The sequence below is a fragment of the Camarhynchus parvulus genome, chromosome 4A (genome assembly GCF_901933205.1).
Source record: "Camarhynchus parvulus chromosome 4A, STF_HiC, whole genome shotgun sequence".
Lineage (NCBI taxonomy): Eukaryota > Metazoa > Chordata > Aves > Passeriformes > Thraupidae > Camarhynchus > Camarhynchus parvulus.
In genome coordinates, this window is record NC_044600.1 from 15,925,806 (window position 1) to 15,995,707 (window position 69,902).

The 69,902-nt window shown below is 50.7% G+C and overlaps 1 protein-coding gene across 1 annotated transcript; it reads right to left on the reverse strand.

The window, feature by feature from the left end:
- Positions 1 to 24,835: 24,835 nt before the first annotated feature.
- On the reverse strand, positions 24,836 to 60,674 carry LOC115914737 (gamma-aminobutyric acid receptor subunit gamma-4). The gene is made up of 9 exons (XM_030967445.1): positions 60,552 to 60,674; positions 54,501 to 54,649; positions 54,248 to 54,315; positions 33,936 to 34,156; positions 33,469 to 33,551; positions 31,762 to 31,899; positions 30,179 to 30,331; positions 26,906 to 27,108; positions 24,836 to 25,841 (listed from the first exon to the last, which is right to left on the reverse strand). Exons 1-9 carry the CDS (start codon positions 60,605 to 60,607, stop codon positions 25,548 to 25,550), a joined length of 1,365 nt encoding a protein of 454 aa, XP_030823305.1. The 5' UTR covers positions 60,608 to 60,674; the 3' UTR covers positions 24,836 to 25,547.
- Between the last annotated feature and the right edge of the window lie 9,228 nt (positions 60,675 to 69,902).

Genomic DNA, 69,902 nt, shown 5'->3' on the forward strand with positions numbered 1-69,902 from the left:
TAAAAGATTTTATTCCATGATCAGTCTCAATGAAGGGTGAGGCATAAGAGGTGTAAAGCTCAATGCCATTCTATCAGAAACCAACCTATGTCCTAGCTTTTGCTGGTATTACTTCTAACACCAATCACCTATATTTTTACCCCACGTGGTCCTGCTACAATGCATCTTTCACAGTTCTAATTCTCTAAAATATCTGGTCTTTTGGCAAGGCCATATTTTGAAACTTGTTGAAGCTTGTTTCTGGTTCAATCTCTCTCTCAACACCATCTTTATTCCATGGCCTTCCTAAGCCAGCACACCTTATCTCAGTGTTTGCATACACTTGTTCAAAACGATGTAAACTTTCCATCAGATTTGAAAAATCCCTTACAACTCCATTTCTCACAGGCTGGGGCAGTGTCCACTGTGGCTGTGCTGGCCACAGGAGTGCTTGGCACTGTGCTGGTGTTTGCAGGGGTCCCAGGATGAGGGAAGAGATGAGGATCTGACTTCATGTTTCAGAAGGCTGATTTATTATTTTATGATATATATTATTAAAACTATACTAAAAGAATAGAAGAAAGGATTTCATCAGAAGGCTAGCAAGGAAAGGAAAAGAATGATAATAAAATCTTGTGACTGACCAGAGAGTCTGAGCCAGCTGACTGTGATTGGCCATTAATTAAAAACAACCACACGAGACCACTCACAGATCCACCTGTTGCATTCCACAGCAGCAGATAATCATTGTTTACATTTTGTTTCTGAGGCCTCTCAGCTTCTCAGGAGAAAAAATCCTAAGGAAAGGATTTTTCATAGAACGTGTCTGTGACATGGCACCAGGGATGAGGTGGGTGCCACCAGGTGCCTCTCTCCTGCGGGCTGAGCAGGAACCTCACACTTTGGAATTAATTTCAGGATTTATTCCCCACCCCCCCTTGCTGATTTATCTCTCGAGTTTTCTAGGCCAGCTGTCCTCCTTTATTATCCTCACGCTACCTATTTATCTCGCCTGTCCCCTCTGCGCCCCGCTTCCCTCCCCTTGCTCTGCCTGGCCCTGGCTCAGCTCCTGCCCGCCAGCAAAAACAAACCAGGCTGGCAGAGCAGCGTGACAGCTCCCGTGGAGCCACATCATCCCCACAGCCGAGTCAGCAGAGTCCCCTCTGCTGTCCCCTGGTGTGGCACAAAGGTGCCCCAGCCCCCTGGACAGCGCTCGCTGCGCTGCCCGGCCGGGGCTGGAGGAGCAGGAGGGAGGCGGTGACATCCCCCCAGGTGTGCGCTGGGCTCAGGACAGCCCTGTCCCCACCCCCTGCTGCCACCCACCCTCCTCTGACACCCCCGGGCAGAGCTGGGGCAGGGCTGGCCCAGCAGGCGCTGCACAGCATCCTCCCTGAACGCCCCTGGCTGTGGTCACTGCGCCTCTGCACGGGGCTGGGCTGGGCACACAGCAACCTGCTTGCTCCAAATGTTAATAATTATAATAGAAATTATATTATGGATTATATTATACATTATGTTATAAATATATTATATATTGATATATAATATATAATATTTATTATATATAAATATTATATATTTTTATGTAATATATATAATATATATACATTGTATTAAAAATAAATTATAATATAAATATAAGAACAGTGATAATAACATTCTGCAGTTTTGTCTTCTGTTCTGGGCATGGTCTGTTCAGAGAGATGGGGTGGGATGGAGGAGATGGAAGTCCTGGCCAAGAGTGGCTGTGGATACAGGGCAGGGCCCAGGGGCTGATATAGGGAAAACCGACAGCAACAACAAAAAAACCCCAAACAAACAAAAAAACCCTCCCAAAAAAACTCCAAAACAAAAAAAAACCCGCCACCCGAAAACAAAGCAAACACACAATAACAACAAAACAACAAAAAAAAAACCAAACCCCAAAAGCCAAACCAACCCAACCAATAAAACCACCCCAAAAAACCCAAACCCAGCCAAAAATAATAATAAAAATTAAAAAAAAAAAACCAAACCCCCAAACCACCAAAAAGTCAGTCTCTTGTAGCAGCAGGTATTACAAACCCAGCCTTTACAGCACCCTGCTTTAACTTAGCCCTTGCTTCCCCTTCTGCTGCCCCCCACTTCTGTGCCCAGCCATGAGCAAACCAGATGGAGCCTTCAGTCAGAGGAGGACAATGGAAGTAGGTGTAGGAAACCCTGCACCAAAATACCCCGTGTATAATTTTATTCCCTCTTATCCCACATGCCAGCTCTATCCCCCAGCAGAGCTCTCATCTGAAATCAGGCACGCTGAGCAGAAATAGCCTGATGCTTCAGAGATGTGCCTTCAGAGCCTGCAGAGAAGCTAACCCTTCATTGCCCACAGCTGCAGGACACAGATGTGCCTCAGCCTGGCCTTTTCCAGATCATGGTGTGCCTGTTTGAGAGCTTCTGGGGAGCTCCAGGCTGGATGTGTACCGTGTGCCAAGGCAGCAGCACACCCAGGTGAAGGGAAGGGCCAGAGGGCTGCTGTGGGTGAGATGCTGTAGCACAGCTGAGCTACGAGCTCCAGGCCTCTGGGGCAGGGCTGTGCAAAGCCACAGCTCAGCCTCCAGATGTGCAGAACATCACCCAGCCCTCTGGCAAGGGGAGCAGGGAGGAAATTGAGATTGAACTGTATTTCCCCAGTCACACTGATTCCTTCTCCATCATTCTGGCACTGTCAAACCATGTCACGATCCTCCTGACAGGATTTTGGGGTAAAGGCAAGGAAAAGCAAGGAGTACAATTTCTTTGAACTTGTGGAAGCAACAGGAAGGTAGCAGAGCCTTTGATGCCTTGCTCAGCTTAGCAGGCAGAGATCTTCCAGTGGAGAGCTGGAGAGCTTTGTGAGCCACATGTGGCGTGTTCAGGGTGCCCTCAATGGACAGCACAAAGGGCTGTGGGCAGTGTCCCACCTGCCTGGAGACTTAGAGAGGCTTAATCAGCACGAATCCCACAAAATCCACAAAAGCTGTTTGGCAAAGGCCCTGCCTGGTGGTTTGAAAGTGTGGATGCCTGCCTTGGATGGGCAGGGAGGGCATGGGAACTCCTGCAGCATTTGGAGATATGAGTTGTCCACCAGGAAAAGGACAGTCCAAGCCAAACAGATCTGGAGGGGAAGACAACCTTGTTCTGCTGTGCTTAAACCTGCTGGGCTGGTGGAAGTAAACAGGGTAACTGTGCTCCTACCTCCCAAAATAGAAGTCAGTTTGGGGTCTGGAGGGAGAGAGAAAGAGAGCTGGAGAGGCATTTCTGACAAGGAATAACCTTAAGCTGAAGGAGGGTAGATTTAGATCAGATCTTGGGAAGAAAATCTTCCCTGTGAGGGTGGGCAGGCCCTGGCACAGGTTACCCAAAAAAGCGGTGGCTGCCCCTGGACCCCTGGAAGTGCCCAAGGCCAGGTTGGATGGGGCTTGGAGCAACCTGGGATAGTGCAAATTGTCCCTGCCTGTGGCAGGGAAGTTTGATCAAATGGTCTTTAAGGTTCCTTCCAACCCAAACCATTCTGTGATTCTCTAAACCCATAGGTTAGGCTGTGCAATTGCAGTGAACCAGTCCAGTGGGCAAATTATTCCCTGTTCTTGTGGGACCTGAGTTTATCTGGGATGCTCCACCGGAGAGACAAAAGCTCAGGAGAAAAAAGTCAATGGAAAGTGTCTCATGCAATGCAGAAAGCAGGACCTGCATCCTTTTGTCGATGGAAGAAGGTGCCTCCATCCCTGTCCTCAGGCTCTAATTCCATCTCCAGAAAATAGGCTGAGTGCACCAATGAAGACATCAATTTTCAGGACCCTTGCACACGATGGCCTGGTAAAATTGCTATTTTTAAGACAGCCAAATTTTGGAAAGAGAGATAGCAAATTTTATATTAGCAAGGGACTGCAGAGGCTGTGGCTGCCTGCACTGTTTGATGCTGTTGTGCTGGGCTCGGGGCTGAAAGAGGCTGGTAACCTCCAGAAGGATTAGAGGGAACATGGAAAGGAAAACCCTGAATTTGGATTAAAGATGTTTAAAAGTCTCTTGTATCAGCAAGCTCTTTTCTCAGGGAGAGATTAGGAGTGCAGGTTCTCTCGACAGCTCTGTTAATCTGGTCTCCATGGAAACAGGATGATGTTAGTGGTGACACACTCCCCTAAATGGCTTCTCAGCACCACTGTTAAGGGGGAAACTGGCTTTGGTTTGTCACCCAGATCTGGTTAGTTTGTCCCCTGTCAGCTGCTGCTGGGGGATTTTTTTTGCTGCTGGTTTTGTGCTGGTGGGACCTGCAGCAGTGCCCCCACTCTGCAGGGATTTTACTGGAGAATTCCCAGGCTGAAGCCTCCACACCGAGCCCAACCAGCCCAGAAAAAGCCCCAGACTTTCACACAATCCCATTTTTGCTGTGCTCCTGAACAGGGCAGGCTGGGGCTGTTTTTACAAATGTCTGCCACCCCCCTACACTGCAGGGTGACCAAGGGACTTCCTTATGGTGAGGGGAGATCTCTGGGCTCTGCTGCAGTGACCATCCTGGACCCATGCATGGACAAGGCACTGAGCAAGAAGTTGGGGATTTTCCCATGTTTTAAAGAAGCCCAGCCTTGAAATGCCCAGCCAGCAGTAACCACTGAGGCAGAGCTGTGCTCTGTGCCTGACTGTGCAGGGGACAGGAGAAAAGCCTGTCCCAGGGATTTGGCTCCAAATTGGACGTGCTAATGTGGCCATCCAGGCTGGGGGTGAAAGGGTGGGTGGCTTGTAAACGTTCCCTGCATCTTTCTAAATCCCTTTTCATCCTGAGTCACACGCAGAAGAGCGTGGGTGAGCGTGAGTAGGCAGAGGGAGAGGGGTGGTGGGGCTGCATGAATTTGGATATGCACATCAGCTATCAAACACAGTGCAAAATTGCTGTGAAAGCAATGAAAAAAGATAAATTTCGTGTCACAGTATTCAGATGATGAGCTACTGCTGTTACTGTTACTGTGTTAGTAGAGTTAAAGTGGGATTTGCTTGTTGAGATTAGCAAGCAGTCTTCTCTCTTCTCTTCTCTTCTCTTCTCTTCTCTTCTCTTCTCTTCTCTTCTCTTCTCTTCTCTTCTCTTCTCTTCTCTTCTCTTCTCTTCTCTTCTCTTCTCTTCTCTTCTCTTCTCTTCTCTTCTCTTCTCTTCTCTTCTCTTCTCTTCTCTTCTCTTCTCTTCTCTTCTCTTCTCTTCTCTTCTCTTCTCTTCTCTTCTCTTCTCTTCTCTTCTCTTCTCTTCTCTTCTCTTCTCTTCTCTTCTCTTCTCTCTTCTCTTCTCTTCTCTTCTCTTCTCTTCTCTTCTCTTCTCTTCTCTTCTCTCTTCCTTTCCTCTTTCCTCTTTCCTCTTTCCTCTTTCCTCTTTCCTCTTTCCTCTTTCTTTCCTCTTCCCTCTTCCCTCTTTCTCTCCCCACTGCTCCACAGTTGCGTTTCCCAGTGGATCTCAGCCAGGTGTATGGGACTGCTGCTGCTGCCTCAAGTCCTTTCAGATCAGTCATGGGTTTGGCTGAAGAAAGTTGAAACAAAGAAAACAAGACCTACATGACCTTTATGTCTGTCTGACTCCAGCTCATGCTTCAAAAACATTTTATGGCATCAGCTAATTCCACCTAGAGCTGGAACTGTATACCTAAAAACATCAGGAAACTGAAGAATCGAGGGAGAGACTTTATCAGTGGTCCTGTTGTCCTCACTGTGAGCTCAGCCCTAAATCAGACCTTAGGGATTTTCATCCCAGAAACCCCACAGCAACCCCATCTTCCCTGGCAGAGCAGCTCACTGGCTTTCCTGGGGCCGCCTGGAATTGCACCAGAGCCAGTCCCTGGCTGTTCCCTGGAAATCCCATTGCTTTTCCAGCCTATGTGACAGAAAACAAGTCTAGTCCAAAGAGCCACTTCAGATTTAATCTATGAATGATGACTTGAATTAAAAACCAGTTCCAGCAGCCCAGCTAACACCAGGAAGGCTGTGAAAGCCCTGGTCTGGCTGTGAGAGACAGGGCTCTGCACACCTGCCCAGGGTGCCCTTTCCCAGCTAGAGAGCCCTGGGGAGGGGCCCTGCAGCAGAGTCATTCCATTTAAAGAGTCATTCCACTCCAGACAGCAGGCAGCAGCTCCCGTGTGGGCTATACCAGCAGTCATAATTCATCCCAGTTTATAAATAAGATGCTTTTCCTGGACTGCCAGGTCCCAGTGACATCTACAAGGCAAGCTGTGATCTCTGTGGCCTGTGAATCATCTCTTATAATGGAGATCCTGCTGCCTGACTCCTGCTTTTGTCGGCTGTACAGAGTTTGTGGATGCACCCAGAGAGAGCTCCCTGACCCTATGGCAAAGGAAATGATTTCTTCCCTCTGGAGCAGAGCCCTGGTGGAGATCACCTGGGAGGGATGCCCTTAGGGTCAGAACAAGGTGGTACTGTTCACCTTTGCTTTCCCCGAGAGGTTTTCCTACCCCCATGACCCAGCCTGGGGAAGATTCAGCCTTTTCCTTCCCCTCACCTCACTTTCATGCCTTTCCTAGCACCAAGGCCATATTAAGTCTGAATTTTCCCCTCTTTTGCCCTTGGAACTGTTCAATGCCTGGCCCATGTGCAATAGCCTCCAGCAATAAGGGGAAAACTTTGGATCTCAGCATCTATTGCTGCTTCTCCCTCTGGAGCATCAGCACCCCGGCCTCCATCCCTGGAATTGTTTCAGAGCCCAGATAAATCTGCTCTGTGCACCACTGTGAGCTCTTTCCTGTGCTCACAGGAGTGGTGCCCTTTGTCAAAGTGAAGATGGCATCAAAAACTGTGGGAATTAGCAATTCCCACTAAAAACAGTGGCAATTAGGAATGGACATGAGCTACACCCTGGAGGGTGAGAGCTTTTGCTGGGAGCAGCTCTCAGCGATGGAGGCACTGCTGGTGGGTGAAGTGTCTGGGGTGCTCTGCCTGCCTCCACCCGTCTGGCACAGCTGCCAGGGTGCTGCTTCCTCACTCTGCATCTCCTTTGCACCAGGATAACAACACCTTGTGGGGGTGGGGTGGATGTTCTTTGGCATTTGTCATCCCCTCGCCTGCGAGCGCCCTGGGGAGCCCTATAAATAAGTGAGGGGCTGTGATTCAGCAGCCGCTGGAGGAGAAGCAGCTGCCACCGTGGCCATTTCACGATCAAAAGCCTCGAGACTTTATTTGATTTGTGGTTTTGCATGACATTTGGAGGAGCCCCCTCCAAGGTGCCCTGCTGGGAGGGTGGGGAGGATGCTGTGGAGGGAGCCCTGTGGTGACACTGCAGCCCTGGCAGTGATTGCAGGCTCCAGCACAGCACCTTCCTCCTCACTGATGTGCACCTGCTTTCATGTTTCTCTCCCCTTCTGCTTGCTCTGGTGGGTTTTCCTGATGCCTGTTACCGCTGGGCAGAGAGAGGCAGTAAAAGGAATTGTTCAGACCAGGCTTGTGGAGAAACAAGCAGGTGTCTGGCTGTGTCATCGAGGTAACAACACTTTTGCATCTCAGTGATGGGACTAAAATGAGACTGAGTGATCAGAGCAAGAAGCACAACTGTGTTCACCTCGAGGCTCTGAGCAGCAAAATTGCAGCTTGGATTTAGGTTCAGGTTGCTGAGCTGAACTTTACTCACTCAATTCACTCAGCGCTTTGGGGCTTTATTGGCAGTCGTGGTTCTGTGGGGCTGTGTGGGGCTGTCCCTGCTGGCACATGCTGAGGTGAAGGTTCTTTCCTGTGTGTGCATGAACTTCTGGATGAAACTGAACTGAACTGAAGCAGCTCTGTTTTCTGCAGGATTTCTGGGGCCTGCCCTCTGCTAAAACAGCCCCGATGGAGGCCGTGGCTCTGGCTCTGTTTGGGAGGGAGGGTGTTTGTCTGTCCCTTGTGTCAGGGTGGGTTACAATGTGCTGAGCAGGGCTGTCCATTTCCACGCTGATATTCCGTGGCAAGGGCAATCAGCTGGCCCACAGGGTGGTGAACAGTAACCACAGGAGCATGTTTGCCCTAGGAGATCCCACTGACTCCATGTCAGAGCTCCACTGCTGGCTCAGAGCCACCTGAATGTCACTTCTGTGACGTGTCTGCAGCTCAGTGAGTGACAGCCCCCTCGGTGCCCTGGGTGTGAGTGTGGGAACAGCCACAGAGGCACCACAGGCTTCTTCTGAAGCACAGCCAGGGTGGAGGGAAGATCCCTGAGCCAGCTCACCCTGCAGCTCTCCCTGTTTCTAATGAAGCCTCGTTCCTCATGGCCACTTAGCCCCTTCTGCTTTCAAGTCAACAAATTAAAAAAAAAAAAAAAAAAAAAGAGAAAAGTAAAAAGCAAAGAGGAGGAGAAAAAGACAGAATGATATATTTTTGTTCACTCTCCCTCTCCTTCTTCATTCCTTTGAGCCATTTTTAACCCAAGCTAATTCAGCTGGAAATATTAATAACCCCATAAGGACGCCACCTCCTTGTAATGAAGTGTAAAGGTCACTTCTGCTCAAATCACACAACTCTTTCATTTTGTTCTCTGCAAGGAACAGCTCCTCTCTTTAATTATTCAGTTTGCTTTTATATTGCAGCCGCTGCTCTCTCGTCTCTAATCTCTGACACTTCCCCATTATGCAAGTCCCCAGGAGGCTGGGCAGTGTCACCTGCTGGTCACCCCCAGGGCCTGGATGTTGTGAGCAGCAGTTGGGGAGAGAGGGGCTGGGTGTGGAGAAGAAGAAGAGCTGACTCTTGGGTTTCAGTGCTGTTTCTTGGCTGGTGTTTCTTCAGGGTGTGGGCATTGCAAAATATGTTCATTTTTGGTGGAGTTGAACCCTCGTGCACGAGGTGCCAGTTGATGGGATGGATAGCAGAGGGGCTGGAGGGGGCTTGGGGCATTCCTGTCCTCCTGATTTGCCTGGTGGGTGGATGGAGGTGGGAGGCTGTGGGATGGGAAGTGGCCTCTGTGTGGTCACTCCTCACTGAGGGAGGTAATTGCTTGTAAAGCCCTAAGATGAAACAAAACCTCTCAGATCGCTGCAATGCCCTCCATTCTCAGATGTCTCTTGGGCCATGATGTCCACAGCCAGGGAGAAGAAGGAGAAATCACAGAGGGAGAAATCACAGAGGGAGAAATCACAGAGGGAGAAATCACAGCATCCTGCTGCAAGCGTGAGCACTCCTGGGACAGCCCATGGGGGTCACCAGCACAGAAATGGGCAGTGGATTTGGGGGAATCCATCCTCTAGGGATGAATTTGGGGTCACATGGAGGTTCTCCCTGGACAGAGAGAGGCCTGGGGAACAGGGCAGTAGGACCACACTGGTCAGCCTGGGGAAGGGAAGGCTCAAGGGAGACTGAAGGGGCTCCAGAAGAGCTTGAGAGGGAATTTCAGCAAGGATTTTTAGTGCTGGGACAAGGGGTAATGGCTTTAAACTGGCAGAGGGCAGGTTTAGATTAGATTTGAGGAAGAAATGGTTCCCTGTGAGGGTGGGCAGGCCTGGCACAGGTTTCCCAGAGCAACTGTGGCTGCCCCTGGATCCCTGGAAGTGTCCAAGGCCAGGCTGGATGGGGCTTGGAGCAGCCTGGGACAGTGCAAAGTGTCCCTGCCCATGGCAGGGGGGTTGGACAACATCATCTTTAAGGTCCCTCCCAACCCAAATAATTCTGTGATTCCAAGATTTCAGTGGCTGAGGTGCTTATAGCACTAATTATTACTTATTTATGTAACATCATAAATAATGAATAGCCATAATTAATTGTACGGACCCAAGAGAGCAGGAACAACTTTAGTGGCGGCTGTAACCCCTCCCTCCCTCGAGCACTGCTCACTCCAGACCCTCTCTGCAGTGTTTTATCTCCCTGAATGTTTAAATGACTGGAGCAATTTGGGGTTTCCTCTGTTTGCCCATGGGATCCTCCCTCTCTGCTCTATTTCTGACACCACAGCAGCTGTAATGCCCACAAACAAACACAGCTCCTCAGTAGCTGCAAGGAGTCAAGGTTTATATAATCATGGAAGACTTCAGAGCCTTTCTTTGTGCACTGCATTAATCATTTAAAAGGAGCCTGACTGATGATTTTTGCATGTGTGTGGCTATTTCCTTTTTTCCCCTGTGGAGTCCAGCTGTTGCTGGCTATACTTGGTGTGCTCAGCACCAACCAAACCATTGCCAAAGCCACCATGGCCTTTGAAAACTCCTGCTCATTATAAGTTGTGAATATTTCACTAATAAGTTATAAAATGCACTTTAATTTATAAGGTTTTTTAAGGTTAAATTATTTAATTAAGGAATTATACTTAAATTATTTTTATTTTTAATTTAATAATTAATTACTCAAAGTTTGTAATGTAGACTTTTTTGTTTAATTACAAAAAATTACTTAAAATTATGAAGAAGGATTAGTTACGGCTTTAAAACTTTTATTTTAGTTTTATATATATTATTACATTCTAAAAATAAGATTTAGGTATATATTATTTTTTATTTGTAGGTTGTGAGTTTTATAGTATTTTACTAGTAAATTATAAAATGGTTTACTATTTTTATCAGGTTTTTAAAGGTTAAATTAGTTAAGAAATGATACTTAAATTATCTTTATTTTTAATTTAATAATGAATTACTTAAAGTTTGTCATATGGACTTTTTTGTTTAATTACAAAAATTTACTTAAACTTATGAAGAAAAAGGTGAAGAGGAAGTATCAGTTACTGCTTTAAAATTTTTGGTTTAGTTTTATATATATTATTATACTCTAAAACTTTTGAGTTTTCTACTTTGTGATACTACACACTTTTAATTAACTACACCCTTGTAATCTTAGTGTTATTAATTAATTTGGGAAGTTTTCTCTATGGTGTTAGGTTAAATGTAGTGTTTTCTTGGGAGTTGGGTTTTGTTAGCATAGAAAGTGTAAAATTCTCAACACCCAGAACTCCAACATCACAGAACTGACAGGGTCATTTCCAAATTACAGCTGGCAAATGAAGCACAGAGACATGGGAGGTGTAATCAGGAGCACAGCACTGATCAGCTCTTGGGCCAAGCATGGAGAAATCCTTTTCCAAGCTGTGCCCATGCCAGGGGTTTTCCCTCTCACTGCCCCTCTTGGACGTGCTTTGGTGTGAAACCCCCTCCCGAGGTTCCCCTGGTGGGCAGACCCCTAAAAGTTTCTGTGCCAGCATTGAGACATGAACAGAGTTTTGGTTTTTTCAGTCTTCAGGTTGTTGTTTACTTTTCTGTCATCAACGGTTCATCATGCCATTCCAGGCAGCACACAAAGAGAAAGGCACCAAAAGTCATGAGACACACAAGTTCGAGGTATTTTAAAACTATTTTGTCCAATTAACTCTTAGAACTAATTTTATTTCTACCTTTCTACCAATATCTAATTATTTGTCTGTGTGAAAAGATGCATTTAGGCTCTTTCTAACCATCCACCCTGTGCCACCAACACTGCAGAAAATGGAGCAGATGAAGAGCAAGAAGGAGATCAGACAACACCCAAAATCCTCCATCTTGTCTCCTATCTACCTCCAAACTAAAAACCCAAAACTCAAAGTTTTTCACCCTGTGATGAAGTACACCACAATCTGTTTCACACACTCGTAGATTCCAGTTCATCCCAAAGCCTTGGAAGCATTCTCCATGGGTGAAGGTTGAAAGCAGTGTTCTCCTGGGGGTCAGGACATCTCAGGACAGGCAGAGGAACATTCCCCATGCCCTGGGCTCCAACACTTTGGGAGCAATGGTGCTGGAGTACCTGTTGCTGATTCCCTGACTTCTGGATTTCAGGCTGGGCCCTCCCTGGGGGCTCCCCTGTCCAGGGAGACCCTCCTGGAGTGGTTTTGTGCCAGGAAAGAGAGATGCACTGGATTTTTTTGATCTTCTGGTTCTTGTTTATTATTATCTTATCTAAAGTTTTGCACGCTGTCCACACCAGGCTCAGCACACTGGAAAAGCACCACAAAAATGGCCAACAATCTCTTGTTGCAAGGTCTTTTTAAGCTAAACTATCTAATTAAGAGCTGACACCTGGATTATTTTCCCTTTTAACCCAATAAGTGATCCCACAGAGCCCACAATGCAGATTTTTCCACCCAATTACAAAATGCCACCCAAACCCATGGCAAAGAAGGAAGAAGAAGCATGAAGAAGAAACCCAGGATGACACCCTGTGCCCTCCATCTTGTTTCCATCCACAACACACTAAAAATCCCAAAACCTCAATTTCTCACCAAGTGATACACCTACACTACTCTCTATAATCTATTTCACACTTTTGTGGGTTCCAGTCTATCTTGAAGTCTGGGAAACTTTCTCCATGGATGAGGGTGAAAGTCAGTGCTGCCCTGGGGGTCAGGGCACCCCAGAGCAGACAGAGAAATATTCTCTGTGCCCTGGGTTTCCACACAATGGTATCATGGTTAAATCAAGCTACCAATTTCAGCTTTGAAGCTGTTTGCTCCGATGTTGCCTGAACACTGGGCAGCCATCCCTTCCACAACTGGCTCCAGAAGGAAACTGCTGTCGACAGTTTCTGTGCCAGCATCATCCTTCCCTCCCTCCCTCCCTCCCTCCCTTCTGTCCCTTCTCCCTCCCCTCCACTCCAGTGGATCATTAGCAGCAGTGGCACAGCCTGCTCTGTGTGCAGCCACAGTTGTAGCTTGGTTCCAGCTGACAGGCTTATATGACCTCATATCCATAAAACCTGATCTTAAAACATTCATTTGAAAAGCTCACATGGACATAAAACCCAGAGTTCAAAAGTTGCAAGTTTTCAGACACAGGGGAGGGAAAAAAATAGCTGTGAGGTTTTAGGTTAAAATGCAGAAACATTGGGCTGTGGTTTTGCAGATGTGATTTCCATGCCGCCACCATCAGTGGTGGGGACAGTTCAGCACCTCTACTGCCACCATCCTCCTTCCAAGCCCTAAGCATGGCTCAGAGTAATGAGATTTAAGGATGTGAGAAAGTCCTAGAAGAGCTAAAGAAAGATAATCAGGGCTAGTGTGCTGGCAATGAGGGAAGAGGCTGAAAGTGGCAGGGGGCTATGGACTGGGGGGTTGAAATTTGTGAAAAACGCCAATCACTTGTTTTTAAAATTTTAAAAGTTTATTAGTAATAAAATGGCTATAAAAATAGTAATACAATTAGAGTAATAATAATTTGGATAAATTGAATTAGGACAATATGAGACAATACAAACAAAGAGTTACAGACAGTCTGGGTACCTCTTTCTGGGCAAAATAAGCCCGAAAAAGGACCCACGTTAACAGAGGATTAACCCTTAAAAACAACAGCCTGTTGCATATTCATGCATCTCATACAGGATGCATAAATTCCATTCAAACACAGGATTCTGTCTGGTCAGTGTTAGCTTCTTCCTCTGTATCCTGACAGCGCCTTCGAGGCGGGAAGAAGTTAATTTCTTCTGATAAGAGGGCAATAAATTCTTTTTCTCTGAAAGATTCAGGTGTCCTGTGGCTGCTATCTCAGTGCAAGTCCTTTCTTTAAAAAAGTATCCTACATAGCATAGTTTCTATTTTAACATTTTGTTATAACCTAAAACTATATTTAATACACTACTTAAGAGAGTTAATACAGCATTACTTTCTAACACAACACATATATATTCATTTGAATATTTGTGAAAAGCCAATAATAAAATACATGCATTTTTCACAAAATTCCACTTTCCAGAGGAATTAAGGCAAATCAAGTCTTCTGGCTGAAGATGTGGCTGTTTTAATAATTAGAAAGAGGAGCTAAGACAAGGAGGATTGCTCAGGCCTATAGGCAGCAGTGCTGTGGGTGGTTGCTGTCCCAGACCTGTTTATTTGAGAGCATCTCTGCAGACACCAGCAGGAACTCATCATTGACCAGGTGTGCTGGGGCCTTCTGCCCCCAACCAACGGCACTGCAATTAAGGAAAAGAAATGCCAGCTATTTCTCCTGGCCTTCCTTAATGCCCCAGCTGCCTGGAGCAGGCTGTCCTGCCCTGTGGTGGATGGTGTGTGCTGCTCCTGGCCTGGGAGCAGGCGCTGAGCTCTCTGCAGCCCGGGGAACAGATGGCTCCCCTGACAAATGCACCCTTTCCCGCACTTCCCTGCTCCCTTCCTCTGCAAATTGAGGCCTTAAAAAGGATTGATGGTGCTAACAACAGCCTCATCTAGGAGGACTTTGGGAGGGATTAATGAGGAGTCGCTGGGGAAAGGTTTAATGGTGCAAAGAGATCAGCAGTCTCAAGCCAGTTTATTAATCAGCTCAGGCCATTACCACTTAAAGGCTCAGCCTGGCGGGAGGAGGAGGAGGTGAGGGGTGGCAGTGATCCATCTCTGCAGAGAAACATGCCAGAGAAAGTGAGGAGATCCCTGGAATCCAGTGCACAACCTCAGTGCACAACTTCCAGTGCACAACCTGGTCTTCATTTGGTGTGGACTGGGGTTTAGCAAGGAAATGCCAAGAGGAAAGGGAGTGATGGCTTTGCTTCATTTACTTCTGATAACTGCACCCATCTCATGCTCCTGAGCAAGCCCAGGGGCTTCCAGCCAGCTCTGTCTCCACACCCCCCTAGATTCTGCTCTGTGACCTGGGCAGCTGAGGACTGCTGTGGTGAGAGGAAATTTATTTCTAACACCTTGTTCAGAGATCATTTTTTCTGCCCTGGAGCGTGAAAACTGAGGTTCTTATTATTTTTATCACAGCAAGTCAAAGTGCAGAAGCTATTCTTATTCATATAAATGTCTAATCCTACTCTGATTCCTTCTGAGCTGTTGCATTTGCCTTGATTACTTTTTCCAGTTTTAGCTAAGATAAAATTTGCACTAGAATAATCTGCCCATGCAATAAGCCATCCCTGAGATGAGGAGATGAGGATCCTGCCAGGGACCCTCTCCCATTTCAGGCTGCAGGAAGAGCTTGGCTGTGTCCTGGTTGCCCTGGGTTTCATGGAGGAAATGCAAAATGCCTCTGTCTATTTATTTCCTTTCCACTTGAGACCCCTTGGGGGCCACCTGTAGCAGGATGTCTGAATGCAGCATGGCTATAATGTCATTTTCTGGGGCCCAGTGAGGGAGAGCAGTAGGATTGCTGGGGAAGGAGACCAAATTCACCTGTCTCCATGCAGTGGGACTGTGTAGGGCCAGGCTGGGTCTGGGAAGTGTTACAGCAAGCTGCTATGGGTGGCTGGGGGTCAGGAGGCTTTTTAATTGCTTGAAAGTGAGGTCCTTGTGCTTTATCCTCACAGAGGCCGTTTTAGGCCACCAACAAAGAGCCTGATCTTCTGAGGAGAGCTCTGGCTTTGCTCTAGAATCTGATCACAGTGAGAAGTTGTTTCTGTTCTGATACATTTTTAGATGGCTGAAAATCTCTATTATTTTTGGATTTTTTTTCTTTCTTTCTTTTTTTTTTTTTTTTTTTTTTTTTTTTTTCCCCTCTGTGCTTGTTCCATCCAAAGTCATGAACTACATGTGAGGTCGGGTGACTTACCTGAGTAAAAACCTCTTCTGCTTTTGGAGTAAAAGCTCTTCTAAAGTCCCATCCTGCTTTTCTCCCTTCTTCCTGCAAACTCATGGATCAGCCAAAGGGATTTCTGCTCCCTTGGAACACTGCTCCTGGAGAGCTTGGACCTCTGGCTGGCCCAGAATGGCAAAAGCCAGCATGGTCCATAAACTCCAGAGCTCCAGCACGCCAGGTCTCTCCTCCTGGCTTGGTGTTTTCAAGAGGCAGCAGAAAAACCAAACCCCCTGGAGAGGAGCTGGGACAATGAGCAGGTGAAAGAGGTCTTGGTGTCAGAAAGTGTTTCTGTGTGTGGATGTGGCTTAGGGAACAAACAGGGTGAGCAGCCTCCTGTGTGTTGGGATGGTTTTTGCACATCACTTAATACAGATTTTCCGGTTTGCAAGGGCAGCAGCCTCAGTGTAGGGAGTCACAGGCAGACACCAGGGATGAGCTGAGCTCATGGTGTTCCCTTCCTACACCTCACTTCTCCTCATCCCTCTTTCCACAGGTGGGATGGTGTATCTGGACCCAGTTTCCTGCACTTTTGGATCCCAAGAGTTCCAAACCAGCTATTTCTATTGCTTTAGCTAATGAAAGATGGGGATGGTTTCAACCTGCCAAGTTTTCCCCTAATATATACATATACACTGGTAGTGAATTTGAATTCAGGTCCTAAACATTGTAGGAATGTTGGCCACCTATAGGTCCACAAGGAATGGTGACCCTGTCACCCCTAAACCCAGCAACATTTATTAATGGCTTATCTAAAGTCTCTGGAGCAAACATTCCAGTCCCTTCAGCCAGGGAGAAGTGGGTTACTTTGTGAATATCAATGCAGATCAAATAGAAAGTATCTCAAGGACAAATGCATTTGTTCTGAAAATTTGGCCAAAGAAATCAGAAATGGTTCTTTAAAATACAGCAGCCTACAGCAAGTTTTTATCTTTCTTTTTGAGCAGTGAAAGTTGATGATCAAGCTATAATTTGAAATATGTGGTAGGATACAGCAAAACCAATGCCACTGAAACTGCCTTGCAGTTTGAACACAGGGATCTGAAGATTTGACAAAAGCATTTTCTTTGTTCTACAGACATGAGACCATTTTCCTTCCTTTTATGTGTAGCACCCCTGGATTGTTCTGCACTGATCACAACTGCTCTGGTGTTCCCTTTGATGAATCCATTTGTTTGGGTTTGTTTCTTTTGTTGGTTTGGTGTTCCTTTTTTGGGGATGGTGGGTGGGTAAGATCTTATTGGGCACGGTGGGGAAGGGACAGTTAAATTATGCCATGGATTTGGCATAACTGGGCCATCAATCTCAGCAGAGCATGTACAGGATGTCTGAAATAGAGACACAAAGATCCAATTGCTGCTTTCTTCCTTCTCTTATGTGAAATGAAAGCCCAAAAAAGCAGGAATGATACCTTCTGGTTCCAGGCTTCATGGAGCAATCCCGGGGCTATCAGCAATGCTGAAAAGGGAGAGGGGAAGGAGGGAAGATGATGACTCACAAGAAGTTTTCCTGTCTGTTATGATTTTGCTTCGTCGTTTTGTGTTCTCTGGATGACTTAGGGAGAGACGCTGTTCCCTCATCTCTAATTTGCTGCCAGATGAATATATTGAGAGGCAGGATATTGAGAAGTCATGGGAAACTAATGAGAAATGCCTGAATGAACTCAGCATGTTCTAACACTCGGCTGTTAGGCTTTAATATCCCAGCGGTGCAGGGCAGAGGGGGCACAGGGGCTGTGCAGCTCCTTTTGCTCTTGGGTTCAGTGCCAAAATGGGACAAGGAATAATGGTTTTAAACTCAAAGATGGTAAGTTCAGACTAGACACAAGGACAATTTTTTTTTTATAATGAGAGTGGTGAAAACCTGGCATAGGTTGCTCAGGTAGAAGCCCCATCTCTGAGAACACCCAAGGTCAGGTTCTGAGGCTCTGAGCAACCTCAGGCAGATGAACATTTCCCTGCTCATTGCAGGGAGGTTGGGTTAGATTGCATTGAAAGACTCTTCCTAAACCAAACTATTCCTCAGTTCTGTGTTTCTACCTTTTTGGCCAATGTGTGGTCTTACTCAGACATTCAGTCACCTAGAATTGTTATTGTACCTGTTATTTTGAGGTGTGACAGTTCTGGCTGACTAAAAATCTTTACAACAGCTTTTCCTTCTCACACATTGTCTTGGCTTCCTTCCCTGAGCTCCTGATCTCTGTTGGATGCTGGAGAGGGGCTGGCTGTGACAGAAGGTGAAGGATGTTCCTCATGGAATGTCCTCATGGCCAGGACCACAGCAGACACTGAGCATTTTCAAGGTGCTGACTGTAAACTCTTGGGCAGGGATTCCCTGTCTTTCTGGCCTGGTATATAATTTTTTTGAGGTTACTAGGAGGTTCTGTAGCTAGAATGGGGGGAGGCTATAGGCCCCTTTCTGCCTTAAAATGTGTTTCAGAGCTGCCTGAACCTGGCCCAGCAGTCAATATGGCAAAGGACCTTTTCCTTTCTGACGGGCACAGCTGCCAGCAGGCCTGCACTGCATGATCTTGAAAGCCAGATTGCAGTGTGAAGGACTGAATTGCTGCCATGGGTATTTTTTGACCAGACCTAAAGTTATTTCTCCAGGAAGAGTGATCTATACCAGGAAACTTGTACTCCAGTCCCAGATGGGCGGCTCTGCCTTCAGCTCATCTCTGATTCAGGTAATGTTTTACCCTGAGGAGGTGAAAGCACCCAGAGAAGCAGAATAATGTGAGGGAGACATCTGTGTTTCACCACACATTTGGCAAGGGGAGGTGGCAGCAAAAGTTCCCGAGGAGGTTTCTCAGGGTCAGTAACACTCCAGAGATGCAAATCAGCCCAATGGCAGCCTGGCAGTGACTCAACCTTTCCCTACAGCCTTATTTTTGCCCATGTGTGTGATACAGGCTGCTGCAAAGACGGGTTTCATTTTTACAGGCTTATCACCTTCCTTGGGCCTTTCATGTAGCAGAATGATGAAAGGCAGGAACCTTATGGCAGCTGAATAAAAGTCAAATCCCAGGAGCTGTGAAAATAAATGCCCCTGCCTTGTTTTTCTAAGGAGTCCATGAAAGAGCATGGTGACACCTCCTGTCCACAGTGGCTGCTTTCTCTTGGGGCTCTTCAGGCATCAGTGCATCATCCCAAAACCTCACCCAGGGGCACCCAGCACGTGCCCTGTGGGTTTCACATCCTCTGTGGGTTTCACACCCCGTGCAGTTTGTGTTGATGAGATGGGTCCGTGCCTCCTGAGCCCAGCAAAGGGTGGTGTGAACACAGGAGAGGAGCTGCAGAGCCATTCAGCAGCCAGGGTAGGGCCCTTCCCTCAAAGATGGCTCTGCCATCTGATTTCCAAGTTGTCAGCCTTGTATGCTGTGCCTTGTGAAGGAGGCAGACAAGAGCCTTGAGCTCTCTTAGATTAATGGCTCAGCTCAGAGCACTGTGGCTTGATGTTCCTGAAGCTGCTAATCCTAATTAACAGGCTTTTTCTGAGTCCCTTTTATACCACTCCAGCAGCCCAAGTGGGCTTTAAAGGGAATGGAAATTACCCCATGGAGCGCTCTCCCTGGAGGTGTTGCTATGCCGACCTGCTCAGAGCAGCTATTGAGGCTTCCCAGCTCTCCTCCATCCTGCATTGTTCTGACTCTCACCGAGGCTCAGAAGTGCCAGAAGTGTGGCTGGGACAGAGAGGGCCCAGACTCTATTATTTACTTTTTCTGGAAGATGTGGGTAGAAGGGGAAAAAACAAGTAGAGAGGGGTAAAATCATGTCAAGCATCAACAACAACAAAAAAACAACCAGAAAGACCTGAGAGTCCTTCAGAGAGAAAATTGAGTCAATTTTCTCATGCACAATCCTTTAAAAAAATTAAAAAATAGAAGAAATGCATTTTTCCTTTTTTTTTTATTGGAGGTCTGCAGGCAATGGTGCATTTCCCCTGGGTTCCTGGGTTTCCTCACCCACTCTGATGGCAGCACTGGGAGCAAGGTGTGTCCTACCTCAGCCCTTCACAGCAGGTGCCTCCTGCCCTTCATGGGCTGCCAGAGGTTGTGTTGGGTGATGGGGCCATTTCTCCATGAGGGGAGGCAGCTCCCATCGCATCCCATCGCATCCCATCGCATCCCATCGCATCCCATCCCATCCCATCCCATCCCATCCCATCCCATCCCATCCCATCCCATCCCATCCCATCCCATCCCATCCCATCCCGGAGTGTTTGTGTCTCCCCCCTTGCTCTGAGCCACACAATTTGGAACATTTTTGGCCACTCTCATTCTCCTTAAATTCAATCTTCCCAAGGCCTACAAATCTGAGGCATTAAGGGGAAGACAAATTATAATGAATGTATATTAGGAATATAAAAAGTAACAACTTAATATAACTTTCTCTTCTCCCCTTCCCTCCCCCTTCATGACCTCATGTTTTTAACATTTTGGGAACTGCTAAATCCTGGAGGGATGCACAGTGTGCCAGGGAGAGGTGGAGGTGCTCCATTTGTGGGCTGGGGGTCTCTGCCCCAGGGCACCCAGAAAGCAGCACCTTCCCTCCCTGAGCCTCAGTGCTAAATAACAGCACCTCCCCTGGCACTCAAAAGTGGGGAAGGAAGGGGGATAAAATGATTAAAAGGTTAAAGTGACACAGATGTGGCTGTGTGGGCCCAGGGACAGGAGGGTGGCTGTTGGGTGAGCTCTCCTCCAGAGCTGGGGTTGTCCTTTGGGGTGTGATTGCTCCAAAAGTCACCAGCATGATTGGAAATATAGAAAGGCTGAAATAAATTCCACCAAATATTGCTGCCAAACCCCCTCCACCCCTAGACACTGGGGGAAACATCAGTTATTTTATTTACAATGGCAACAGAGTGAGGGGGACAAGCAACGCCTTCTCCTGCTTTACAAAGAATGACTTTGAATGGCTGAGACTGCTCCTGAGCAATGCTGACTTGAAGCAACTTCTGCCTCTCTTAAAGAAAAACAACAAGCCCAAAAACATCCACCACCCATCAAAACCATCAGTGACATTTTCCCCTACTTTCCAACAAGATAGTTCTCTCAGGACATAAATTAATTAACCAGCTCCAGTAATCCCATCAGGAGGGGGCCAGGGGACAATTTTTACCCCTCTTACAAGGTGTAGATAGACAGTGATAAGGATGGGCGGTGTATAATGTTGTTTATTATGGATAATAAGAAGCATCCAGAAATCTCAGTTAAGGACCAAGCCCCAGAGTGCCAGCCCCTGTACAAACACACAGTAACAGAATCCCTGTCCTGAAGAGCACACAGGCTAAAAATGGTTCCTTATGTGGCACAATTTGGAGGGGAAGAATAGGAATTGGAGGCAGAGAAATGAAAAATCAACCTTCTTCCTGATTTCCCTTTATATTCCAAAGAAAGGCCACAAGACATCAATGCTGAGATCATAATTTCCAGTCCCCATCATTAGATACGAGGCTAGTAGAGTGATAGAATCCCAGAATCACTTAGGTTGGAAAAGACCTTTTATGATCATTGTGTCCAAATGTAAATCTAACACTGCAGAGAGGTCCATTAAACCATCTCCCCAGGTGCCACATCTCCATATCTTTTAAACACTTCCAGGGACTCCACCACTTCTCTGGACAGCCTGTTCCACAGCCTGACCACCCTTCCAATGAGGAATTTTTCCCCAATATCCGACCTAGACCTGCCCTGGCACAACTAGAGTATGTTTTCTCTTATCCTGTTTCTTATTATCTAGGAGAAGAGACCAACCCACCCCTCATCACACCCTCCTGCCAGGGAGCTGTGGAGAGCAACAAGGTCTCTCCTGAGCCTCCTTTTCTCCAGGCTGAGCCCCCACAGCTCCCTCAGCTTCCCCTGTCCTGGATTGCCAAGCAAATTGAATTCTATTTGCCATCTGTATGGCTGTTGTCTTCTGTTAATTGGGCAGTTTTCCTTATCTCCTCCACAATCACTCCTCCCCCAGGGGGACATCTGCTGATAACAGCCATTGAATGTCACTGCATGGCTGATAAGAGCTACAGCATCCCATTGGGAGATGTGAGCCCAGAGGGAGGAGCCAAGCATTCCTGCCTGGATATAATCTGGAGATTCTGGAACACCAGCACGGCTTCTGCACTGGATTCCCAGAGGAACAGCAGCTGCCTCTTCCCCTGGATCTTCAGAGGCAGAGACTGCAGCTTTCTCCAGGATCCCTGCTCCAGCAGAACCACCCCTGGCACTGCAGGAGGGCTGAGCCACAATTCCAATGGGACTGCTGCCAGCACCCTGACCCACAGGGTGTCAGGTTGGGTTCTGACTCTGGCAGTGTTGTTTTCATTTACTTCATTGTTATTTTATCCTTTTATTTTCTTCCCTAATAAAGAACTGTTATTGCTGCTCCCATATTTTTTGTCTGAAAGTCCCTTAATTTAAAATTTACAGCAATTCGGAGGGGTGGGGAGGGTTTACATTCTCCATTTCAGGGGAGGCTCCTGCCTTCCTCAGCAGACACCTGGCTTTCCAAACCAAGACATCCCCTCATCAGGCTTGTGCTCCAGACCTTCCAAAACTGACCTGAGGAGCTGAGGAGTGGCCTCACCATGCCCAGCACACAGGGACAGGTCGCTGCCCTGGTCCTGCTGCCCTGGGTGTGTTTGTCTTCACCACGGCAGGGGTGGGAACGGGACTGGCTGCTCCCTGGGAAGGGGAGGCAGGAGGTGAGGGAAGCCCAGTGCCCACCTGGCTGTGAGGCTGACAGCTCCTCCATCCAATTCCTGGGAAGGGGAGAATGGTGAAACCTCCCTGAGAGGAGGAGGCAGCACAGCCACACAGGTGTTTGCAGCAACCTGAGAGCTTTGCAGCAGCCCTGGTGCCTCTGTCCTCCCTGCCCAGAGCAGCACAGCTCAGCCCCAGGGGTTTGGTCTCTGTCTAATGCCAGCCTAGGAGGGCACAGAGGGGCTCAACTCCAGGGCCATGCTGAGCAGGGCAACTCACATCTACTGGATTTCTCTGTGCCCTGGGTTCCCTCCTGATAGCTGGAAAAAAAACATTCTATAAGGAAACTGGAGCCTTGCAAAGTCATTCCAAAAGAATGGCAGATTTTTCTTTTTGGCTTTTCTTAGCTTTCCTTTTTTTTTTTCTTCTTTTTTTGATACTATAGAAAATTAAAAACATGATTGAATTTGTGCATGCCTTTATTTATTGTGCTATGGATGATGGGCACAGACTTCCCTAAGCCAAAAAGCCCCCTCCCTCCTCCTTCCCCAGCCTTAGTAATCAGCTTCCTTGTGCTCCAGCCCACGCTAGACTATTTTCCTCTGTCAAATCCTCCATCATTGGTTCAATTACCTAGGTGTGTGTTGGCTTTATCTTTTTTTGGTGAAATCTTACAATATTTCAAGTCTACTTTGTCCTCTTAGTTTTTGCACACCCTGTTTGTCTCCTGGCTGATTTTGCAAAAGGTCTAATTTCAACAAGTTGCTGCTCTCAGGGCTGAGATCTGTTCTCCAGTGCCCATGACAATCATTTGTGTTCACCAAGAGCTTTGAAGCTGCAGCAAATTGCAGCTGTTCGGGCTCTATCGCACGGGGCTGTTAATTTTTCCCTTCCCCATTTTGCTCCCTGTGCTCAGTGCAGCCTCCAGTGCCTGCACACCGTTCAAGCCACCATCCTGTTGGGGAGGGATCTGGCACAGACCCTGGTTTGCCACCAGGGCGTCCCCTCCCACACTGCCCAAACGCGAGGAGGACGTGCTTCACTCAGAGCCTGGCATGCGAGCCACTTTCCATCCAGGATGCTCTTTCCTTTTGGCTCCCCAAAGAGATCACAGGACCCTGTTTAATCCAGCTCCCTGTCGGTGTAGGGCTGAGTCATAGGAGGTTTTTCTGTTGCTACATCTAATAACGCTTTGCTACTGGGAGCAGAACATCATCCAGCTTGGCTGGGAGTCGGCACTGTCACCCAGCAGCTTCCCTTGTCTGCAAGTTGTTTTGATTCTTTTCTTAGACTTCTCCCTCTCTGTGTCTTTCTCTCTAAAACATTAATTTCCTCTAATTAGAGCCTCCTTAACAATTCTTTTTTCCCCCCTCTCCTCAGTTAATTTCCTCTAATTAGAACCTCCTTAATAATTCTTTTGCTAAATCAATTTCCTCAGTTAGAACCGCCCGCCACAATTTCTTTCCTCCCTTTCAAAAGCTGTCGGAGTAGCTAAGCAAATTATGCTTCTGAGTAACCTTTATCTCTTCCTTGGTATTTTAAAAGAACTGTAACAGGTTAGACAGGCACAATTTCCCCTTTCAGAGCTCTGCTGGTCTGACCCCATTAGGTTATACTTAGCTGAGTGTTGTACTATTGTATACTTAATAAGATGCTCTAGCTGTTCATCTGGAACCCAGGTAAGGCTGCATTTGTGAATGAATTAAACATGACACTTCATTATTCAGATCAGATTTAACAGTGTCAAAATCCATCTTTAAACCAGACCAAATTGCTCTCCAAGAATATCTAAAACCTCCTGCCCGTTAGCTGTCCTGTGAGCCAGCCTTTCCTAACTTTTCCTCTGCAGCCATGCCGGCTTCCTTCTCCTGACAAGCCTTTTAAATCCTAATTTTTTTCTAAAACATGCTGTTTTTAAAAAAAAGATCTTTTTGTTTCTAATTTACACAGTAAGTAACTATTAACGGCCCACTGCTTCTCACAATCATGCTGTGGGCCACATCAGCAGCTGGTGTAAATGGAGAGGCAGCCAGTTGACACATTATGGATCTTGGGCCTCAGTTTCCTCTTTGTTATGCAGTTTCTCCCCAGCTGAAACTGTGTAATGCATTTCTCCATCTCTTTAAGGTGGGACCATCTCACTACGCTTGTCCTTCTTAAAATCCATCAAGGACAGCTCACTCCATTTCCTGATTTTATGAGGAAACAGGCCAAGTGATGATGGCAACTGGGAGGAGCCATCCAGTTAGAGTGAAAACTCCTGTTTTATGCAATTATGAAAAAAAAAAAAAAGAAGGGAACACATCTGAGCAGCAGGAATGCACTGGAAGCTGTGTGTTCCCTTTCCTACACCCCTTCCTCAGGCTGGCACCGACCACCCTGCACAGACCTGATGGCATCAGCGAGTGTCACTGCCAGGACAGCACTGCCCCTCTGTGATTCTCAGCCCATGTGAGACAGCCCAGAGAGAACTGCCTCACTACAGGCCCAGGAGGCCTCTTCTGGCCCTTCTCACAGGGACTTCCCCCTCTTTTGGCTATGCCCAACTGCAGAGCCTGCTCTGAGTCCTGGTCACACAGCAGAAATGTCACCGTGGGCCCTGAAGAGCCTGCTCCAGGAAGGCAGGTGGGCCCTTCCAGCTTTTCATCCTTTTCATCCCCGTGGGGTGGGAATGAGCAGTGCCTCAGTGGGAGGGTGTCCTGGAGTGATCCGTGAGGAATGCTTCAGAGATGCTCTGCGGGGAGCTGGGGGAGGCTTGCAGCAGCTCCATCCTCGTCAGTGCCACCATCAGATGTCTGGGCAGCCCCAAAACGTTTCAGCCAAGCCCAGCTACTGTGGGAGAGCTGCACTGCTGTCCTTGTCCACACTATTTCCCCCTGACCTTTCCGAGCTTCTAGCACCCCACAAAGTCTGTTCTGGTGCAAGTGGTGCACAAGTCATAAGATGTATTTCATTTCCTTTGCAGTCTTAATAACTATGCAGAAAACTCCATTTGCCATCGCTTGCCTTGAAATTTTGGAGTAGGATTGGATGGAAAAATGAAATGCATTAAGGTTTTGGTTTTTTTTTTTTGACAAAATCCCTAATGCTTGAGATGGGAATAGGATGTTTTTTGGGTAATTTTACAAGGAGTACAATGCTGGTGGTGTTGGAGAGAGGGCTGTCTGGGGAAGGGTAGATTCTCTAAAAAGATATGTTAGAAGGCTAAAAAAAAAAGCTGTTTGGTTCTTCTCAGAAGAGATGAGAGAGCAGGGAGAGGGAATCACCAGGTCGGGGTGCTCAGACTGACAGCTGACTACAACAGGAGAGATGCTGTTCTCTATGCCCCTCGAGAAGCCCCTCTCGCTGGTGCCCTGCCCGTTCCAGCTGAGGACAAAGGAGGGCTAGAGATAGAGATAGGCAATCCAGTAGACGATGTTGAAGAGCAGGAAGGCGGTGGGGAAGAAGACGCGGGAGTAGGAGTCCAGGCGGGATATGTGGATGCGGACCCGCCCCTCCCGCCACATCCCCGTCTGACAGTCCTCGATGCAGCAGAAGAACCTCTCACACTCCTTCCCCTCCAGGCACGGGGAGCCGGGCTCGTCATCCTCATCCTCCTCTATCTCCGGGGGCCAGTGCATGATGTGGTTGATGTTGATGGCGGTGAAGGTTGGCATCACCTGTGCGCCCGCAGGCGGCTGTGAGGGGGACAGGCAGGTGGGTTAAAGGGGAGGAAAAGGCAGCAAAATGTGTCCTGGACACCAACCCCCGCCCAGCTGGCAACCGATCAGATCACCATGGGTGCAGTTCAGCGGAGGGGGATGACTGATCATCCCCAGTCTCTGCACCTGGCTGTGAATCACCACGTTTGGGGAGCTGGCAGCTCCCTGCATGACTGTGAGTGTTCTCCCTGGCACCTCAGGGCACGGCCCTACTCAGCAAAGGTCTGACTGCACTGATTGCCCATCTGTGCCAGTAATAGTGCAGGAACACGACCTGTTCGATCTGTTCTGGCCTCTTCCCTCATTCCCCTGAGCTCAGCTGTCTCTGGAGATGCAGCACACAGCCCAGATGTGTCTGCTGGTTGCTGCCTGTTACTGGAGAAAAGCTGTGTATGATTCCTCCTGGCCCGTCAGGAGCCTCATGGAAGAGCTCTGTCCACCCTGGGATATGAGGGTGATGGGATATCAGTGATATGGGGGATGTGCTGGGAAATGAGCTGGCCCAGAACAGATACGTCTGTTTTTGTTCCAGTTCTGCCCCAGGTCAGAGGCCTCTTTCAGTTCATGTGCCAGAAATACCTGCCATGAGCTAGGGCAGATCTCATGACAGAGGATGAGGATGAAGAGAATGATGACCACCATGGGCTCACTATCCTCACACTCAGGAGAAGACACAAAGAAAAGTCAGTTTCTGCATCTCTGTGACCGGAGATACCTCTGTAATCCAGAGACCAAACTGATACAGGTGTCTTAGAGTGTCATTTACATTCAGTCATGTGAGTCATTCTAAACTGTTCTGATGAGCTCTCCAGCAATTCTGAAGAGGGCACAGCATACCTGGCTCCGACAGGAGCTTCCTTGTTTTAAGGGAGCCTCAGCTGCTTTTTCTGGTTGTGTCTCACTCTCAGACTCACTGGGTGAACTCAGTATGGGTCAGGCCCTAAACCACATCAGCGGTTTCCAGTGCAGGCTCAGGAAGGGTATTTTTAAATAGCTTGGGGTTGTAGCAGCACCCACCCCTGCTGGCCCCTCTGACCTACCAGCCTGGCTTTCCTGTGGCTATGCTCCAGGGGTTTCTTGTTTCCCACCAGGTAGTTGAGCGTGGCGTACTCCATGAGAGCGGCGAAGACGAAGATGAAGCACACGGAGACAAAGAGGTCCATGGCAGTGATGTAGGAAACACGGGGCAGGTGCTTGCGGGAGATGGTGCTCAGGGTGGTCATGGTGAGCACAGTCGTGATACCTGAGACAGAAAACAGCTGGCTGAGTACTGACAAGGAGTACAGCTGTCTTCTACAAGCATCCACCCCTCAAAACAGCCCCATTTTCCCTCTGCTCTGGTTGCCTGGTCCCATTTTGGCTCTGCTCAGCCAGACTCTGGTCTTGAGGAACCCTCTGACAATGCTCTATGAAAAAGAATGATGTTCAAAACTCAGGTATCACACAGACCATCAGTGTGGACTGGTAAATGAGTGGGAAAATCAGACTCTGCACGAGGCTGGGTTGGTCAGGCAGGGCTTGCCTTCACCTCCTGTCCTCCATGTGCCTCAGCACAGCTTCTAGAAGGATCCACAATCTTCCCAGGCCCAGAGGGGAGGCTGACAGGTCTGTAGATCCTGGGGTCCTCCTTTCCACCCTTTGAAAAAATGGGTGCAATATTTCCCCTTTTCTGGTTACTACCATGACTTTTCAAGTGTCACAGAGAGTGGCTTGGAAACCACATCAGCTATGCACTGGGATGTATCTTGTCAGGTCCCATAGATTTATGGATGTTCAGGTTCTTCAGGTGGTCTCAAAGCTGATTTTCTCTTGCAGTGAGAGGGACTTTGCTGCTCCAGTCCCTCTCTTGCAGTCCACCCACTGTGGAATGTGGGGAGAGAGGCTGCCAGTGGAGACTGAAGCAAAAAAGTACCTCAGCCTCCTTCTCATCCATTTTTACCAGTTTGCCAGCTGTATTCAACTTGCTTTGACCTTCCTTTTCTGGCTGACAAACCTGGAGAAGCCTGTGTTAGTATCCTCTGCATCCCTAGCCCCATCCCTACACAACTGGCAGTGTCCCTGTACTCCTTCCAGGATACCTGGCCCTGCTTCCACTGCCTGTGTGTTTCCTTCTCACCCTTTAGTCTGACCAGAAGCTCTTGATACATCCATGCTGGTCTCTTGCCTTCCTTTCCTGATTTCTTACACCTGGGGATTGAGAGCCTTTGTGCTCTTTGGAAAATGTCCTGAAAAATCTGCCAGTGCTGTTCTGCTCCCTGCTCATCAGGCTGCCCTGCAGTAGATACCAACCACAGGGTTCCCTTTATTGCCTTGGTCTGATTCCATAAATTTCCAGTCTGCTCCTGGCTATTCTTCAGAGACAGCTCTTCACAATCTATCCATCCCTTGATGCAGAGGGCAAGTGTGTAGGAGGTGATAAGGAATTTCTTTTGACATGAGTGGGTCTTGGAATCGTTTTTGCAGGAGCAGCAGTGCTCACGTTTCTGCTTCCAGAGATGAAGTGTCAGGAGCCAACAAAGGATCAGCTACAGGAGCTGCTCCTGTGATCTCATCCACTGATTTTCAGGATGTGGGGAAGAAGCAGGAAGTCCACCTGTTCCACCTTCTCTAGCACCCACCTAAATCCACCTGCCACCATTTCCTGAGGGCACCTCAGTGGCTCTGGGGGAGAGCATGGCAAAAGATTTCCATGTTTTCCTGCTGTACTTGCAATAGCAGATGTGATGTGACTTCCCAAGTTTTTGCAGTGCCAGTGGAACTGGTCCAGTTTACATCTCCCTGATGCAGGCTGGCAGGCTCAAAATGTGCTGGGGATCATTTGTGTAAAGTACAACAGGGGCTGTGGAGAGAATGCATTATTCTTCATGGGCTGTAGTCCCTTCCCATGGAGAGGGGCCCCTCTCCTGGGGAAACCTGCCTTTGTTTGTGAGACAGTCACTAGAGCTGTGCACATTTTCCTCTTGCTGTTCACTGCTTTACCAGCCACAGACTACAGCACACCCTCACCTTCATTGGAAATGACACCCTCCTCCTCCTCCTCCCTCCAGGGGCACCAAATTAATTAATTTAGAGAGGGAGGTGGGGAGACATGGCCATCATGGATGGGCTCTGAATAGCTGATGGCCCCTCCTCTCCTCTCCATCCCCACAGAGACCTGCAGGCAGGGCTGGGAATGCTGCCTCCAATTAAAGGCAAAGTCAGCAGGGCTGATAGGAAGGACAGCACTGGGAATCACAGCTTGCTGCAAAATGCAGATACAGCCAAAACCTACTGAAAACTGCAAAGATGTCCCCAGCACCCATCAGAGCAGCATTCAATCAACAGAAGCGTTTCTCCTGCCTCAAGGAGCCACTGCAGTTTGCTGAGAAAATCTCAACAATAGGCAGAGCTGTTGTCACTCCCTGGGTCCTGTGGGGTGACTGACAGAAAGAGGTTTTACCTACAGGGCTCCCAGCTCCTGCCAGAGCCTGGGGCCCTGTGGATGCAGCCAAGCAACTTTGCCCATTAACCCTACAACCTTCCTGTCAGCAGCCCTGCACAGAAGCCCTGAGAAGTTGTGAGGAAATGTGGAAAATGTGCATGACAGGAGCCCTTTGGGCAGCACTGCAATGCCACAGCTCAGCCCCTTTCTCCCCCTTTTGGTGCATGAGAATATCCCATTGTCAGCTTGGAAAAGTGTTGCAATGCGTTTGCAAGGGTTAGGCCATAGTGTGCACCAGCTCACCTACTTTTAAGTTTGTCATCAAAACCTCAAGAATTCATCAAGACTATTAGAACAAAAATTGTGCTAAATTAAGAAAGAAGAGGCTGAGAAACCAAATACCAAGACCACAAGAACTAGATAACAGAAGACTATAAAACACCTAGACTGTAACCAATCATATACTCCAAGAAACACAAACAGAAAGTGAGAGAACAAGACAAAAGCACCAATCAAAAAGTGTGCACTTAGTAGTTTATAAAATCTATAAATATATGTATGATGTAGACAATAAACAGCTTCTACTTAGTAATATTAATTGTTCAAAAGTCCTAGATTTCCCACAAAAAAGGCTGTGCTTGGGTTTCAGATGAAACCATACGAGTGAGGTGCTCTCCTGAGATAATCACACAGCCCATGCCAGTACAGCTGGAGATTTGGTTGAGCTATGGAATGTCACACACAGGAAGCTGAAGGGGTGGAGTATTCTCTGGTAAGCTCAAAAATGTCAGAAAATGGCAAGTGCTTCAGGAGATTTTGTAGTCCAACACTGCCAGTCTCCTTGCCTGGCAGGGTTTGACAAGCTTCAGACATGCATCATCCTGTCTCTTACCCAGAGATGTCCTGGCTGGTGTAGAGTCTCTCTTGATCCAGAAGGAAACCCAGGAAAGAACAACAGTCAGGATGCAGGGAATGTAGGTCTGAATGGCAAAGTAACCCATACGTCTGCTTAGGTCAAAAGAAACTGTCATCACCATGTACTCCCCTAGGAAAAAGCAACAGACATTGGCATCACAACATGAGGCTTCCTGGAGCAGAAAAATCAGCAAAGTTTCAGAATCTGGAGTTTCTGGTGAGGCTTTTTTATTGCTTCAAGTGCCTGTCCATCTGGTTTTGTAGCTGCCCAGACTGTTAACTTCGCATGGCTGGCTGAGCAGGTTGGGTGACTCTCTGGTTTTGTTGCTAGTGGATTCTGTGGCTACATGGCTGGCTCTGTAGCTGCCTTTGTGACTAACTGAGGAGCTGACTTTGTGGTTGCCCAGCTGGCTGTTTGCCTGGCTGTCCATATGGCCACCAAGCTGCATTCATAGTGGCCTGGCTAAGGACAGTGAAAAGCACACAGTCTGGGAAAGTTTCAGGGAAGGAACTGCAGGGAGCAATTATCTTCAGCTGATTGCTGCAAGGGTTTCTTTTCTATAGAAGCTCTTTGGCTGTAACAGGCTGCATGGGCTGGCTTGCTAACGAACTACCTGAGCTGTGACAAAGGAGGTGTCCTTCAATCACTTCCACTGAGAGCCTGCTCCTGCCTCTGGAAAAGGCATGTGGTGCTGTACATCCTAATTGCTCATTTGGCAATTTACAGTGGTGGCTCTTCCTTTTTTCAGAGGCTCACAGTGAGTATTGGAAAAAAAAGTCACCTGACAGCTCTGGGGTTAAGATGTAGCTTGCAAGCAATTACCAAAAAAAAAAGAATTACAAACATCAGAGGGCCACTGGTGCATTCAAGACACTTTCACTTCTTGTCCCAGTCTGTGCTGCCTTTCTACCCTGGCTGCCACTGCTGAGAGCAGCAGCTTCCTGCAGAGTGGGAGAAGCTCCTGGCTGTTCCAGAGGGCTGAAAAGTATGAGCTCAGCCCACCTTCAGCAATCCAGAGGCTTCCCTCAGTTGGCTGTGGGAAGGAAAGGGGATGTGAGCTATTATGAGGAGGAGGAGGAGGAGCTGAAGGGCTTCCATTATTTAGTTTCTTCACACATGCAGCCTTGTCCCTGTCTCTTAAAGCACAGTTCAGGTGTTCATCAGCCTGACAGGAGTTTACAGAAGGAAAGATTGAGGCCTGCAAGTTCTGGTTTCTCCAGCCCTGTTCTAATCATAAGCATCACCCAGAGATTACACAGCATGCACACACTGCAACAAGAGGGGATTTAAGCTCCCTCTCCTCTCCCTCCTGACCCTTCAGTTAGGGATAGCTTCATTCACATCAGCGTTGTCACCCCAGTGTTCACAGATGTCAGTGGTTCTGGTTTCTCCTCGCACCCTTCATCCCTATCACTTCTGCTCCCTCAAGCCAAGCTCCATCTTTTAATTTTTAGCTTTTTTCTCTGACCGTGCTGTTGTAACCTCCCTTCCCCACTGCTTTGCCTCCCACCAAAGCACACCACAGTGGTGCTCCTGTGGGCTGCCTCCCCTTGCCTCACCTGCCCCAGTCCTGAGGACTTCTGAGGTGTTCCTCAGCCCCGTGAAGTCGAACTGGTAGAGCCTCCAGGTGCGCTGGTCAGACACCTCGATGGAGTAGCGTCTCCAGCGATAGACGATCTCCTCCCGAGGGTATCCATCTGGGAAAAGCCATCAGAGCAACACAATGCCATCTACCCTCACCCTGGGCACCCCCCTGACTGCCAGAGCTGCCCTGCAAAGAGCAGCCCTGCAAAGAGCAGGTGTTTCTGGTGCCTTTTGTTTAAATCCCCTGAGGCATTCCCACATGGAATGGGAGTAGGGGCTGAACCTCCCCTCTGGGCTGCTTCAGATCCTGGGGATGGAGAAGGCACTGCCAGAAACAAGGCACTGCCAGACACAGCCTTTCTAAGGACTGCACTGCTGGGAATAAGATGTGGGTTGGTCCAAGAGGACTCTGCTGGTTGGGGAAGAACTCGATTGGGGGTGGCAGAGCAATGGAACAGTGTGCCCAGGGAGATTGTGGAGTCTCCCTCCCATGATTCTGGAGTCAAAACTCCGGATTCAAACCCCACCTGGCTGCATTCCTGTGTAACCTGCTCTAGGTGATGCTGCCTGCCAGTGGGGCTGTTCTAGAAGACCTCCAAAGGCCCCTTCCAGCCCCAACTTCTCTATGATTCTGTGACTCCACCAGCCTGAAATCTTTAAGGGTTTGATCTCCCTGGGGCAGCTGGCACCTCATGGGTGCCATCCCAGCCATGAGTACACCAGGAGTACAAAGCTGCCAGCATGGCTCTGGCTGCTCTGTATGCTCCCTGTACCTCTTGCCCTGGCAGCTGATCTATGGAAAAGAAGGGATGCACTCTCCATGGAGAAGAAACCCTGGCCCTGCAGGCTGCAGCACAGCTTCTCCTGCCTCTGGCTTTCTTGTTAAAGAAACAAGCCTGCAATGAAGCTGGGACCTGAGAGAAAGTCCCTGTGAGGAGGATGGAGTAAGAGCTTGGCAGCTAACTAACAGTGTGTTTCTAATTATCAAGCATGTACGGCATGCAGCACTAATTAGCAAAGATGAGGGGTGGTGGGAGATGAAGGGATGAGATCTCCTCAGCATGCTGCCTCCTTCTGAAGCACCTCAGAGCTCTGAGCTGCATCTCTTCAGTGGCAGGGGAAGCAGGAGAACCCGAGCTCAGATGATTAAATCACATTTCCCACCCACGCACGAGGACAGGGATCTCTTGGTGCAGAAAGGCTTCCTGCAAAATTACCAGAGGAGATGTGATAACATCAGAAGCCTTCTCTGCTGAAGAGTCTGGATGAGTAGTGCCTGAGAGGAGAGGCCTGAGTAACCCTCCTTTGGAGCAGAATGTTTTCAGACCTCACTCAGAGAGTGCGAGAAGATGCAAGGCAGGACGGGTGCCATTTGTCCACCAAAATACATCCATGTTCTGTCTGGAGTGACCAGAAAGTCAGTGAAATAATCTCCTCCAACCATCCACCCAAATTAAGGAGAAACTCAGAGATGTTGTGAATCTGTTCCTGATGACCTCTGCTAGCCCAGGAGTGGGAGATGCTTCAGGCCATGAAGGGTAATGGCTCAGGAAGGGTGCCATAGGAATTAGGCGAAAAAATGTAGCTTTATAAAAGGGAGGGTGGCTTCCCCAGAGAAGTATTACTCCACTGAGGTTCCTCTGCTCGCCTTCTAAAGCTATCTTTGAAATATGTATACTCACAACTGGAAAAAACCAAAGGGCAGGAGTGAGTGTCCATTGGGAAATTCTGCAGCTGGAGCAGACATTCAGCCTCAATTGTCAGCCTGAGACAGGGGGAGAGAGAGAAAGAGATTTTGAGCTGGTGAAGATGGTTTGATTCCAGCACCTAAATGTGACAGAGGCATTCTCACTTCCTCGAGAACTAATTTGCTGAAGATCAGTCTGTTTGCAGGAACATTCCAAACCAAAAATACATGTTTGGATATTTTCAAGGTGAGGAACATGTAAATTTCACCTTCAAAAAGCCCTTCTGTATAGTCAACTTTTCAGATCCGTTTATGAAAGTGAAAAGTTATGGGAACAAAGAGCCAAATGTTTATTAACAGAATAAAACAGCTGGACTGACTAAGTCAACATTTTAAAGGATTTTAGTTTAGGGAACCACTTGACCATCTCTTTGTCATCAGACCAGAGCCTGCTGGATGTACCTGAGAGTGTAGAGCACTTTTCCATCATTCCAGATGCGCAGGAGCTGATTGGGAGTGGTTATCCAGTGGGAATCAGCCCGTTTGGAGTTCCTGAAGAAGGTGTCAGGGATCCAGATGCGGCTCACCATGTTGGTGTTCAGGGTCAGAGCCTTCAGCGTGCTGTTGAACCGCAGGCGCCGGTCGTACCACGTCTGGGCAAAGAAGATGTCAATGGTGTATTCCTGGGAAGGACAGGGAAGAATGGGATGTTCTGAGAGGGATTCAGGCCAAGCAGAGCCTGCTTCTCTGGTCTGCAGGCAGAACATTTCTGTTCTCAGTCTGGGAGCAGGTGTTGGTGGCCTCTGCCACCTTTCCAGGCTCGCCAGTAGCTCCCGGCCAGGACATCCATGGTGCAGCCCCACATTTCTCTTCACAGAGAAAAGCAAGGCAGAATTCTTCCCAAGAATATTTCTAGGATTCACATTCTCTGAACCTCAGAGAAAGAAAACACAATTCTTATCTCATTTGCTGTGCCTGTGTTTGTGCCAAAGTAGAATGGAGATTGTTTACCAAGAGCGATGGAGTTTTGTTTCCTTGCCCTGTCAGGGCCAGGTGTGTGTGTGTTGGGACTGTCACTGACAGTCACCAGATTCTGGGCAGTTGTGTGCAGGGTTGAGTGCTTGGCAGATTCAGTTTTAGATGTATAGAATAATATAGTATAATGAAGTAATTAATTAGCCCTCACAGCATTGCTACACCATGGTACACTCAGGAAGAGCCAAAGACTCTGTGTTCAATGCTGGGCTGGGCCTGGCCCTTGCCTGGAAAAGCAGGACCATACAAACAAGACCTTGGGCTTCCTCTTGGCAGACAACTCAATACTTATTTTAAGCGTGAAGGGGCACGTGGACGTTGGCTGAATCCAGCCTTAAGTTCAGCTCCCCCTTTCAATCACAGGCAGGGAAAGCTGCTCCCCAGCTGAGCAGGGAAGGCAAGCAGACAGCTCTTTTTGTTATTTACTGGGGTACAGCCCAGCCCTGTTCCACACACCTCATTTGTACAGAGAGCAACAGTAGTGCTGTGCATAAATCTAGTGACAATCCACCCCTTGCTACAGGATTTACACTGCAAAGGGTTCATCTGAAAACTCAGAGCACTCTGGGTCCTTGGGTGGATACCCCTTGCTGGAGATTAGAAAAGAAAGCCGGGCCTGCATGGTCCCAGCTCAGGGTGAAAACAATTTAAAAATCCTGAGTCTTTCACTGACAGAAAAGAGATTTTCCACTATAATAAGGACCTCCAGTTTTGGTAAGAGAGTGTGTCCTAGCTTTGGATAACTGGCAGATCTGAGAGGCAGCTCCTGCCTGGGTTGGACTGGCAGTAGCCCACACCATTAGCCCACCACTCTGCTGCTCGCTGCTGCAGCTCAGTTTGCTCCTTAAACTCTTTTTCAGCCTGCCTGAGAAGGTGCTAATTAATGCCATGCAGGAACAAGTCTGGCACTCAGCAGCTGTCTGAAGCAGACCCAGATCCAGTCCCACCAGTGCATGCTGCAGTCAGTCACCAGCTCCTGGGAGCTCCTGACGTGACTTTTGGTCCCTGTCACTGCTGTTGAACCCGCACGACCCCCACTGCCTCCCTCTCCTTTGTGTGCAGAGATGAAGAAAGTCTGACTTTGCCATCCCTCCCTCTCACTCTCCTCCTCCCTCTATTGATTTCTCTCGGTGGAATTTTTATGACTGCAGCACATCCTCCCCTGGCTGCCCGTTCAGAGGCGGCTCCTCCAGCCGCGCTGCTGGAATGGCTGCAGCACTCCCTGGGACAGCGTGTCCTGCGGGGCACAGCACGGGCCCTGCTCCATCCTCCTCCCCTGGCAGCCAGCACAGACGAGTGATGGGTCCCTGCCATGTCCCTTGCACAGGAATGAGGTGCTGAGGGAAGAGATTTTGCCATCCCCGAGTCGCTCTCCGGGCTGATGGTTCACCCTGGTTAGACATGGGAATGAGCAAAGGGGACAGGGACAGGGTCCCAAAGGATGTCCAAGGAGGAGAATGGGGACAGGTGCAGCACGTTCAGAGGGTGGCTTTGCCTCCACAGTTCATTCAAAGCAGATCCAGAGTTAAGGGCAGCAGCAGCTCTCACAGCCAGGTGCACAGCAGGGTCACTGCCCAGAGCCAGGGGCTGGGGGAGCCCATCCCAGCACCTGAATGTGCTGGATCATACAGGAAATGCCCATCCCACCACCTGAATCTGCTGGATCATGTAGGAAAAGCCCATCCCAGCGCCTGAATGTGCTGGATCATACAGGAAATGCCCATCCCAGCACCTGAATGTGCTGGATCATGTAGGAAATGCCCATCCCAGCACCTGAATGTGCTGGATCATACAGGAAATGCCCATCCCAGCACCTGAATGTGCTGGATCATGTAGGAAATGCCCATCCCAGCATCTGAATCTGCTGGATCTTATAGGAAATACAGGGCAACCCCAGCAAAGGGAGGAATGATGCATCTGACTCCATGGATATCAGAAGGCTAATTAGTTACTGTATTATACTGTATTATTCTATACTATGTTACACTGAATCTGCACAAGCACCCAAATGCACTGAACTGCCCAGAATCTTGTGACTGTCTGCTGACCCACAGTCTGCACACACATCTGGCCCTGACAGGCCAAGGAAACAAAACTCCATCACTCTGGGTAAACAATCTCCATATTGCATTCTGCTTTGGCACAAACAGGAGCAGCAAATGAGATAAGGATTGTTTTTGCTTTCTCTGAGGTTCCTCGCTGTGATTCCCAGAAAATCCTTGGGAAGTTGTGCCTTGCTTTTCTCTGTGAAGAGAAATGTGGCCACAGGATCACACCAGGTACTGCTGGGATATAGGGTGATGGAGACATGTAAAAATGTGAAATAAAAGTAGCATTGGCGCAGCATTGGGGCCAAAATAGCACAATATTTGACATATTCTCCCCCATCACTGCACGCCCTGTTTGAGTTCATGTGAGTTTACATAGCTCCTCCTAAGTAATATCTCTGCTGTAGGAGAAAGCAACCAAAACTGCAGTGATAAATTAATGTTTGATGTCACTATCAGTGTTTAACTCCCAACTGGAGGCACTGGTGACATCTCACTTCTGGGCTGGCTGCTCAGTTGTGTCCTGCCTTAAAGTTCAGCACTCAAGTCTGGGATAATCCATGCTAACACTCTGCAAGAGTGGAGGGTCAGCTATCCCAGGGGCTTAGCATTTGTTGTCAAGCCCAGATTTTCAGGAGGGATCAGCATTAAAGAGCTCCTCCTGTGCCATTCATAGCCAGCCTTTGCAAAAGGTGTGGCGCACAAGTCATTCAGCTCTTGTAAAGGATCTGAGCTGTTATTGTCACTGTCCTGTGGTTTGATCTCATTTCAGGGGCTATTATTAGCACAGCTACTCACGAGGCAGAACTTAGGAGCTGAGCTGGCTCCCTTGCCTCCCTGTAGGGAGCCCATTGGGAGTTTTTGGCATTTACAAATGTATTTTCTCTCAGAATTATCTGAGGCAAGATTTATACAAAAGTGCTGTGGCCTTTGGGAGGACTTTCACCCTTCCAACTTCCTCCCCCATGCTGCTGGGTGAGTGAGCAGCTGTGTGGCCCCACTGGGGCTAAACCACAACAGCTCCTGAAGAATTCAGCACCCATTCCCACCAGGAACCCCCAGTGATGCTGAGGAGCCTTGCATGGCTGGGGTTCTGCACTGATCAGCTGTGGGATGGTGCTCAGACCCCTCTCTGGGTGTCATTGAGATCCCACTTAGCTGCAGGCATCTGCCAAGGTGATTAAAACAGGAGGTGCTTCACCATGGGGTTCCTACAGCTTTTAGGGACTGCTGGAGGGGGATCTCAACATGAAGCAGTCCAGGTTGTGTTATGGAAATACCTCTTAATAAGATATTAAGAATAAACTCTTCCTGACCTTGGGAGAGTCCACTGATCAAAGCTGAGTAGCTGGAGTTTGACAGGATGAACTCAACCCCTACAAGTCAGGGCACTGTTTCTCCATCTCCTGCACCCCTGTAGCTTTTCTCTGCCCCTGACACTCAGCCATCAGAAAGAGACTTCTCAATGCCTCAATTTCCCCATGTGGAAAAGGGTTATTGTAAAATACGCCCCCACCATTACTGCACCATCTGCTGTGCAGCACATGGAGGTTGTTAACTCCTCTGTGAAGGCACAGGCATTTTTAGTGGCTTTAACAGAAGGAGCTAACGAAGGAAGGAGGAATTGCTTTAACAGTTTGGCCACACCATTTGGATCACACACGTGGGGTAGCACACACATGTTGGCACGCATGCAATATTACATCAAATTTCAGTCATGGAATAACAAATCCAACTCCCCATGAGGCAAACCCAGAGGGCTGCCTGCCCTAAATGCTGTCACATGAGTTTATCCTGTGCTGAGGGATGCCCTGCAGCGTGTCCTCTGCTGGCTGAGTGTCCTTGCTGGCCCTGGGGCACTGCCATCACCTGGCACTGCTGCACACCCCTGATCAGACCTGCTTTTCCTCATGTGGGCAGCACAGATGCTGGTGGAAACACAGTTCCTGAGAATGGCATGACCTGAAAACATTCAATGGAAAGAATGGTTCTCAGTAAAAGAACAATTGTGAGAAATAAAAGGATGGGGAACTGATGGGGGCATTTCATATTGGAAGAAAAAAATAACAACAAAAAGATTTTTATTGTGCTCTCAAAGCCTCTCAGTTTTCAAAAGCTACGACCTTGCTGTGTGAAAAGTAATTTCTAAGAAAACCCCAAACATTTTCAATCCAAAAGAAAAGAGACTTGTTCAGAAATCAGCCTGTCCCCAGCACAGAGGAGCTGGGAGCTGGTCTTGTTTGCTACCCTGAGGCCAGCTCCTTGGGTTGTCCCTGCTCCTTGGGTTCTCTCTGCTCCTTGGGTTGTCCCTGCTCCTTGGGTTCTCTCTGCTCCTTGGGTTGTCCCTGCTCCTTGGGTTGTCCCTGCTCCTTGGGTTGTCCCTGCTCCTTGGGTTGTCCCTGCTCCTTGGGTTCTCTCTGCTCCTTGGGTTCTCTCTGCTCCTTGGGTTCTCTCTGCTCCTTGGGTTGTCCCTGCTCCTTGGGTTCTCTCTGCTCCTTGGGTTGTCCCTGCTCCTTGGGTTCTCTCTGCTCCTTGGGTTGTCCCTGCTGCTTGGGTTCTCTCTGCTCCTGGGGTTATCTCTGCTGCTCTGCCCTCACAGATGGGGAATCAACCCACATTCCCAGGCAGATTTGGCTTTAGGAACTCTGCTCTGGACCAAGTTCCACCCTGGGTTCAGAGCAAATGTAATTTCGGGCTGCTGAGTTTCAGAACAACAGCTTAAACTCCCAGGGTTTGCATGACAAGATTTGAAGTGAACAGTGTGTGTTTTCAGGTTACCTTACACACCAAACAAACACAGCTGGGCTCTGCCAAAGCATCCTTTCCAAATGGCTTTTATCAAGTTTGTGTGCTCAGTTCAGCTGACCCCTCTCAAGAGTGCAATTAGTGGGAAGCAGAGGGGCTGGGACCCTGTGGTTCCTCTGGTTCCTCTGTTCCATTTATGAGCTGCTTTTTCTGAATTAAGAGCTCAGCTTTCTGGTAAATGCCAAAGAGAGGAACAAAGCCATGAGACAAACATGTCATAAATGGCCTCATGAATTAGGATAAAATGAACTTTTAAATGTGGTTTTTGCAACTTCACTTGTATTCAACAGCAACAAGAAAAGCTCTGAACAGAGGGCTCAGAGACCTGGAAACACCTTCCTCAATTTCCCTCTGCTGGAGAGATAGTTTAGTCCCTTCCAACTCAGAATACTCTGTGAAAAACCCTAAATAACATTGGGGCTGAGAGATTAATCTCCTAGACAGTCACTTTCTAGCTTTCATTGTTCTGATATTTGTTTTTACTCACAGAGCTCCCTTCCCTCTTCACCTCCAAGCAAATCCCTCGCTGCAGTCCAATAAAGCAGGGACAGCATTTCAGGTGCTCTGACGTGGGTGTGATGGCCATGCTGCCAATCACACAGCCAAGCAAAGCAAATGTCACAGGCATCTCAGGGATGCTGCCATTCAGGGAATTCTCAGAAGTTCTTTCTTGGAGAAGACCAAGAAATGGGGTGGTTTTCTTTTCAAGGGCTGGTAGGACACTCTGTGCTCACCATGTCCAGCCCTGCCCAGGTGAGCATTTTCCTCTCCAGGACACCCCACACACCCTCCCAGCCTGCAAACATCTCAGACAAATCTTGGTTTGCACCACACAGGAGTCTCCACATCCCAGGGAACACATTCTACGATATTAAAAAGTCTGGAGATGCCTTCAAGACTAAATAAACAACCCAAATAAGACAACTGTATTTTAGAATAATCTTGACATCTGAATGCACCCCTTGCTGTTCCCCCAGCTGGTGGGCAGGGATATGCTGCTGGGCATGACACGTGTGGGCAGCCAGCAGAGGGGACAGGCACCAACAGCACGTGCTGTGCCCAACACTGACCACTTCAGGGACTGCCTGGGCAGTGCCAGGTTCTCCCAGCTCTCCCATTAGCAGTGTGGGACATCTCACTTGTGGCCACCTCCATGGCCCTGCTCTGGGTGAGATCTGTCTCTGCAACACAACGACCAGAATAATACGAATATAAGTTTAATTCCACCTCCAAGGTTCTCTTCCCTCTAAATCAGACCCCAGAGAGATTTCTGGACATGGTGCTGGAGTGGCTGGGGGAACTCTCAAGGACAGCAGGAGCAGAGCTGGGATGATCTGTGTTTTCAAGGTGACACACTGAACTTCCCATCTGTTTCACTTCTGCAGCAGCACCGGCAGTGCTGTCCTTGCCTGAATGTCTTTTGCCTCTGTCCAGGGAATCTCAGATGAAACAGAGTTCTTTTTTTTAATACAAATGTGCTATTAAAAACCATCTCCATGTCCTGTGCTCGTGCCAGGAGCTGTCAAACAAGTCATGCTATAAATGCTGCTCTGTCAATTGCAAACTCCCCCAGGCACGGCTTGCTCACCCCTGGAGCTGGCAGATGGAAACTGGACAGGGCTTTCAAACCTGTGCTGCCTTCTGAGAGCCCCATCTGCCTGCTCCTCTGCTCCTCTGCTCCTTCCTGCTGCCGTGGATGTGCAGGTGGGCACATCTACAAGGCAGGTTTTACACTCCTGACAGCCAACCACCCCAAATGCTTTCTTCAGAGATGTTCCCCTCCTGCCCTGCAGTGATGTTATCTCCTCCCAGGCAGCCCCAGGGTGCCCATTCCTTCTTCCATGGGCTCTCCGTGTGAGCCCCAGGGGCACAAGAGCTGCACGTGTGTGTGTTTTAGCATCTGTTAACAGCCATCACCCAGAGGACTGAGGAAAGTCCTTGAGGCCAGACATGACATCAGCCAGACTCTGCTCTGCAGAAGCACAAGTCTGTCCTCACTGTCCCCGATGAGGTTATTACTGAAAAGGCAGAGATGTGGACACGGGATGCTCTATGCAGATGGGGCAGAATTGATTAAAGGGGAAGGTACTGAACACTGAAATATTACACAAAGCACCTCAGGGAAGGAGCCACCTCCTTTTAGCTTGATTTTTTTCCCTCCACTCTCAGGAGAGGACCTGCTCTAGGTGCAAAGTCACGTGGAAATTCTGATGCAAATAAAGATGCAGCCCAGTTTCCACAAAATACCTGGGCAGAGCAAAGGCAGGTTTGTCCAAAGTCTTGTCTTCATGCCACACCTCACTGCTAAATGCTTAACTGCTCCCCACAATGTTAAAGGAACTTTGTGCAGAAGAAGAAAGCAGGTGGGGAAAGAGAAGAGGTGAGGGCAGAGCAGCAGAGATAACATAGGATAATTGGAGGAGAATATTTTACACTTTGGGCAAGTGCTGTTTTTCATCTGTCCTTCTGGCTCATGGGGTGTTTGAGGAGACAAAAGGAAATTTCCTTGGGAAGGGCTGGAACACAAACCTTCTCACTGCATACATTTAACTCCCTGGGACTGCTCCCCCAGAACAGCTTGACAAGATTCAGATGAGAAGCTGGAATTTCTTTAATTGCATTTCCCATTCCCGTGCCACCCACTGTGACTAAAATGAAACCCTGGGATGGGCAGTGCAGAACTGCCCAGGATTGGGGAGCAGCTGCTGCAGCCCTGCTCTGTGAGAGCCACTCACTCCCTCCCAACAAACACTGAGCTCTGGCAAACCACCTCTGCTGGCAGCACCTTGAGAAGATCCAGCAGAGCCCAGACCTGGGCTGAGAAAGGTCCGTGCACCCCAGTCCCTGGGATGCCACCCATGCTATGGAAATGCCTGCACTGGCCAGGAGAAAAACCACCTGTATAAATCCCTGTCTGATTGTCACCCTCAAGGTAAAAAAAGGACATTCAAACCATCTGAGAAAGTTCTGGTTTCACAAAAGGGGAGCAGTTTGTGTGCTCTGCAGAGATCCTCACTCCTGACACCATTCTCTCCCAGCCACAGGTGAAGAAGGAGATGGGAACAGTGTACTCTTCACCATCAGTGCTCTGCTTCACCAACTCTTTCAAGGAAATCTGATTCATGCTGTCTCTCATGCCCCCTTGCTGTGCTTACCACCTCTCTCTTCCTGCCCTGCCAGCTCCTTGATATTCCTCCTCTCTGCCTCATTTTGTTCTTCCTTTTGCAGTTCTTTTCAAGCCACCACACAATCACAGCCCAGCCCTAATGAGATTTGAAGGGAGCACCAGGCTGTGGAGAGCAGCTGGGAGAAACTAATCAGGTTACAAAAAAAAGAACAATTTCTCTCTGCCTCCCCTGTCGGGCACTGGGAGGGCAGAGCAGCAGGAGTGCTGTTGCAGAAGGGTTACCAGGGCAGCTGATTCCCCTCTCCAGGCACAAATCCACACTTGAGGCCAAGTGGGGAGGCCATCTGGCAGTCAGGTCACCTGCCCTGGGCCAGCAGGACCTGCTGAGCTCTGCTGCTCCTGAGGGCTGCTCACTTCCCCTGGCACCTGGTGGGTGCAAACCACTCTCCTCAGAAATGAGGGATTGATATTCCCAGCCTTTTTTTCCTTCTCCCAACTGTTTTGTACAGCCTCTGCCAGCTGTAGATGCCTCCTTTGAGAGTCAGCCACTCGACCTTCCCCAGCTCCCCTCAATGACTTTAGAACATCTTTGGGAAGTGGTGATAAAGATAAAGTCTCTGTTTTCTATACAGTGGTGTAAGAAATACTCAGGCAGATCTTGTATATCCCAGAATCACACAGAAAGGAACCAAACAATTTGGGATCTTTGGCTTAGTCCAAAGTTCCTGGGAGCTGGACAGCACATCTTTAACTGCTCCTTACCAAATTCCAGCGCCTGGACTTGGCTTTTGTGAGAGCAGAAATACTGAGGTACTTTCATCTTGCTGGTCCAGAGAGAGGAACCAGGGTCCTTTGTGCCTTCCCACAAGGTACAGAGTCTTGTGAGAGACTAAGGCTGCAATCCCTGGACATGCCAGGCCATGGAAGGAAATGGTTTGCCATGAATGTTACAGGTCTCTCTGCCTTCAGCTTTTCTTTTCAAGAACCAAAGGAAGATCACCCAGTTATCAGCTTAACTTCACCCCTATGGCTGTGAGAGCAGAAATGCTGAGGTATGGCTGAACAACCAACCCAACTCCCTGAAGCTTTTCCCACTCCTCTCCCGTGCTGCTCTGCTTCCTCTCCTTGCCTTTACAACACTGCTGAGGTGGCTCTGGGTGGCTGTGGAGGAGAATGACAGACTAAAGGCCACAGTCTGCTGTGGGAGGCATCACAGGTGGCAAATTTGGAGGGAGAGAGAAGCTGATTGAGGGGAACTGTCAGAAACAAAGCTTCCAGCATTTGGAGAATCCCCACTGTGACCTCCCCTGTTCCCCAGCCACATGGAGACAAGGTGTTTCCCCACCCACACTCCCAAGTGTTTTGGTTCACACCTCCCACGGGCATCTGCCTTCAGGGGGGAGCCTTTACCAGCACCTGCAATTCCCCTGTTGAACAAAGCTGATCAGATGGCTGGAGCCGTTCCTGGTCAGGGAACAAACGCACAAATTCCAGCTGCAGGTCAGGGAACGAACACCAAATCCTCACCGTGAGGTTCTCTGGATGTAGAGATGGGCACACAAGGCTTATGCCAGGGTCCCCAGCCATCATGCCCCTTTATTCCCCCCACCAGCAGGATCCCTCTGGGGCTATGAAAAGCTGGGGACTGGGAGTTGGTGGGGCAGTGCTGGTGTGAAATGGCTGCAGCGTCCACCTGCCCACCACTGACCACATCTCACCAAGCTGGAGCCACAGAGACACCAGGGCAGTTTGAAAAGATGGGAGGAGAAGCAAAGCCCCAGGAAGGCTCATGCTGGCTTCTCACTTCCAATTTGTACCACGGGCAATTAAACCCTTCCTGTGCATGGAGATGGGATGCAATAATCAGAATATTCTGCTTTTAGCAGCGAGGCATGAAGAGGTCCTTGAAGCATATTGATTATGGTCACCCACAACCACTGAATTCTGAGAAATGGTCTCCATTTTGAGACACATTTATAGCAGGCAGATTTCACAGCAGCCTTTTAAGGGAAATGGTAGGATGGCTTCATCTGGGAATGCATGGAAATAAATAGAACTGATTTCTACTGGAAAAAAAAAAGGTGTTTTGCTCAAAATAAATTAAAATTGTCAAACCCTAAAATGAATTACCTCAACCTTATCGTTTCATTCAAAAACTTCTTTTTTCTTCAGCAAGCTAAGAAAATATTTCGTTTTACCCTTATCTAGTTGATGCACTTCACTTTGACGTTTATTTCCAAATACTCATTTTCTTGCTTTACTTATGCAGGACAGAATTTATCACCATATGAAGAGCAAATCAAAACAATCTGATGAAACCAAATGTAAATGTTTTGATTGTCCCTGAACCCTGAACATTTCTCCTTGGAAATGCTGAAGAATTCTGGCTATTTGTCCCAAGTGGGAGGGGAGAATGAGCCTATCTCTCCTATGATGCTGCTGTTTGCCCTCAACCAGAAACCTTGGCCTCAAACCCTGGCCTCTGACCAGCTCTTGGGCTTGATTCTCACACACCTGAAATGCCCCATCCTCTCCTGCAGAGACATCTAAGGCCTTCCGTTCAAATAAATCAACTCTGCCTAAAAATCATTCAGCCCAGTGAGTGACAGCTATTGGTACAGCTCACAGTCCATATATCTGTCAAATTTGACACAGCAGAGCTCTCCCTTTGACTTGGAAGAATCAATTTAATGAGGGTCAGAGCACAGATCAGTAGCTGGATCACACAGAGCCTCCTGCCCTGTCCATGAGCACAGCCTGGGCATCTGCAGGGCAGCTCCTCTGGGTGGCTGAGGGTGGAACCAGTGCTTTGCATGCCCTGCAGGGCCTGTGGGCACAGCTGTGTGCCCACCCTGCACCAATGCAGCCTCTGCATCACCTTTGGGGTGGAACCAGTGCTTTGCATGCCCTGCAGGTCAATTGTGCCCACCCTGCAGTGATGGCCGCACAGCTGTGGTGCAACCAGCTTTGCAGCCCTGCAGCGCGGGGCAGCCTCTCCATCACAGCAGAACCTCTTTTAATGGCCTGCCAAGCTGAGAGCCAGCAGCCAGGGTGGCCAGGGCAGGGACATCTCTCCAGCCTGGGCCAGACCCCAGCAAGGACACTCCCCTGGTCACTGAAAAGTGGCCCTGTGGCCCTTCACCAAGCAGAAAGCCCCACTGCTGGCAGAAACATCTGGAAAGGGGTCTGGGTGCAGCTGCTGTGACCCCAGACTGTAGGAAAGGTTTCCTGTGGGTAAGGGTGAGGAGACTTTTCAGCCTTTGCTTTCCTTCTTCACCTCTGAATCTGTTACATCACTACTGGAGAATGTTCAGTTTCCCCTGAGTGTTAAAGAGACCATCTTTCTGGCATTCAGTCTGGTGAGCTTCCCCTGTACAGTCTGCAGCTTCTCTAGAATGAGGGCTGAGATTTCTGGAGGGGCTGATGAGACCCCTGACCCAGGAGTAGAGCCAGGCATGGGAAATCCTGAGTGGTGTGGGAAATGGGAGGAGATGGGCCAAATCCTGCAGGAATTCTCTGACCCCACAGCCATTATGCTCTCAGGTCAGGCACAGCGAGCACAGCAGCTCCTTGGGTGCCACTGGTGCATCCTTCCCAGGCTGCCTGCACAGGTTCAGGGCCAGCAAATCCCTTCTGCATTCAGCCCAGCTGAAGAAATGCGAGTTTTCTCCAGAGGCTGGCACGGAATGAATGAGGGATTGAGTCATTGCTGCCAGCAGAAGGGCGGAAATGGGATCCGTGAAGGAATTTACAAGAGCCGATTACTTCATTATGGATGTTGATTTATCCCGCGCTGCCCCAGGGCCAGAGGCTGCCCCGGCTGTGGCTGCGGGAGGCACCTGTGTGCCAGCACTGATGCTGCAGTTTAAGAAACCTTTAAGTACAGCCACATTCCCCATTTAGCACCAGGCTGCGAGCACAGATGTTAATTAACTTTAGGGCTTTGCTCTCCAGAAATGTCTCCGAGGAAAAGCTCTTTCCCTGCCCCCAGGAGGCCACTGTCCAGATTTTCAGGTTTTATTTAGCTCCAAATTTCAGATGCAAACCTCCAGCTTTTCACTGATAACAGACTCCTTGAGTTTTCTGCACAGCCTGTAAATAAAATACCAACATGGATGTCACACAGAAAATATCTGGAGGGGATTAGTGTATGTTCTGGATAATAAAAGGAGCTGGCTGAATTATTCATAGTGAATAAATCATCTCTTTTCCGTTTTGGAAGCAAACTTTGACAATTCTGGAAGCTCTTGGGATATGTTTAGGATGGGAGCAGCTTATTTATTTCATTAGACCTTTAGTTGCAGAGTGGTTTGTCCAAGTCACACGTGGTTGGTGTCATTTCTCAGTGGCCTGAGGGGGGCTTTTGCAGGGAAAGACAAACTTTCCATGAGGAGAAATGCTGCCCTTCTGTACCCGACCTCAGTGCTTTGTGAACACCAGCATGAGGGACAGTGACTGCTCCTGAGCATCAAGGAATCAGGAGATGTGAGCACTCTCCAAGCACACGAGGATTTTGAAGACGCAATAAATGCGGCACAGCCCCGAGCCATCACTCAGGCACGGAAAACAACAGCCAGAAAAAGCACTGGGGCCCTTAGAGAACAACACCACCTCCCAACACTTTAAATTTCTGTGATCCACGTCGTCATCAGGGACCAAAACCCAGGCTAGCCCCTGAGTGTGTCCTGCAGAACCCCAGCAGGTTCATGCTGACGGCCAACCCTTGGCAGAGCACTGCGGTGTGCTTTGGGCACTGCAATCCACCCTAAAGTGGGTGCATCTGGGCTATTGCCTCCCAGACAGATGGTTTGTGAAGGATTTTTAAGTCCTTTCAGTTGAGAAGTGCTGTGCAACTGCTGGAACCTATTATTATCAGGGAAGGAGGGGGGAGGTAGCAAATTTCCTTTACCTATAGGCTTATCTTGTGCTCCAGAGCAACACAGCGGAGCATTTTAAACAGCGTGCCATTTTCATTTCATTTCCTTCCTACTTATTCCAAAGCAGCCAAAGCTAAGTATAATCAAGACTTAAGTGTTCCTCAGAGCCATACAATTATTCCTGGTCTTGGTTTCCCTGTCTTTCAGGGAGAAAGGAAGGAATTAACCCAAGCCTTGCAGCGGGACAGCGGGGCTGTCACAGGAGCTGCTTTAACAGCACTTTTTGGGATGTGGCTCAGCTTCCCCAGCCTCCAACTGCCCCAGGGCTCTCTGCAAGGCTGGCTTAGCTCCTGTAGAGCCCTGCTCCCCTCTCGGGGGTCTCTGCTCCTGCTGCTGGGGGAGCTCAGCCCTTCCCAAGCAGCTGCTGCCTCGCTGCTCTCTGTGATCAGGCGGGGACTGTGATCCCGAGCTCAGCCACCTGCAGCTCTGAGGGCAGCAGCAATCCTTGGAGAAGGGCTCTGCAGACACCCACTGCCTCCCTGGCCCGCTCAGCCATCTCCCCACGAGCCAGGATGAAGCGCCCGAGGTCCCCAAGCTCTCTCTGGAGCTGTCCCAGGTCCCCAAGCTCTCTCTGGAGCTGTCCCAGGTCCCCAAGCTCTCTCTGTCGCATCGCCCCCTTCCTAAGTGCCAGCCCTTGTCAGCTTTAACTTTGAGAGCCAAGCCTCCCTCCCTGCCTCCTCGGGATTTACATGAAAGGAGTCAGTGGGGGGTTCTCTTCATTCATGCTGGGCTTATACTTCTAAATTATAAAGTGTGTCAAATGAGGATTTAATTTATATTTAACAAGACAATGTTTGTAAATTAATTATTCATCAGCTGATAACGAATAAACTTTTCCCTCTTCCCTCTCCTCCTCCTTTTTCACAGCATCTCCACGAATGCACCCTACGTGCAAATCTATTAAATGCTTTCTGCAGTACTCCAGATGTGGGAAAATATGTTCTTCACTCTCAATTTCGTGAGTGTGTTGCACGGGAACTAATGTAGAAAAGCAGAGCATTATGAATTTAACAGTGTGCAGCTTCTCCTTCCTAGGGAGGCAAGGAAGGAAAAGCCAACACTTGTATTTGGACATATCACCTTCTTCAGGTTCCAGCCCCCCACTCACAGGCAGAGATAAGAGAACAATTTGCTGTAACAATGGAGATAGGAGCTCAGAAAGCCCACTGGAATCACAGGCAGCAGAACCTGGCCCCAACTGAATGATGGAGGCCAATTTTGCTCTTTCCATCTTTATTATCGTTAAGTAATGAGATTGAGGTGGTGTACAACACCAGCAGAAGGGCTGTCATTCTGTTTTGCTACAAAATTTGGCACACAAGGGCATCTCCTCCTCACACACAGCAAACAGAGGAGTCCTCGTCACCCAGACCAGCCCTTGGTGCAGTGCCTCTGATCCCAGGCACCTGAAGCAGGTAACCAAGGATGACTGAAATGTCTCCATTCACCTTTGCCAGGAGGCTGCCACAGTGTCTGGACCATACTCTCAGTCTGGTTCCTCATGCCCAGTTTTGTGTAAGAAAGGAAGAAAAGGACATTCAGCTCTGGCCTCTGGGGGGAATCTGAAAAGCTCTGGGAAAGACTTGCTCCACCCCCAAGCTCAGAAGAGAAGCATTTCTGCCCCTCTCACTCATGCTGTCCCTCATGGACACTTCAGGGACGTCCTCAGGACTGAGACACTCAGCCCCAATAGCTGGCACTTGCTTTACTTTCATTTCCTGAGAGTTAAGCATCCCTAAAGGAAGGTGATCCAGAGCTCTAGGTGCCCTTGACACCAGTTAAAGCTATAATCTATAGCAATAAAACCATTACAAAACAAAACCAGGAACAAATCCCTCCGGCAAACAACCAGTCAGCGAAAAATTTGAACCCAAAGTCTCCTCCCTGGCACCTCTTCCCACAAACATGCTCAGAGAATGAAGGCAGGGCTTTGCATCAGGCTGAGCTTCTGATAAGCCAGGGACACCTCAGCACTGTGTCAATGGGAATCTAATTGGGCATCCAGCTCCAGACACAGCTTGGGAACTGCAGCACCACGGGTGATAGCTCATTGGGCTCCAGGGGCTGCTGGCCAGCGCTCAGTGGAGGGGCTCATGGCCCAGTGCATGCTTCCCCTGATGGTGTAAGCACAGCTTCCCACCGCCCTGAGAAGTGCTGAGTGCCCCAATCCCACCCAAAGATTCACGGGGCTGGGGAGGAAATCCCAGCCCATGCAGTGATTGGGGTAAAGAGCTGCGGAACCTGATGGTGCCACTTTTCCCCCTGTCCCACCTCCTGTCCTTGAACCACCTTCTAGCTCTGCTTCTGGTCACTGCCACATTGTCCTTGGAGAGTACAGAGGGTCTTTTCCATCAGAAAGAGGGAATACAATTGGTATAGAATATTCTGAATATTTTTCAGAATAAAATCTGCTCAGCCACATAAACCGGAGACAAGGCTGCCATTCTGGTGTCCAAAAGATATCAGGAAATCACTTTACATTTCTTCCTGCTCCAAAGCTGCCCACCTTCTGCTGACTCCTGAATGTTAATGTTATTTATGACAAGTGATTGATGAGGGAATGCAGAATTCACACCCAGCACGGGGCATTTTCAAATCACCTATTCATTTTTAAGGACCGGAATCAGTTTTGTATCCTGACGTGATTTATCATTTGGAGGCTGGGCAGTGGCTATGCAGGACCAGCTTCCAATCCCTGACAGAGCACCAGCAGGATGAAGACAGCAGTGAGACATTAACCCTTTGAGGGTGAGCATCACAGGAGACCAGGATTTAAACCAGATTGCTGGAGTTGGAACCTACTCCATCCTGTGGCCTCCAGCTGCAGATTTATAGGCCACAGGGGTCCAGGCTAACAGCCACAGCAATGCTGCTGTATCTCTGAAAAGCAGAACTTGGTTTTTTGTCCTCTACACATGTGAGAGAGAAATATTTACATAAGGCACTGTCATGGCAATGCACGTAAAGGAGATCAATGGGACATTTCCCCTGCAGTGGCCCTTCCAGCCTACACAAGCCTCTCTGTCTGTGACACGGTGAAATGTCACCGTGGGCTCAAGAGAGATCTAGCTCTGAGACAAGTTCTAGCTCCTTTCCCTTGGAAATGTGCATTTCCTCACATTTCCAAGGCAAGATGGGGCACGATGGGATGGGCCTGCCCCTGGGAGAGGGCACAGCTTCTCAGGCTGGGAGCAGCTGTACCAACAGGGACAGGGTGGGAATGACATGTCCCCAGCACAGAGCATCCATCGTGTGTTTGATGCCAGCCTGCCAGGGGCTGGCAGGACCCACAGAATGACTTAATTCACTGCATCAGCATGGGAAAGCAAACAAACACCACACAGCTGGGTGAGGCAGCCAAGTCTGGAGGTGACACCGTGGCAGCTTTGTCAGTGCCCTTTCCTCTTGCTTCAGGAGACCATGGAGCAGGACACAGCCTCTCCCAGGAGCAGGGGGAAGTATACAGGGTGCAGACAGACAGACCTGGGTCTAGCTGCCCTCAGTACCTTTAATAGCACCTCAGTCTCGTGGGAAAAGGTTTCACAGTTCAAGGGCATCACAGGTTCAAGCTTAAGAGGCTATCTAAGGGAACAAGGAAGGAGAGATATCCCTGGAGATGTCATATGGAGGTGTCTCAAGGTCACAGGTGATTGCTGGGATCCCGTGGGGACCCCTGGACTGGCAGCACCAAGGCACTTCAGAGGCACAGCACAGCCAGCTGTGACTGATGCAACAAAACCCCTCAAAACTGCCCAAACTGAGCAGTTTCCTCCCTGCCTGAGCAGCCCCTGGCCCTTCCCACAAGGAGCAATCCCCTCCTCCGGTGGGAAGGCTGCAGAGGGGTCCATCAGCCCCATGGCAGCAGTTTCCCCAGCACAGCCCTGCAGATGCTGGCAGTTCCAGGGGTCCTGTGCACTTGTGGAGCCCCATTTCACAAAGAGAAAAAGGTTCTTGTGACTCCAGAAAGAGCTGAGCACATGGGCTGAGCTCTCCCACAGGATTTCCCGGTCTCTAGTAAGGGCTGAGTTCACACAACAGCTTTTCCCCTTGGTGGGGGTGGCTGTTATCACTGCCTGGCATCTTGTTTTCCCAAAAATACCAGAGATACTGAACATGCCTGAAGCTGCTGTACCTGCAGCCATTTCTGGCTGGTGCTAGCCCAGCAGATCCACAATGCTGCAAGCCTGGGATGGACGCACGCACGTTCCCACATCCCCATCACCATGGCAGAAGCTGTGTTTCTTAGGAAACCAGCCTAGCAGCAGCATCCCTGTTTAGGAGGAGAGATGAACTCTGGATGCAGAGTGGATTTTAGAAACCACTCTCTGCTGCTAGCACCTGCCTGGCTCTGCAGTGCTCCCATGGCGGAAAGGGCTGGAAAAGGGTGGTGGGAACAGATAAGAGGGAAAGAGAAGGATGAGGATGTGCTCTGGGTTTTGTGTGGGTTTCTTGGCACATCCTTGGGCAGTGCAAAGCAGATAGAGCAGCCAGCTGTAAGATGACCCTGGTGCTCTACCTGCAGGCTCACCTGCAGCCCCTGCACTGCTGCTCTTGTGCCACCTTGGCCCCACACCCCCAGGGGCTGCAGGGGCTCGTGGCAGGGTGTCAGAACCCAGGACATCCCTCTGCCTGTCCTGCATGGCTCAAACCCCTGCCAGGGGGCTCAGAGACCCTGGCACAGAGCCCAAGACCCTGTGCCTTTGATTATCACCCATGGAAAAAATTACCAACCTTATATGAGGATCTGCAAGCCATGAAAGTTTGAGTAGAATAATAATTAGTTTGTCACAGGGTGAAAAATAGATTTTTTGGGGTTTTTAGAATGGGAGTTCAGGAGGCAAGATGGAGGAATCTGGGCTTGTCCAGCCTTTCTCCTTCTTCTTCTTGTCCTCCATCTTCTGCTGTGATGCTGGCACTTTTGTATTGGTTTAGAGTATACGCTCACTGCCTAACACAGGTGATAGGTATTGGGAAGTTATGGTAAATAATGTACACGGAGTTTTTAGTATAAAAAGATAACACCGCCCCAGGGGAAGGCAGAGTGCCTCTGTCTGACCTGCTGAACAGACCTTGGCAGGCCAGAGAAAGAATTTTATAGATAAGAAACAATAAACAACCTTGAGAAGGAGAATGGAAGAATTCTGACTCCTTCTTCAGCTGCCGGGCTGGGAAAAGAGACTTTGTAATGTATCTCGGGGTCACTGTGAGCAGCAGAAGTCCCAAGAGCAGAGGGTGACACCCACCCAGCTCGGGCTGTGGTTCTGCTCCTCGAGCTGGGCTTGCTGGAGCAATGCAAGGAAATTCTGAGCCTCGAGGCCGTCCCTGCTGGGCCTCCTGATGGTGCCCTCACGGTGTGAGCTGGTGCCCAGCCAGTGCCCACCTGGTGGCTCATGAGCAGGAGCTGCCAGGGGCACATCCTCGTGGCGGCAGCCACAAGGGCTGCTTCAAAATGCTCCTTGGAGTGGAACTGGTACCTCAGCTACTGTACCATCCCTCCATCCCCAGAGGGGTTTGTTCCTTGGAAATGTACTTTGGAAAGTAAAAATAACTTGGGGTTTTTTGGTTTGTTTGTTTTGTTGGTTTTTTTTTTTTTTCGTTTAAGGGGGCTGGTTTTGTTCCTGCTCTGTTTTGCATTGGGAGAAATAAAAAAAAAAAAAAAGCCAAATTGTCCTGGCTGTATCTTGCTTTTGTCCCCTCGACCTCACTGCCCAATGGACTGGAGAAGTCTTTCAAAACCTGACAGCACACAGGTTTGTTCCTTGCTAGAAAAGGAAAAAAAGATGACTTTGCAGGGAAAATAATAATAATAATAATAAAGGAAGTTTCCTATGAAAATTAAATAGCCAACAGTTGCTCTCCTCATTAAATAGTGTCTCTGTTAGGTGTTTTCACAGCTCTTGGTACAGCTGGGTCCTGAGCCATAAGGAGAAATTGTCACAGTCCTGGTGGAATCTCTCTAAGGTGCCACACCTTAACACATGAAGAAGAAACATTGGAGCTGAGGCCCCTCAGCACCACAGGCCAGGCCTGGGCACCCAAATTTCACACTGCCATGGGAACCATCTCCAGGTACCTCTCTCAGTCCTCCTGAATCACATTGTCCTGGTGCCCACACGCTTCCCAGGGAGGAGAGGACAAAGCCACCAGGCAGGAGTGTCTGCCACCCCTTGCCAGCAGAGACCAGAGAGGGCATCATCCCAAGTGGTCATGAGCTCACTGAGGCCACTCGAGAGCCTTGCTCCTCACCAGGGATGGTGCTCAGAGCTCTCCAGCTCCAGCTCCCAGCAGGCCAGGGAAAGGGAAAGGGGAACCCCCTCTGATGCCAACACCACCTTCACACCATGTCTGGGCAGCAGGACACAAGCTACACCAGTGCTGGGCCGGCCCTGCTGGGGAGGGGACACCGTGCCCTGCAGGCACACGAGCAATCACCATCGATGGTGCTCGGGTCTTTCCAGCTCCCAGCAGGTCAGAGCACCCTCACCAAGGGAAAGGAAACTTCCACTGATGCCAACACCACCTTCACACCACGTCTAGGCAGCAGGACACAAGCTGCACCAGTGCTGGGCCAGCCCTGCCAGGGAGGGGACACCGTGCCCTGCAGGCACACGAGCAATCACCATCAATGGTGCTCAGGGCTCTCTAGCTCCAGCTCCCAGCAGGTCAGAGCACCCTGACCAAGGGAAAGGAAATCTCCTCTCATGCCAATACCACCTTCACACTGTCATGGGGAGGGGACACGGTGCCCTGCAGGGAGGGACACAATGCCCTGCAGGCACTGTGGGGAGGGACACGGTGCCCTGCAGGCACACCAGCACTCACCATCTGGATGACAGACACCGGCCCGATGCTGTTCACGTAGATATCCACATCAATGAACGTGGGCTTGACTGGAAAGGCAAGAAAACAAGCACCATCAGCTGGGGCCAGGAGCGTTGGCAGGGGGATGAAGGCACGGGGAACATCTGGGATGAGCGTGGCTCTACCACAACAAAAATCCCAGCTACAGCAGGCACAGGTTGTGGCCAGGCCAGGTCACCACCTGTGGCCACAGGGAGCTTCAGGGGACACTTACTGCCAATGTCAGGCCTCAGCTTGTTGTCATAGTTCTTGAGCAGCGAGTTGAGGATCTGCGTGGCATCAGTCTCCTGTGCCTTGGGCGTGAGGACCCAGGTTTTATTGATGCTGAGGTAATCATAATCGTATTCCTCTGTGCTCTCACACCTGGGGAGGAGAGAAAAAGGGCAGGGATGTGGCTGTGGCAGCTCTCTGGCACCCCCTGGGAACAGGGGCACAGCTGTGTTCCAGAGATACCAAAGGAGGAGGATGCAGTGCAGCTAAAAGGCAGAGCATGAGGAGCTCCGGGATCTCCTCTCAGCCACACTGCTAAGAAGGCACAACTAACCTGGCACCTCTGCTCACTTCAGGGTCACCAGGCACGCAGGGGAAAGACTAGCATGGAGTGCTTCACCTCCTCCTCAGCTCCCTTTGGAGGCACACTGCTCATCCCCGAGGTGTGGGAGGCAGTCCCTGCTTTCCCTGCCTTCCTGCTCATCCCACCCAGCAGCTCCTGCTGCCAGAGCTGCCTGTTCACCTCAAATACCTCCACTACTCTGAATGCTGCTGACACCTGAAGCAGGCTTCCTCTGAGGGAAGAGACAGTGACAAAACAGCGGTTTTGGGGAGCAAGACATTTGCAATAAATGCATTTCAGAGAAAAGAGGTCCTAATCTACCACATAGGCATCCTGCACGCCAGGAAGCCAGCCATCTGCCCTGTACAGATCCCTGGAAATTAAAGCCTTATGCAAACTCCTCTGCCTCCAGGCCAGGACCTGCCACAACCCATTCCCTGCACTCACCAACCCTTCCTCCCCAGCCTGTGGCGTGAGCTCCCATTTAAGGATGCCCCATCTTCCCAATCTCCCAGTTCCAAGCCAGGCAAGGAAAGCTCATATCCTTTGGACACCATCCACTTAGCAACAGCTTCTCTCGCTGCCTTTCAAACCTGCCCTCTCTAAACCTTTCCCACCCCTCCCTTTTCCTAGAGGAGTTTTCCTAAACCCTCTAATTACATTAGGTCCACATGGTCACCCGGGATATTGTAACCACCTGCCACTGCTCAGGGCATCTCATCCACAAAGCTGTCCCCAGAATGCCACGGCCATGTGTGGGAGAGGATGCCAGCACAGCCCCCTCCACGTCTGCCAGGGCAGCGTGTCACCTGCTCCAGCAACAGCGAGGGTCTCTCAGCAGGAGCTGTCACCGCGCTGACACTTCCCAGCTGGAGCCTCGCAGCTCCGAGGTGCAACCAGGCACCACGGGTCTGTTAAAAGTAGCTTAGGAACTGTTGTAAAATAGTTGATAGATCATTAAGCATGTACTGTTAGTTTGGTTATTATATTGTAAAAGAGGTTAAAAGGGTATTTATGAGAAATCGGGTACTCAAGGTACCATAACACACCTCAGTACAGTGCACCACGGGCCAGCCTGGACAGAACTGTCATGGGCCAATCGAGCGCCTTAAACCTGCATGCAAATGAAGGATCCAAAAGAAACCAATCCAAAGGGACAAAAAACAGGATCAAAAGGGGCTTCTGACCCACTGAATCTGTGCTGCTCCATCTGGGACATCGGGGCCATCGCTGCTGAGCAGCCCCAGCGCCGGCGCTGCTCCATCCTCGATGGGAACGCTCCTGCTCGGCCCGGGGCCCCCTGCTTTAGGCCTTTCTTTTATTATAATAAATGCTGAAATCACTTTAGCACCGGGAGCCTGCTCTCGTTTTTAGCAGATCCCATCTCCCTCCAGCGCCTGGAGAGGCACAGCCTGGCCGATGCACTCGGAGGGGTCGAAAAAGCATTAAATTGACACGTTGCGGCCGATTTGTCAGATGCTCCCCTTCCAAAACTCGCTTCCACGATCTCTTTAAAACTCTTTGCAGCTCTGGGGGCGCCGGGACGTGTCCCCCGCCCGGGCCGGGCTGCCTGCCGCCGCGCATTAGGTGTTGCTACATCAGCGCATTGTTTCCCGTCGGGTTGCGCTGCGCTTGCTAACCACGCTGAAGGAGCGTTCAACAGCGCTGGCAGGATGCGCTTCCCCATCCGAGCAGCGCCCTGGCCCGGCTCTCAAAGGCGGGCGGGCAGGGAGCTCCGAGCAGCCAGCAGCTGCAGGGGCACGGGGCACACTGCCAGGGTGGCACAGGGGACACTGCCAGCCCACCCAAGAGGGGCACAGGGGACACTGCCAGCCCACCCAAGAGGGGCACAGGGGACACTGCCAGCCCAGCCCAGGGTGGCACAGGGCTCACATCGGGGGTGGTCCCCCTCCTGCCAGGAGCATGTGCCCGCAGCGCAGCTCAGGGTGAGGGAAAGCAATCCAAAATGCAATCCAAAATGCAAACTGAAATGCAATCTGAACTGTTACCCTTCTGCCAGAGCTTTGGGTGATGGAGGCTGCCTCCTGCACTGAAATGTTTTCTCCATGTTCCCTTGACCGTACTTGAAGTCACCTGCCAACACTGAACTCTGCATATCTTCCTGCCCTGCCAAAAATCCTGATCCTCTGAGAAACTGTCAGACTACAGCAGAAATTGAAACATCCCTTTGGAGGCTGAGCAAGCCCCCTCTGAGCTTGCCCTGCTCTCAGACTTCTGGTTTCCCCCCATTTAGTGTCACTGATTAACACACCAAGGCTTGGGGTAGCATTTCCAGGGAGTCACATCCCTCTTACAGATGCAGGGACACTACCAAAAATATGCTTTTTGCTAATGCAGCTAATCCCAGTCGACTAAACCATACTAAACCATCTTAGCATAAGCAAGCCAGCTTTTGCTGGAGAAAATATGATTTTTCTGGGTGCCTGTGCACACACAGACACACATCCGCCCTTTCTGGTCGAGAGTGTAACTCTCATACCACCCTATTGCAAGCCACTGCCTCCTCCCTGGTTTCTCTTCTTGGTGGCCCCACTTTAAACTGAGAAGGGAAGAGCCCAAGATCCATTGCAGAGAAGAGGTGTTAAGGTGACATGTGCATCCCCCCTCCAGCTGCTAATGGAAATGTCACACTGCAGACCTGAGAGATCCCCAACGTGCTGTGAACACTGCCTGGCCTGGCAGCTCCGTCTCCAGGCACAAAGCAGCTGGCTTGGTGACAGGGGACAGCCACTTCTCATATGTCTCTGTGCAGCCAGGGGCAAAGGCAGAGCTGTGTTTCCTCACCTCTGCATGTTGAGATGCCAGAACACCCTCCTCAGAGCAGGGCCATGGGGCCGGGACACAGCCACAGCGTGGGCAGGGGCTGACAGCAGGGCAGAACTGGGGGCATTGCAAGGAAATCCCTGGTCCTGACAGAGGAGCTGGGGCCATGGCAGCTCCTGCTGGTGCCCTGAGCAGGAGGCTGGCACGGCAGGGAGGTGTCCTTTCGGATGTGCTCACATGTGCGGATGAGGTTGGACAATTCTCCCTGGGCATTACAGCAGGACAGAGCCGTGCCTCACTCCCTGATTCCCTCTTCCTCAAGCAGACACCTGTTTGGCTGAGGCTTCCAAACACACACTGCTGGGCAAAGTCACCTGAGGAGCTGTGCCTGGCCCCTTCCCCCGTGCCCAAGCTGTGTGCCAAGGCATTCCCTTGGCAGGAGCAGGGGAAGAACAACAAGAGCCACGAGCCCTTGAAGGAACTTCTGCTGCTTGCCTGCTGGGGCAGCTGGTGGTGCTTGGCTGGGCTGCACACCCACTGTTACTCAGTGCTGCTGCTGGTGGCCCTGAGGCAGGAGGCTCCCAGCACAGATGCAGATCCCCGGGCTGTGTCCAGCCCTGCTGCAAGCACAGCTGAAATCCTCCCCTGCTCCCAGGGAAAAGAGAACAGCAAAACGCAACAGCAACGTTTCCTTGGTCAAAAAGCACTGTGGTCAATTCTAATTACCACATGCTGATGGGTCCTTACTCACCCATCCCAATGCCTCCTGGGGTTGTAGGCACAGGGGTGATGACTCTGAATTAGAAGCAGGCAGAGGATTTAAGGATGGGGATCTCTAACTGCCCCCAACCCATCTCACATCTCTTCCTACCTCTGACAACACACTCCATGAAGCCCCAGTGGTCCAATGTGCTCAGTTTGAGCCACCTGCCCAGCCCAGCATCTGCTGTGATGCTGTGCAGGGATCCTGCCTTCCTGCCCTCAGGGCTCAGAGCTAGCTGCCCCGGTCCCAGCCGAGGCAGTGCCCTGGGAGAGGCTGGTGAATGAGCCTCTGTGCTGGGGGCATCCTCTGGGGAGTGCTGGATCACCGGGCAGAAAGCATCCAGCCCCTGCAGTGCCAGGGGAAGGGTCTTGCTGCTCGTACCAGGAGAAGAGCTCACACACACAGCTCTGTTCACAGAGCTCCTCACCCCAGCACCCACCATGAGGAACAGGGAAGAGGAGATTTTAAACCCTCCACAACTGCACCCAGGAAAAACACAGCAAATGCAGAGCAAGACCCTGGTATAACTTGCTCTTTTTTCTCCTCTCACAGGATTCCTCTCCCACTCCATCATGCCCACCCCCAAAACTCCACAGCCACTGCTCCTGGCAAAGCAGGGCTCAGGGTAGAGGCAGGCTTGAGGCACTGGGCAGAAGAGAGGCTGTGGGGTGAGCATTCCTGCTCAAGGGGATGTGAATACATTAATAGAATACATTTAATTACTCCTCCGTGTGATCCTGCAGCTCACAACTCACCCTCTGGAGATGCAGGTCTCGTGGCAATGCTCTGCAGGGATGGTGGGGTGCAGCAACCAGGACCAGCACTGATCCACCCCCTCTCAGCCCTCCAGTGCCCCTGGCACCTGCAGGGATCCCCTCCCGGGAGGTTTTGTGCCAGGGCACGGCAGAGGATGGGTGTCAGGGCACGAGCAGCGGGGCAGCTCCTGCTCCTCGACCCTGGGAAGGCCAAACCACGCAGGACCATGGCAGGGATGGAGTTTGTGCCCACCCCCGGGGTCGGGAAGCATTGGCAGGGCAGACCATTAGTAGCAGGATTCATGCTCCCTGTCCCTGGCTGCATCTGTAATGGGATTTGATCGGCTTTAAGGCGGCTTATTCTGCCAATTAGCTTCAGCCAGTAAAATCCCTCTTCCCCCAAGCCCTGGGGGTAACAATCTGCTGACAACATGTTCTTTCCCCATCTACCCATTAAACTCATCAGCAGGGCTAGGAATCGTAAAAAAAAAAAAAAAAAAAAAAAAAAAAAAAAAAAAAAAAATGGAAAGAGAAACTTGTGCGTGGGCTCTTTCATCGCTGTTTACAGAAAAGCGCTACGAAGGGCTGGCCCTGGGAGAGCACTGCCACCTGCCCGCCCCTGCCTCCGCTCGCCTCCTTGGGGGCACCGGGCTGGCACCGGGCTGGCACCGGGCACCCAGAGCCGCGACCTGCGGCCAACTTGTAGAGCAGGGCAGGGCAGGAGCTCACGCTGCCCTCCCGCTGCCAAGCTGCACACCCTGCGGGGGCTTCGGGGTCCCGGGATGGAGTGCGAGGAGGGGGACCCAAGCTCCTTCCCAGCCAGCCCGACTCCACGTGGGAATGCCCCGGTGGCCGATGGAGCTCCCGGAGATGCCCAGCTCGCTCCGGTCCTGCTCCGGGCACCCCCGAAGGGGCTCGGCCCCCGGCAGGGTTAACCAGCGGGGTGATGCCAGGGTGCCCCGGCAGGGTTAACTAGCGGGGTGATGCCAGGGTGCCCCGGCAGGGTTAACTAGCGGGGTGATGCCAGGCCCCCAGCAGGGTCCCCCGGCAGGGTTAACCAGCGGGGTGATGCCAGGGTGCCCCGGCAGGGTTAACTAGCGGGGTGATGCCAGGGTGCCCCGGCAGGGTCAGCCAGCGGGGCGATGGCAGGGTGGAAAGCGGGCTGCCCTCTCCATTCCGGCATGCGGAGCGGGAGCCCGGGTGGGGAGGACACGCGGGCACTCGGTGCTGCCGCTACAGGACCCTCTGGAAGGGACAGCCGGGGGCACGGAGGTGCCAAATCCCCGCTGGAGCCGGGCTGGCGAGCTTGGGGAGAGACGCTACGACTCCAACCCCCTCCTCTCGCATTGCCCCGACGGGTAAACTGAGGTAGGGAGGGGGCGTGGGGGGGGTGGTGGGGGTGGCACTCACCTGGCGCGCAGGACCGGCCCGAGGGCCAGGCAGAGCAGCAGCACCGTCCGGGGCATCTCTGCGAGGCGAGCGGCGGCCCCGGGGGGCGGCGCGGGGCCGTGCGGGGCTCAGCGCGGGGCCGGGCCGGGGGCGGCGACCGGGCCCCCCGCTGCCCGCAGCGCCGCGCTCCGGCCCCGCCGCCGCCCCCCCGCTCCGGCCGCGCTCCGCAAACTTGGGCATCGCTCCTGCTCCGGGCGGCGGCGGGGAGGGGCTGGCGGCGGCTCCTGCCTCCCCGCAACGGGGCCGGCCTCCCCCGCAGCCCCGGGGCTGAGCGCCGCCGCCGGGGGGGCTGAGCAGCACCGAGAGGCGCATCTGCCGCGGAGCGAGCATCGTCAGCTGCTGCGAGCAGCGCCCGCTCCCCCTCTGCGGAACGAGGCGTTTGATTTCTCTTAATACTCACCCTTTTTTTTTTTTTTTTTTTTTCTCTTCCATGTACAACAGTTAGGGTGTTTGTCTAAAAAAAGAAAGAGTGGGTAATTATCGCTCAATTACGCAAGGCGGCAGGCCCCGCTGGGCTGAGATGCTGCCCGGAGAGGGTCCTTTCCCACCTGTTGGGGCTGCTGCCCCGCAAAAGCAGCCGGGAGGGTGTGTGAGGAGGAGCTGTGCGACAGCTGGGGGCTCCCAGCCTGTCGCTCTTTGCCCTCAGGGCTTGCCAAGATCACTGGGGCATTTCTTTACTGACATCCGAGTGGCAAGGAGGAGTAACAGATTCCTTCCTAGGGAGCTCTGGGTGAGAGTTGCTGAGAACAAACTTTGTCAGACCTACACGAGGTACCAAGAATTGTCCCTTAGTGTTTAGTTGCAGGCTGAGGTGCAGGAGCTGGTCCGCAGAGCTGGCCCTGCCTCTCCTGGAGCTCTGGGAATTCTGATGGCAAAGCCAGCTCCTCTGGACCAGAGCAGGACCATCCTTTTTACTGAGAGCTGCCTCCTCTCACTCCTGGGCCTGGCACAGCCTTTTCCACAAGAGCAGGGGCAAATCCCTGCTCTGCTCTCCATCTGCAGCGCTCTGGTGCTGCTGCCTGGTTTGTCCGTTCCCCAGGCACTCCCAGGACCAGGCTGGGTGGTGATGGGGACACCACAGGAGCACAAGCAGCAGGAACAGCAGCACACCTGGGTGGTTTTTCCAGGCTCTCTGCCTTGCTGATCGCTGCAAGGATCACCTTAAGCCCTAGAGCTGAGATCTGAGCGGCCCCAAAGCTGCAAGAGGCAGCTGCAGGCATCAGGGCTCCGAGGTGGCATTTCCCTGGAATGAAGCAGCTCCAGATGATGTTGCCTTTGCTTCATGCAAAGAAGCCAGCTCTGGATGGCAGAGTTTACAGGAAGCACATGTCAAAAGAGTAAATAATGAATATCAAAGCGGCAGCGAAGGTGGAAAGAGCTCTTTAAGCTTCAAAGCAAGCCACTGGATTGTTCCAGAAGTTCTTCAGGGATCCAGATGAAGCTGAAGTTGGGAAAGGTGCAAGAATAGCTGCAGGGAAGATGTAGCTGTCAAGGATTGTGGTCCTGAGCAGACCACAGAAAATCCAGGGGTTCATATATGTGCTCTCAGCTCCCCCTCAAGACGCAGGATGTGAAGTGGTATGTGGGGAAATTCACAGGACTCATTTCTTTTGACTACCCCGTTCTGCTGCCTGAGAACTGAGAGATCTGGGCAGGGCTGTGCTCAGAGCAGTGGAGATGGGCTGGGAAATGCCAGGCAATCACAGCATCCCCTCCTGATGCTGCTTTGGGGACACCTTCCAGGCAGTTTTTGTGCACCAGGAGCTCCCAGGCCATTCTCCTCTCAGGTCTTCTTCATTTCCAGGGGTTTCATTTTGTAACTGGTGCTGAGTCTTTCCCTGGAACCAAGGACAAGAATGAAGCCTATTGATGGTGTTGGAGAGCAAGGGCACTGCTTTTCAAGCAAACACCTTATTTCTCAGCAGCACAGGCCTGGCTAGGAAGAAATCCATTTCAAATTCACCATGATTGGTTCTGACCAGGAAAACCACCCTCAGTCCAAATGCTGGGAAGGACAAAATGTCCTGCTCTCGTGTTTTGGGAGGGAGCAGGCCCTATTTTCCACTTTGAAGAGACATTTGTTTTGAGGTCTACTGTCATGGGATTCGAAACTTAAACAGGAGATGCAATGTTTTATTCAAGATGTTTTTTATCCCTTCTGGTATTTCAGTTTAACTGGCAAACTAATAAAACCTATTATTTACAGAGTCCTCATGAGCCCAGAGCCTGGGGGGCCAAGCTGCCACAGCAAATGAGGGTTTGGCTGTGCAGCCCTCACTGCAGGATTTAGCTCTGGGAGACAAGGAGACAATTCCAGCCCTGGCCCAAGGATCCCAACCCTTGCAAGGATGGCAGTGCTCTTGGAGGGATGGGCACATCTGGGCACATCTGCAGCCCTGCCCAAAGCCCTCAGTGCTCTCTCAGAGCCCCCTTTTGGGGTGTGTGCTGCCTGCCCCTGCACTGGGGGTGTGTTTGGAGCAGCAGGGGAAGGCAGGAGGCAAAGCTCTGCCGCCTCTTGCCTGTGCAGAGTGCTGGTCACTGCTTGCCTCAGGAGACTGCTCCTCTTCTGGGCTACCTCAGAGGGAAAACTGATACAAGTGGGGAAAAGTATGACCCCAAGGTGTTCAGGGGCTCATTTGTGAGAAAGCTCAGGCTCTTGGCACTTGCACAGTCTCCTCGGACAGATCTGTCTCTCTCAAGGGTGGAGGAGCACCTGCAGCAGGACTGGAGGACCCCAGGCAGAGGCAGACCCCAGGGCTCTGCAGGGACAGGTCAGGTGTGAGAGCACTGCTGGCAGAGCTGGGCACTCCAGGACAAGGAGCTGCCAGGGCATTGGCAGGCAGCAGTGCCAGGGCCATGCAGCAGAGTGCTCTGAAGGGCTGCATGGAGGTGAACTCGCCTTCCCCTCCTCCCTCACTCTCCACGTCATCTGGCTGAGGACAGAGCACAGCCAGAGCCACTGTCCTTGATGTCCTCTGTCCTCCTGGCACTGAACTGGTCCTTGAGCTGTCCCCGAGTCACAGCACCCCTGGGGGCAGCTCAGGGCCAGGCCAAGCCCTCTCCCCATGGCCAGGGCCTGGGGCTGGTCACTCTCACAGCAGCACCCATGAGGATGAGCACCCTGACAGACCTGGATGGGCTGGGAAGGACAGCTGAGGATCCCTCTGCAAATCCTGGAGGATGAGCACCCTGACAGACCTGGATGAGCACCCTGACAGACCTGGATGGGCTGGGGAAGGACAGCTGAGGAACCCCCTGCAAATCCTGGAGGATGAGCACCCTGCATAAGGCTTGGCCCTGCTCTCTGACTTGGGGCACGTCCTGTGCAGTAGAAACATTTGTTTACTCTACCAGGGCATTTGTTCAACATAACCCTGGTTTTGTCTTTTTCAGGCTCGCCAGGCACAGCAGCAGATGCTCTATCTGGGCTCACATGACATCAATAACAGCTTCAGCTGGGCTCTGCCTCCCCACCTTTGTGGACAGCAGTGATAGATGAAGCAGACAGGGCACAGCTCGGTTTTTAGGTGCTGGAGTGAACTTGCAGCGCTGACAGATTTAAAAAATGTGTTTGGAGCCTGAACAAATGTGACGTGCATATTTTCCAAGGAGAGTGAAGGGTGTGGGAGGACAGCCCAGGCCGTGGCAGGAGCTGGTGCAGGCTGTCCCGGGGGTGATGAGAGCGTGGATGGGAGTGAGAACTTTACCTCCATCCTCTGCTGCTGTGTCAGGCCTGAAGGAGTCTCTACTTTCCTTCCATTGCAGGCAGCCTCTCTTCAAAAATTAGTTTTTTAGTGGAAAGGGATCACCAAATGCTAGGTGATCTGATCCTGTGTGTCAGAAGAGCTCTTGCTGTCACCCTGGGGATGGGAAAGGTGCCATTTCCTGTGCTTTTATAGATCTGCTTTTCTGAAACCATCCCCATCCCAGGGCTTCACATGGTACAGTTCTCCTAGGGATGGAAATGCAAAAAGAGAACATGTACATGGGAAAGGTTGGGAAAGGGAAGAGAACTGGCAGCATTTGACAGAAAAAAGGGGAAAATCTCACTAAACTGAGCACCAGGTATTTCAATACTTTTTCAAGTGGAATTTGCATCTGTACATCTGATGTGATACGTCCAGCACAGGACCATGAGCTGGTAGTTTAGACTCCAGAATAACCCCCATCCTAATTTTAAAGCCTGTGCAAGTGCTGACACAAACTTTGGGGACATGCAGCTGCAGGAGCAGGAACAGCTGCTTCCCTTCACTGTAGAAACGTGGCTGCTTCTGGATGGAGATCCACTGCTCCTTGTGACCCCATGCCACGATGGCTCAGGGAAGGGCAAAAGCAGCCAGGAAAGTCATGGATCCAATGAAAACTGTCATTGGGATGCAGACTGTTCTTAGCACAGTTATTCCAGGGTTGCTCAGCTGGGAAGAGCTTGGGGCTCTCCAGAGGGGATTCAGGGCAGAGCCAACACGTGGAAGGTGGTGCTGACCATCAAACCCCGTGGCCAGCAGTGATTTTGCCTGGTCCTTCCTCTGCTGCAGCCCCGAGGGCACAGCTGAGGCCACACCAGCCCCTGCTGACCCAAGGATTTAGGAAAAGGAGAGAAGGAGGCACGGCTGCCTTCTGCTGTTAGTACTGTAGGCATTTCTGCCCAGGGCCGTGGGGGTTTCAATGCCTCCTCTCTCCAGTGGCTCAGGAATGTCTATACACCAGTAAATAATGGGAACTGCTCATCTGTGTCCGGGTGTGGATGTTCAATTACAGCCTCTCCCGCAGCTGATCCCGTGCTCTCCCCGCCTGGCTCTGCGGGCTCTGCTGGCAGTTTGACATTTTGTCAGCCTGGGGATAAGGCAGGACTGTTGACAAGCAGAGAAACCAGGGAAAGGAGCTTTCCTCCCCTCCTGTGGCAGGTGCTGCCTGATCTGGGCTCCCAGGAGCTGCTCTGAGCTGGGACAGGCTCTGAGGCTCTGTGATGGTGCCTGCAGCAAGCCCATTTCTTCACACCTCTTCCCTTCTGGGGAGTTCTTAGACATTTTCCAGGCCTCTTTAGTTTCTCCTGCATGAAGCTCTAGTGCCTCCTGTGCAGAAGGAGACTCCCTTCTCTCCCAGATGCCAGAACTTGAGGGACACATTTTGGAAGAGCTGTTTTTTGTTGTTTTTTTTAGGGAGGCAGTGCTTGGGACAGTGGCACTGTGGCCCTGAGTGCCACCCCAGCAGGGCTTCACCAGCAAGAGCTCAGCAGGGAGGGGACCAGCTGAGGGCAGTGCCCAGAGGCACTTTGCCCATCCTGCATGTGGGCTCTCAGCACAGCCAGCTCGGGGCAGGGGCAATGCCTGCTCCTTCCCTGGAGCAGCCTGGCAGGTCCTCTGCAGATCCTCTGCTCCCCTGCCCCAGAGCATCATTCATGCAAGGAGAAGGAAGCAGATCCTCTTGGCAGATCCTTGGCAGATCCTCTGAACCCTGCCCCAAAGCATCATTCATGCAAGGAGAAGGGAGCCTGTGCTGTGCTGCTGTTATCCACTCCCAGATGGGGGAATCAATGGGGCTGCCTCTCCTTCTGTGCCCTCCTGGCCCAGGTGGGACAAGCTGAACCCACAGCAGCTCTGAGAGCCCCCCATGGTCCTGCCATCAGAGTGCTGTCCCACTCCCACCCTGTGTGCATGGCAGAGCTGCTCCCCAGCCCAGAGCCCATCCAGCTGCTCTCTGTGCATTGCTGGCGCTGCCATTTGCACCCTCTCCCCCCACACTGCCTCCCAGGTGCTCCTCAGCCCATGCTTGCAGGAGTTCATGGGGAAATGCCAGCTCTGCTGTGTTCCTCAGCTCCAGGATCCCCCGTGAAACACTGACCCAGATCAGCGCTGTGCTGCACGGGGCTGTGCTGTGTGCCTGCTGGGCACACCCAGCCTCACCAGGCACCTGCTCCACGATTCTCCTGCCCAACCAAAAGTGTGCAAACCCACACCCCATCCACCAGCAGGCAGTGCTGCCGTGTCCAGCACCCACCCTCCCTCTCCGCTTTGGCTCCCAGCTCCATCCCAGCCCCTCTGCTAGCAGCTGAAGTGCAGAGGAGCTGACACTGTGCACTGCCCTGCAGCCCCTGAGCTCCCAGAGCCAGCAGAGCAGAAATGCCTGCACACAGAGCCTCTCCAGGAGAGGGATGCTGGCACCAGGATCTGCCAATTGCCAGCACGTCAGGGAAGGAGAGATCGTCTCCTAATGCTCTCTAAGCTCCAATCTTAATCTTGTTCATTGCTGTTAAGTCTCAGAGAAATCGGGCCGATGCCTTGAAAGGAGGCAAAATAAAAAGATTCAAGAGGAGGCTGAAGGTTCTTCAGAAAACTGAAGAGAAATAATCTTCAAAGGTTCCCACGAGCCTGTGCTCCCCAGCCTGGAAAAGCAGAGCAGATATAAACACTGAGCCTTGCTGGAGTTGTTTTTCAGTCTGGTATTTTCTAGGAGGAGGCAGAAATGTAAAGGCTGGAATATCAGAGAGCACTTGTGGGATCTCAGCACTCAGGGTTTGACTCCTTCCCTGGGGTCTCTTTGGGCTGGCAGGCTCAGGTGCCCAAGGCAGAGCCTGATTCCCATTTCCCCATGGGGGTGAGGGCCAGACAGAGCACAGGAGGGGCTCCAGGTGGGTCTGCAGCCCCTTTGCACCACCCCACCTGCAAGGGGGAATCCAGTCAAGTGGGAGCACCTGCAGAGAAACTGCCTGTCCTGGGGGATGACAGGAGTTACCTGGGGCTGATGGCCTCTGCCAGGGTCCCCCCATCGGGGCAAGGAGCCCGGGCAGAGCAGCCCCTTGTTCCTGCCTCACCCCTCTGCATCCCTGTGCCTGCAGCATCCCTGAGCGCCATGGCAGCACCCTCTCATCCCCAGACAAGGGACATCCATGGAGGGGCCTCTCCTCTCCTCATATCCTCCCCTAAGGCCTGGGAGGCTCCTACATGGGAGCTGCTTTCAGACTCTGCACTTGTCACTGCGGGCTGAGCTGCTGCTGCTGCCGGCTCCCCTCCTCCAAACTCACTTTGAGCCTCCCTGACAGCCCAAGGCAACACGTGCTGCCATTTAAAAGGGCCTTGCTGTGAAAGGTGCTGCCTTTTCACCTTGCAAAAAAATGCTTGTGTTTGGGGGAGAGCAAGATCATCCATGGCATGCTCCTAATGCACCCCAGTGCAGAAAACGGGGCACACAGGTCTCTGTGCCACACACTGCAGAGGGACAAACCCAGCCCTGGGGGTTTGCACTGCAGGGATGGGGATGAGCTGAGCCAGAGCTGGCTGTGCAATCAGGGTGGGGTCCAAAGAAGGTGCTGCAGGCTGGGGGACAGTCTGTCTGCAGGCTCCTGGCCAGAGCCTGCTCTGACTCCCCAGGCAGCTCTGCCAGCTCCAGCCTTTGCAGCAAATTTTTGCCTTTGTCATTGCCCATGTGCTTGGTGGACAGGGGACTCCTGTCTTCCAGGAGGATGTCAGAAAATGCCTTTCAACTGCAGTAAAATTCACCCTCCTCTCTCCACCCCCCCTCAAAAAAAAAAGAAAAAATAAGCCATAATTACACCCACGCAGCTCTCCTCGCTGCTTCACCCCCCTCTCAGAAAGGCACCAGCATCTACAGAGTGGATATGTTGATTAAAAGTCCCCCAAAATGAATAGACCAAGAAAAAATCTTCCATGCCCCTGCAGCAAGGGTGAAGTGCTTTTTAATTAAGGACAAAGACATGCAAATGTCCTGAATCATCACAAGCAAATAGCAAAATAGCACCTGTCAGAATATTAAAAAACAAGCACTCAGCATTCCCTTGTGATCAGCTTGAAGGAGGCCTTGAGTTTAAAAAAAAAATCCCCTGAGAGTTGAAAAACGTAATAGACTGGGAGGGAGCAAAGAATATGGCTCAAAAAATGCAAGTGGGGATGACTTGGTGGTGGTTTGGGCTGGAGAATGTGTTAGGGTGACCCACAGGAGGGTCTGCTCCATCCCTAGCCCCAATCCAGCCTGGGAGGCTGGCATGGGTGGCACAGGGCACTGCCCATCATCAGCCAAGCCCCTCTTCTCCCAGGTGCCAAGCCCTTGCCACCACCCAGCAAAATGTGTAATTATGAGCACTGAAATAACCCCAGTCAGCTGGGCAAACACAACCTAATGCATTCTGAAGGCTTTGCTGGAGGAGCAGCCTCGGGGGCCGCTCCTCTGCCATCCCCTCCTCGCCCCTGTCAGACCTGCCCGTGCTGAAGGAGGGGGATTTCAGCCTCTGTGGCTAATGGAGGTGACAAGCTGCTGCCTCCCAGAGCCCTGGGGCGGCACCCCACGCTCTCCTCGTGTGCATGTGTTTGTGTGGCAGCCCAGGAACGTGCAGGGAGAGCCCTGGATGTGCCCAGAATCTTCATTATTAGGATTGATTACAGGGCAAACTGGCTGGAATGGGTACCTGGGTTCCAGGGCTGCTGGGCAGAGCAGGCAGGTGCTCCCAGGCTGATCAGGGCAGGGAATTGTGGAAATTTCCCTAGAATAAATTGTAGGAATTTCCCTAGGAAATTGTAGGAAATTTCCCTAGAATAGGGTTAAACAGGGAGGTTGGAGGGATTCTTTGGCCCAGAATCTTTATTATTAGGATTGATAACAGGCCAAACTGGCTGGAGTGGCTGCCTGAGTGCCAGGGCTGCTGGGCAGAGCAGGCAGGTGCTCCCAGGCTCATCAGGGCAGAAATTGTTTCCCTGGAATAAACAGGGAGGTTGGAGGGATTCTTTGGCATTTTGGGCGTTTTTATTGCTGCCATTGCTGGCTTTTACCCAACCCTGTGTGTGCTCAGGCTGAACACCCAGCTGGGGGAGGATGGGGTGCTGTGAGGGTCTCCCCCAGAGCAGCAGCATCCCCTCTGTCCAGCTGCCCCCCAGAGCAGTGGCCTCGAGCACCCCAGGCTGGGTGACACAGCTGAGGCCACCACTGTCCCCAGGGCTGTCCCAGAGCCAGCACGGAGGAGGAGCGGGGAAGGCAATGAAAGGAAGGAGTGTTGGGAGGGACAGGGAGAGCCAGCAGCAGCCACAAAGGGCTGTGAAGGGGAGGCAGAGTGAAAGGGAAATGCCTGGAATAATAAGTGCCGGCCGGATGCCTTTGAAGGGGACTCGGATATCTCGGGTCTCCCGCCTGACCTACTTAAACCCGGCATCATCTGATGGAGGAGCAGCCCCCAGCTCTGAACAGAAACTTGTCTCCTCTCGCTTTGAATCCCTTCCCTCTGCCACCCCGGGGTGGGGCTGTGCTTGGCAGCTGGAGGTGGGAATTCCAGAGGTCCCGGGCACCTTTTCTGGTGAGGAAAACCAG

Excerpts from the sequence above, each read along its gene's own strand:
- LOC115914737 (XM_030967445.1), bottom strand. The coding sequence starts at position 60,607 with ATGCCCCGGACGGTGCTGCTGCTCTGCCTGGCCCTCGGGCCGGTCCTG. Across the intron at positions 54,650-60,551 it reads GGGCCGGTCCTGCGCGCCAG|GTGTGAGAGCACAGAGGAAT; the intron begins GTGAGTGCCACC and ends TCTCCTCCCCAG. Across the intron at positions 31,900-33,468 it reads CCCTTTGGTTTTTTCCAGTT|ATGGATACCCTCGGGAGGAG; the intron begins GTGAGTATACAT and ends GGCTTTTCCCAG.